Source organism: Gymnoscopelus microlampas, assembly GCF_963454915.1.
Source record: "Gymnoscopelus microlampas genome assembly, chromosome: 21".
Taxonomy (NCBI): domain Eukaryota; kingdom Metazoa; phylum Chordata; class Actinopteri; order Myctophiformes; family Myctophidae; genus Gymnoscopelus; species Gymnoscopelus microlampas.
In genome coordinates this window covers 33,528,074-33,589,204 of record NC_139958.1, presented here as the reverse complement: position 1 = coordinate 33,589,204, position 61,131 = coordinate 33,528,074, and the positions used below count along the sequence as shown (strand labels likewise).

Below are 61,131 nucleotides of genomic sequence, written 5' to 3'. Positions count from 1 at the left end.
TCATCACCCGCTTTGATCGTGAAGCTCTCTGCCTTTCTGAGGTTAGGAGTGGACCCAAAGAGGATGCATTCCGTTTTGCCCAGGTGTAATGAGAGCTTGTTGTCGGAGAGCCAGATGCAGATCTTGTTGAGTTCAGAGCTGAGAGTTTTCTCAACCTGCAGCCTGTCCCTGTCCGAGACTAGCAGGGCCGAGTCATCTGCGAACAGGAACAGGTTGCAGTCGCAGGCTGACGACATGTCATTCACATATATCAGGAACAGTAAGGGTCCTAGTATACTTCCTTGGGGAACACCACAAGTCACTGGGAGGGGGGGGGACTGGGTGCCGTTTACTTCCACCACTTGCTCCCTCCCTTCCAGGTAGGATCTCATCCAGTTCACTGACGTGTCATCAAAACCTATTGCTCTGAGCTTATTGATCATAATCGGGTGATTAACGGTGTCAAAAGCCTTCTGGAGGTCCAGCATGACCATGCCGCAATATTTGCCCTTTTCAATCTCTTGTTTGATAGAGTCGTTCAAATAGAGAAGGCATGTGTCAGTGGAGTGGTTTGTTCTGAAGCCAGATTGGAATTTGTAGATTAGATTTTTCTCGGCAAGATACTTGTCGACCTGTTCATAGACTATTTTTTCCATGACTTTCGAGATGGAGCTTAGAATAGAAATAGGGCGGTAGTTGCCAGGGTCTAATTGGTTTCCTTTTTTGAACAGAGGGGTCACCCTTGCTTTTTTGAAGTCGTTGGGGACCTGTCCCTGTGTGGTGGAGAGGTTGAATATGTGGGTAATGATTGGAGCAATGGAGGCGGCTGAGTCTTTTAGAAATTTGGGGGGGATATTGTCGAGGCCTGTGGCTCTGTGTTGATGAAGAGCACTCAATTTTTTAAACACCTCTTCTGTTTTCACAGGGGAGAGTTTAAAGTCATCTTTGCAAACACCCTGTTTTTCGTAAAATGAGACAACATACTCCTCACCATATCTCCCAGAGTGTGGAGGAAGTTTTTCAACCAAATCTGAGGCTACGGTCGTGAAGAATATGTTGAGGATTTTACTCACTTCGTGTTTGGATGAAATGAGAGTGTCATTCACCTTGAGGCTTAAGTTTGAAAGCCTGGTTTTCAATTTTTTGCTGCAGCCTAGGAGGTTCTTGAGTAGCCTCCAAAGTAACTAACGTAATGGCAGGACCGCCCCCTGCAACGCATGTTAGGCTGCATTATGGTCATGTAGTAATTTCCGATAATTTCGCTCCGATTAGAGCAGTGTTTATCAACCCTTTCACGCCGCCCCCCCCCCCCCCCCCCAAATACACGTACTTGATCTGGGACCCCCCCATTCTGTTTGACTCCGTTCCACAAGTAAATATTGTGAAAATAGCCGATCTACAAGCTCGAAACGCCTCACGTTGACAGGCTTTGTAAGCTTGGAGATCGGCTATTTTCTACATGATTGCCTCTTTCTTACATTCTTTGCCAATGTGGCCCATGTTTTCATAGTATATTTTATTGACTACTTCTGTTGCAGAAATGGCCATTTCCTTTACTTTCGTTTTTTTATTGTCTCCGCCAGGCCGAAAGGCATGGCGCAAGACTATGTTTCACCCCCTGTCCGTCCGTCTGTGATAGCTAATCTCTCACATCGTTGACTTGATCGCAGCAAAATAACAGCCCGATGTGGAGAGTCAGTGAGAGCTGGATAAACGACGTAAAATGTGTCAAAAGGAGTCTGTACGGCTGTCGATAAATGAACACATGACGTCGGTGGGAGAGGAGATATTGTGTCTTTTGGACAAACAGCAGCGTGGTGCTGATGTTTGTTGTGTGAAGCAGCTTAATGTCAGAGTGTTTGTGTTGGAGCGCCTCAGTGCGGCTGCAGAGTTCATGTGCAACCTCTTCCAGAGAGACACAGAGACACTAGAAACTCTGCTGGGGAAAAAAAACACTGCTGGGCATTGACTTTCATATGGACATTGATCTACACACTGCAGGTATATCTGCTACACACACAACATCAAACTACACACTGCAGGTATGATGCAGCGTTTGCATTACAGCCAGCATGCCAGCGTAGTTCCCATATGGTTTCAAGGTGGGCTAAACCATATGGACCCCATGTCAGCAATGTCAGCGGCATCCACTTCAGTCCCAACTGCGATGCCCATGCAGGCTATAAGTAGCTTCTACCTGGCCCTTAGGTGGGCCCCAACTACCCATGTTTATGTGGGACCAAGGCGGGTCCTAACTGCGTTTGCCCATGCAGGCTTTAACTGGGTTCTACCTGGGCCCTAGGTGTACCCTAACCAACCACAGTGCAGTGCCCATCGCTCCAATTGTTGTGACGTCAGGGCTCTCAATACTGCACATTGGTGGAGGAGGAGGGGCCGCAGGGCGACCGCACACATCGCTGAACCAATGGTAGCCCACGGATGTTTCCTCTGGGGATTTACAATCTGCCCCTCTATGCCACATATCATCCGCACTACAGGGTCTTCACTGACCGAGCCACGGCCCCACTGACCCTCATGACGCTACGCCACTTAAACGTGCGGCAGCATGCGCTGGGTTGCCAGGTTTGCACAGCCAGCGCCAGAAACAAGCAACCACCTTCATGAAAAAAAAAAAAACACCGAAATGGTCCGCAATGTTCCAGGGGTGTCCCCGCGCGTCCCAACACTCCACAGGGGGTCAGTGGACCATCAGGGGGTCCGCGGACCCCCTGTGGACCCCCTGAAACATAACAAATATTATTTCTTCAAATTTTTTCCTTTTTCAAAAAAAAAATTCCACAGTTTTACTCCGGCGATTTGGGTCCCCCAATATACACACGGCCACGCTGGGCCCCGTGCGCGGCTGGGGTTGAGGGGGGCGTAGCCCCCCGAAACTCTAGTTAGTAAAAACACAATTATATATGAACATTTGGCTGAGTTCTTTGCTATAATACCAATTTTACTGAAGTCTGAAGACATTATTTCAGCCTGGTACCTGTTAGAAAATTAGAATACACACTTCAAGGATTGAGAGAATGCAGTTGAAAATCCATCTAAGTATTTAGTCAAAACTGAATATGTGATCTGAACATTTTCGGATTAGTTCCCCCCCCCCCAGTTTTTGTCCTGTAATAGAGTCAAGATGTGCTTGAATCTGAATAATAACCACTTTATTGAATTCCTTGGGTCCAAATTGATAACAAACATTTGTCTCTGCCTGTAGGTTGTCTCCTTCAAAGGTTGTGTTCTTTTCTTTTTTAGCCGCATGCTGAAAGCATAGCGGCTCAATATTCAGTCTGACTCTGACCCGACACATTTCCGACATGTATTAGACACTTTTTTTGCGTGATTGGCTGTCGTTTAAGCCAATGGGATACTTTCCCATACTCTGCACGGGCGCCCTCGTCCTCCCAAGCTATGGGACTAGACACGCCTCTCTCAGTGGATTCGTCTGAGCGCTAGCCGAATTTGGCTAATAGTTAGCTTGTATGCTTGTATGATGTTACTAACTGTTTTTAGCCAAACGCGGTAATGTCCACTCTCCATTAGTTCTCGACGCAAGTTGCGTTATTAATCCCGTAATTTTCATGTATTGTACATCCCAAAATCAAATGTATTAACCATGTGAGAGAGAGTAAAAAAAAAAGCGATTCTGGGCGAGGTAAACAGAACACTCGCCCCAAAACACACTCACCCCCATTCATTTCGCGGACAGAGGCGGACAGAGGCCGATTACAAGAACGAGCGTTCTTGTAATCCATTGCCGCATATGTAGCCATGGTTCACATTCATGTTTCAGGGCTACTGCCTACCGCATGATGCATCCATATCAAGGGCCCTTTTAATACAAAAACCCACGGCAATTTCGGTCTACAGTACACCAGCCTTCAACAATAGTGTACATTCAGTGGTCAGGTTCGTTCAGAAATCAATTGAAGAACGCAGGAGCGAGTTTTCCATATATAGCAAGCCACGCGCGAGAACGTGCATACACGCAGTACACTACACATGTGTCGTTGTTAGGGTTGCCAACCGTCCCGTAAAATACGGAATCGTCCCGTAATTGAAAACTAAAAGACGCGTTCCGTATTGAACTGATACGGGACGCACTTTGTCCCGTATTTAAGGTCGGGGAATCAATTTGTTTTTTATTTGCATGACAGGGCGATTTATGAGCTGCCCTGTCTCTCTGCTGTGTGTGTTACTGGGAGAGTGGGAGCGCACTCGCAGTGAGTCAGTGTTGCCAAGTATAGTGAGAGAAATGAGCCAGGCGACCTACAAAAACAGGGCAAAAACAAGGAAAAAACAAGGCAGAATTTGTCCACAAGTTGCAGGAAATAAGCAGACTTGGCACCGCTGGCTATAATGCCATTGTCTGGGAGTGTGCTCAGCAGCTCATTGGCTCATTACTCAAAACACGACCAATGACGATAGCGCTTTCACGTTGCTAAGATACCTTCTGTGCGAGCCGGAGCTGTGCCTTGTAGACAGCGTCAGTGGAGATGTTTGGAGCAAAGCAAACTGTAAACTTTTTAAAGTAGCCTATGTCGGCGTATGTTTTCTGTGGTCCATGGTGGACTGGCTGACATCAGACAAACAGCATGCCTCAGGAGAACAACATACCAAAAATATAAGAACCCAAGCACAAGTGTCACAGTTCTTCATGAATGAAACATCTCCTGAGATCGATTCTGTATGGGATATTACATATTATTTATCTATCTATCTATCTAGTATTTCTATTTACCTGCCCTGGCAGCCTACATATTGGCTGCTGATGTGGGCATAGTCTAGGCTATTTCAGTAGACTAATATGGTTGATTGTTTATTAATGTTGTGTTTTTAAAGTCTAATAAATAAACATGTATTTAATATATATTAATCAATATAATTAAATAGTGTGCCCGTTTAAAGAATAACTCTTATATATATTAATCAATATCATTAAGACTCGCTCGAGAGAGGCAGAGAAATGCAGACGATGCATCTCATTGCACAGAGGTGCGTGAGCAAGATAAGGATTTAACTTCATTTTAATCAGCACAGTGTAAGCACAGTGTAAGTTAATGTCCGCTGCCGTCAGCGCCATCTTCATAATAGATAAATATATATTCAGAACAGAATAATAATATTAAAAATATTTAATAAAACAAAAAATCGAAAATCTTCTTTTCTTTTTTTTTCGGGTTTTGGGCCTAACATGATGGCAATAGTCGGGTTCGGGCCGAGCCCCGGGCCGGCCCAGTCGGGCCCAGTTAGGGCCGAGCCTTCATTTTCAGGCCCGTTGAGAACTCTATAAATGATTAGTAGCCTTAAAGCTACTATTTGAATACTATTATTATTTTGCCTATACTGTGTGGCTCGCTGTGCATCACTCTGATTGCATCTTTCATTCATTCTGCAACGTGTTAATTGTCCATCACCTGACAACCATTAGCTGTCTTTTGTCATCTTCATTTCTTTATAGTTAAATGTTGTGTTGTTGACAAGATTGGGGCCAAAAAAGCCTGGCGCATGCGGCTTTATTATGACTTGTCATTCTTGTTTTTCCATTTTCTGGTTTGGGTTCAGGTCAGATATGTGTAATAAAGGGTTAAAAATGAATCCCATAGGACATTAATTCAGCCTGTTACCTGGCAGAATCTTAAAATACAGACAGGAATAAGAAAAACTAGATGGCGAAAAAAAATCCACCCTATGCGCGTGGACCCCACTTTCCATCTAGATTATCGCTTATAATAAGCGGACATGGCAACAATGCGGCGTGTCATAGCTACAGGGGAGTTGGCCGACCCGGACTCTCTATTTTCCCGGTGTTTCGACCACGTGGGCGTGGTTTTGAGGTGAGGTTTAGGCATAGTTCCTCCTGTGAGGTTAATGTTAGGGTAGGTTAGGCTTAGTGTTTGGGAGGTTAAATTTAGGTTTAGGCATAGTTTTAGTTACTGAGGTTAAGGTTAGGATTAGGCGGGTTAGGGATAGGCATAAAGCCACGCCCACCTGGGCAAAACACCAAAGAAAGAGGGAGTCCCCTATTCATATAAACGCCCCGGTCTCAACCAGACTGGACAGCCGAATCAAAGCCTGTGTTTCCCTGTAGACGCAAAGCACTGATCTCCGCAGTTCAACATCCATCATCTCTTTCGTATCCAGCATTAGGTAAGAAGCGGAGACATTTGCAATGCATCATCATATTCATATACAATATAACAGGCCTAGACAACAGATTAATGCACTGTAATCTGATACTTGTTTTAAGTGATCTGGACCGTTATTTTTTCTAATCTAGCCTAGTCAGTCTCAGCATATGAACTACTTGCAAACTGTATAATGATGTGGCAAAATGAGCATAGCCCACGCCCCACGGTATTTGTAGTATAGCCTACTTTAGTATCCTACTAAAATACCGAACCTATCAACCTATGTAATTTCAGTATTTTCTTTTACTGTAGCCTTTCAAGAGCATAGCTGCGGAGTGTTTTTCTTTTTCTTCATTTAATTAGAACGATCTGATGACAATCTTTGTGCCTTCAAGAGATGCTTGACCGATTTTATTGTCACAATTCAATAATGCCATATATGGACAGAGACAGCCAGGGACAATGAATACTACTCGAATGCTTCTGAAATTGTCTCATATAGGCCCATTAACATAGGCCTCAGTGTGGGCTAGTTTATAGTAATATGGCGATTCACTAAAATAGATTTATCATAACCATAAGCTTACCACCTTGATTGTTCACACAGGTCTACACACAGGTCTACTACTAATGAAAGTTTCATAGTTTAAAAAAAAAAAATCTGACTGCAGACTAGGCCTACTGGCGTGTCTGGGCAAGTGGGCATTTCTCCCCAACAGCTGGACATTCAGTCATATATGTACTGCAGGGGGGTTTTGTCTCCATAGCAACATCACCTAAATACTGAGCCTGTGTATATGAGGAGGAAGTTAAGTGTGTCTGTCAACATCCCACATGGTCATCTGTGTGTGTGTGTGTGTGTGTGTGTGTGTGTGTGTGTGTGTGTGTGTGTGTGTGTGTGTGTGTGTGTGTGTGTGTGTGTGTGTGTGTGTGTGTTATGATTCTCTCCCTATTTTATGCACTGACAATAAAACTTGCGAGAGAGAAAACAGAAAGCTAGGAGGAAGAACACTGGTACAGCAGGTTATAGATGTTTAATAACCCTCAATATGACACAACGGTTGTTACAAAGTCATAAGCTATCTTACTTCGATTCACTTCCTTTCCATACTGCCTTTTACGCTGTGCAAACACACAAAAGGGAACGAGAGCTTAGGGGCCAGCCGCTGAAGTGCATGGGAGTCTCAGCAAAGTGCTATCCAATGGGTTCTTTGAGGGCAGCTGAGAGCGGTATGCATGGAGAAAATGAGTCATCCGGAGTCCTCTGGACTGAGGAATCTCTTTTTTTAACAGAGCTTAAGCCTAATTCATACTTTGTCGTAAAACCGTACACAAACAGTTATTGTCAGTGAGTTACACATGCCGTACGATGTAGTATAATTAGACAAGTTACAGTGGAAACACTAAGAGTGAAGTAAGAGATGAAAGCGTGTTTCCCCTCCTCTTCTTTCTCCTCTACTGTAACCTATTACATCGTAATTGCAATCCTGGGATCAGAAGTGGCATAAATGAAAGCATTGATCCTAAGTGCTTTCAGGTTCTTTCTCCCTGTGTAATTTCACTGACCCTTTTTCTGCAACGAACCCAACCACCCCCAGTTCCTTTCAGTGGATCAAGTTGTGCATCTCATTCTTACACTTGAATCTCACTATGAGGGCCTGATAGCCAGCTAATACAAAAACAAAACTTTCCGCATACCCATTCCCAAAACTGGGACTGGGCTGGAGAGAGGGGGTGAATGGGGGAGTGGTCCAGGGTACTGTATCAAGCAAAGAGACCTGGAGTGACTTATTCAGTTCATGAAGAGCTGGAAGAGATGAGTGGACAAAGAGCCTCAATAAGAGAGGCAGGAATGATCATAACATGCCATGTTGCAGCTGGGTGGGATACACCCTGTGTTACCCATATAAGTCATGTGACTGGTTCTATTTATGCTCAAAGTTGTTGAGTGTTGAGTCAACCAAACTACCCCCATTGAGTCACAGCCCAAAGCAGCAGCAGGCAACCAGTAACAGATTTGTGCAGCTCAGAAACAGTTGGTTGGTCAACAAGTGTCTTGTAGTGTCTGTCTTTTGTTGCTTGTTCTGTAGTCTGAGAATCATGTAAGCCATAGAGATTCTTTTTTTTTGCCAGGGTGAAATTGAGATGCTGTTCTTAGCTTCCCTTCAACCGTGTGAACATACTGAGTAAACAATCGTACTCAGTACCGCTAGAGAAATAGTGGTGGACCTATACAGAATTGGGACTTCTATATGTAGAGTGCAATGACCAATTTGTGTGGTGGATGAAACCACATATCTTTAACAAACCTCTTACGGATTGACGAAGACAGTCTTTTTATTTCGAATACTTTTAAATGGATTTAGTTGGCCTAAGTTTTGTGAACACATACCTACATAGAATCACAAAACCACAATTCACTTAAGAAAATCACCAGAATTTTGTTTTCTGAATTGAGTTTTTCTGAGTAATTGCTCTCCATTGTACATTGGTCAGTGTGTCTTATCCTTTCACTTTCACACTGTAAAATCCTGAGTGTAAATTTCTCTGAGAGTGTACTAATGGAACAATGAAGTAGAGACAGACACCATAAACCATTTCACACAGAGTGTACTGATGCACATTGTACTAGGATCAAAATACATCACACACAGTGAAAGAGGGGCTTGGCCTGGAATAGATAGTATGCATGCAATACTGTAATAGGTTTGCTACCAAGTTTAGTGTTGAACTTGTGCATTAGATCCACAGATTTAGCCTCTGAGCCAGATAACTACTTTCCAGCATCATTAACGGTATCTGTGCCAAATAAATAAATACTGAAATGTTGGTCCCAGCAAACCAGCAACTCCTCAAAAACCTTTTCTACATAGCCGATCTACAATATAACGTATTACAACGCAACATTTTGTGAGCTTGAAGATCAGCTATTTTCTGAGAAGTACAGATCCCTGGGGAACCCCGTTCAACAAAATATATAGGGTTTAACGTTTAAGTGGTTAAGACTTAAGAGCATTGAGCAGAAAACTACATGCAAGTTTTAATGCCAGTGCCTTGGTCAATGGCAATGGCAGGAGTACGTGCCTAACATGCATGTCTTTTAGCTTTCGTGCCTTGGGTATGTTATTATTGGCAATTTCAAATATTGTCAAAAATAGCGAAAATAGCTGACCTACAAGTTCACAATGATCTACTGTTTTCTCTGCGGTGATACCATCGTACGATTAAGTATAAAATAGGGCTCAAGTGTAAATTACTTTCTGGAGTCTAGTGAGCACACTGTTCTTTGCCATGTTTAATTACAGCAATCTGACTCTGCGGCTATGAAATATTGTATAATGAGTCTGTGTATTGCATAAGAGGAAGATGAGATGGGGTCAGAAGCAACCCCATATTTGAAGGGTTGTTTGTATGATTCTGAAGCAACTTCCCTCTTCCAAGGTCAGAACCAGATTCTTGCGATGTTTGTGGGCAGCTGGCTGCCTAGAAGAATGGGCAATATTCTTGCTCAAATGCTGGCGGCTGGCTAGACATGCAAATGGAGACGGGGGCCTCCAAAATGTTTTCTCCAAAACACTGTGTGCGCCTGTGAATGGATTTCTGGGGACATTTTTTAAAATATGAAATCACGTTTATAATGCACTCATAATGCTTCTGGTTGCCTTGAATGTAATGAAGTAAATGAGTAATAAACTTTTTTACAGATTCTTGGTTCAGAGGGTTCTGTGTTTTCACTTTAGAACACGTACCTCTTTGAAAAGTGCTGGTTTAGTTTCTATCTGGAATGTTTGGAATGGTAGTAATTAAGACAGAAACTGCCTTTTTTCTGTTGAAAATACGTCATTTTGTCAAAAGGGTTATGCATGGGATGAAGTATAGCCTATACTACTAGCCTTTAGTTTAGACCAACTAAGTAACTTGTTTTTACGAGTTTTGCATAGATTGTTGTTTCACTTCACTGGATCAAGTAACAGAGTTACAGTCTTTTTACTATGTCCCGTTACTGTGTGGAAGTTTGGTCAATGTAAAGAGCAAGGCTTTATTTTGTCATTTCCTGCACACAGCGCACAGAGCGCACACACACACACACACACACACACACACACACACACACACACACACACACACACACACACACACACACACACACACACACACACACACACACACACACACACACACACACACACCCCTCTAATTTGCATGAGGTGAAAACATATGTTGGAGCCTGACAGGAGGCCCAGAAGCTCAACTCTTCCTTCCTGATAGTCATCTAAAGCTGGTCTCAGCAGGCTTACATACTGCCGTAACATGGATTCTAACAGGATGCTCAACTCATGTCTTCAAAATGTCATACAGCTACTGTACTGTACGCCGTGCTCACTGCCAGACTGGCCAACTTGGCACAGACACCCACTTGAAACTCTTGATTTGGCACCACACATCCACACAGTAAAATCCTAAGTGATAATTGAAGCAAATGTAACCAAATGCGCACACGCGTGTGGTTGCATATTTGCGTGCTTCCACACGCTTGTTATATCTGCATGCAAGGAGTATGAGGAAAAAGAACAATGGGAAGAATGCGATATTAGCTCGTCTCTAACTTTGACAGATGCCTGTTAAGGATAACTGTTGAGAGACTATTAGATCATTGATAGATTGTACATAATCCAGACACTCACTGTTGAAGTTCTGTTGACAGACCTAGGTATGTAGGTATATATTCAGTCTCATTTCGATAGAGTGTACTTATCCATTCTTATATTCATGTGAATGGAATGCACATATATTCATTAATATATTCACCTGAGATGGATCTATAGCGATAATGTATATTCGTTTGTATATTCAGAATCACTGTACTGATTTATTGATAGACTGTACACGTTCACTCATTCAGAGATCCAGTGCAGATATCTAGAGCCAACAGTTCAGTATTTTATTTGTATTCTTATCTTGCTGTGGTTCTTGATTCTTTTCTCTTACCTGCACCTGTCCTGTGTTTCATTCTCACTGCTGTTACTGCTGCTATGGCACCTGAATTTCCCTTCAGGGATCAATAAGGGCTTTTCTTATTTTATCTTATCTTATAAGCGCTCCTATGCCACTTCTACATGCCAGGCTGTAACTCCCAGACAAAGTCATAACTGAGTCACAGTTGTCAACTTCCTCTCCCTCCACAGTGGAGGAGGAAACACAGTGAGCTCAGGGCACGGATGACTCACAACACAGAATATTAATAACTAACTATAACAAACTTTATCTTTGTATGCCATGGCAACGGGGGTAGACTTTAAGGGAGTGGCTTAATATTTTCGACGGCAGAATCTCCCTCAAATAGGGCGTTTACATCTCTCCCCTCTCTCACTCACACAGAGTTATGATGACAGTGAGTTCTCTTGTATTCACACAGCTATCAGACTGCTTAGCCTGAGCTTAAATCCACTACGGACTGGAGCGTTACCACAGGACAGGATTATAGAGCAAATCTAATCATAGTGAAGTGAAGTGACGTCTGATTTATTTTAGGCAGCATGGCGGCGTACCACCCGGAGTTTGAGCGTGCTGGGCAGGAGCCAGGCCTGCAGGTGTGGAGAATCGAAAAGTTTGATCTGGTACCGGTACCGCAGAACCTCTACGGGGGATTCTACACAGGAGACGCATACCTAATCCTCAACACCATCAAACAGCGCTCTGGGAACCTACAGTATGACCTCCACTTCTGGCTGGGTGAGGACACAAAACTTGACAGTGTTGTATTCTATATATCACACTGCATTGTTTATGGGCTCTTGCATTAACCCATTAAGACCGGGAACGCATCTGTGTCATCTTTTGATTTCTGTAATTTTGGACATGCCATTATAGGAAAATACATAATTTAAACATTTTCTGAAATAGCAAAAATAGCCGATCTGCAAGTTCATCATAACACCTCGCTTTGCAACACGTTGTGAGCTTATAGATCGGCTATTTTCACTACTTTTGTCCAAAGTATAAATTACGGCATTCGTTTCTCAAAACAAAAGATGGAATATGGAATATGGAGATACAAGTTATTTATCTGCCCGATAGTGGCGATATTCTACTTTCTGAAGAAAGCTGTTTTGCTTTATTTAGACAGGAAGTGGAGGACAGAGTGCAGTATATACAGTACATGCAACACAGGTCTGCAGTCAGAATCAAATCAGGAACATTGCAATTATGTGGTCAATGCACTATCCAGTCAGCACTGCCTAAGCTTTTTGATATTGGTCTTATGCCATGCTAAAATGGGTATCAGAGAAGGTTCCTGATACTAAAATCCAACACCTGCATGTAATATTAACAAATAATAATATTACAGAGATCTATCGCATCTTTATTGATGTGATAGATCTCTGTAATAAAAAAAAAAGATTTCATCCCAACAACCTCTGTCCCGTATGAATAAACTCTTATTATTTGCCAGTAATGAAAGCTTAGCACTCAGAATGGGTAATGACAGTAGCAGTAGCTTCAATGCCTCCACATTGCAGGCTTTTCCTCATGTTAAGCCTTGATTTATACTTTGTTGTATGACAGTGTATAAATCAAGCATTAGCCTTTTTAGAGGCGCATCTCTTTGCCGCATAATCTGCCAGACAGTGCAGGATCATTGTAGGGTTTAGCCAATACCAGGCAGGGAGGACAACGCTGAGTCGGGGGCTATTTTTATTTTATTGATCTTGGGTACTTTTCTGTATCAGTGTGACGTATCATGGTAACTGCAGAGCACTTCCCCACAAGCAGGATGTTTTGTAACCAGCTGTAAAGTTTTCACTCCCATTATTCCATGCATTGATCTGTTGACTAACTGCAGTGAGAGCTCTGAGCTCACATACTGTATGAGTGCCCATGTGAATCCCTGTGTACAGTAGTTGCATGACTACTGAGAGAAAGCAACCTACACAAGCCATCCTACACAGTCACATCCATTTACGGTGTTGTACCGTATGTGTTTTCGGTTCTCCAGGTGACTTCTGCACGCAGGATGAGAGCGGTTCAGCAGCCATCTTCACTGTCCAGATGGACGACTATCTTGGTGGTAAACCCATCCAATACCGGGAGGTCCAGGGACACGAGTCCAAAGCCTTTCTGGGGTATTTTAAGCCTGCAATCAAATACATGGTAAGGTTCAAATTGGTTATATTGGCAGAATGTAATGGATTATTTCAGATTATAAATGTATTTTAAAGCAGGCCTGAATTGAGTTGTATATACTGGATGCTGCTTCATGTGTTCTATTTTCATTTGTTTAAAATCTGGAATCAAGTGATTTTTGTGTAAGCTTAATTTTTCTCTTTAATTTAACCATTTTGATCCTGGTGTCCCAATGTTGGGCATGTCATTAAAAAAAAGAAAAGGAAAAGAAAAGTTTTCAAAAACGTCACAAAAAGAAATAATTTAGGAAATGTTTGCGCTTAAGTGGTTAAAGGATTCCGTGTCAACAGCTGTATGCTGAGTTACTGTATGTACACTAAATTGAACAAAGTAGATAGATGCTGCAATTCTGTGGAACTCACATTTTGTTTCTTCTCTTTGAATTGTTCTAGAAAGGGGGCGTGGCCTCTGGGTTCAAGCATGTCGTCACCAATGAGGTCATTATGCAGCGTGTGCTGCAGGTCAAGGGTCGGCGTGTTGTCAGGGCAACGGAGGTGCCAGTCAGCTGGGATAGCTTCAACCAGGGAGACTGCTTCATTGTAGACCTGGGAAATGTGAGTTGGACAGAGACTTGATTTGTATTAATCATATTTTAATAGGATAATAGAGAAATTAACAACATACAATATTACATAGTTGGCAATTTGATGTAATAATTAATACATTATATAACGCCTTTCAACGCACTTGATCTATTATTATATTGTTTTGTCATGAAATCATTATTTTATGACTGACACTAGTTTAATTCACCTGATAACTTTTGAAAGGTTTGTAGCAGATTGTTGTCAATGGATGTTCATGATAATAATGATAATACATTTGGATGTATGAATTAACCACATTCCGGAGGGAACATTAGACAAAAATAGCCGATCTACAAGCTCACAGTGACTCATTGTGAGCTTGTCGATTTTTGGAAAAAATATTAGACAGAAAAAAGGGTTCCAAGTACAGAGCCAAGTAGTTAAGTAGTAATAAAGTTAGTTAAATAAGTAGTTATTAAGTTAGTTATTTAGTAAAACGTCTGTCTTTCTGTTGCTCTAAGGAAATCTACCAATGGTGTGGATCCCAAAGCAACCGCTTTGAGAAGCTAAAGGCTACGCAGGTTGCCAAGGGTATCCGTGACAACGAGCGCAGTGGGCGGGCCCGTGTTTACGTCTGCGATGAGGGGATGGAGAGAGAGAAAATGTTGGAGGTAAGATGAGTGGAACCAAGCACAATAATCACAAACCTGTCATGACATCCTGGTTGCTCAACCAGTTATTAGTGCTTATGAATAGATGCATGACATGTGCACTATTGATTGGTACTGGTACACTGACGGTAACAGTTTGGGTCCAGCTTGGGTCATTCTCTTGCTCTAGGCGTTCACACCAAGCAAGCACTATAACTACAATGATAACTATAACTATATCGTTCACCATTGTCTTTACTTTAGTTGTGGTGGGAAATTTGCCATCCGCTTGAGTTAGAACGATTTTTAAAACTATGTCTTTATAGTTATATAGTTATAGTTATCATGCTTGGTGTAAACAGCCCTTTACACTTGGTTGTCTGTGTGACCTGTGTCTCGCACCACAAATAGCAGACACGTTGTGAGCTTGAAGATCTAGTATGTTCGTGTGCGACACAGGTGCGCAACCCTAAATGTGCTGTGCTACTGTGTAAATGAGAAATGCCTCAACAATGCTCACTAAATGTTTATATTCCCCATTTTTAACCTCTATCACGACTTAAGCTTAATTGATAACCCATTGCACAAGGGTTTAGCTTTCCTTAAAGGACTGACCTACAACTTAACGTGTTGCATGGTGACACTTTGTTATCTTGTAGATCAGTTATCGTACTGTAAATCAGTTCTTTACTACGGAGCATAAATTAGACTTGTACCCCACCATGAAACAGATGCCCAACACTATTCTCTTCTGTTCTCAGGTTCTCGGTCCCAAACCAGACCTGCCTGAAGGAGCGTCTGATGACATCAAGGCTGACGCCTCAAACAGGAAGATGGCCAAACTCTACAAAGTGAGAACATGAAAACACACACACACACACACACACACACACACACACACACACACACACACACACACACACACACACACACACACACACACACACACACACACACACACACACACACACTCTAACAACAACATTATAACATGTGCTGCTATGAATGAATATTAAGCCAACTGTTGAAGAAAGTAAAAGAGTTGCAATTAGTGCCTCTTGAGCAGATTTATTTTAAACTGTGACCAAGACCATACAATTTCAGTAAGGACAGTTTTGATGTCAGTATGTTCAAAATAGAATAGCAAAATGGCAAATAAGTGTTGCTTTCTATTCAATAACAATAATGGTTCCCCCAGCACAAGGTGGCCATATCATCCCTGTCCTGGGTATATTCATTCTTTCATTGAAACAAGAACTATAACTATGCCAGTCATCGTTTAAATCCATAACGCTCTCCTCCATTTAGTACCTTAATCACATTAGTGCGATATCCTGAAACCACCTATGCACTCTTGAGTATATCTGTCACAATACCGAAGCAGAAATTGCTCATACATACTTAAAAAAAAAAAACATTTCACCAGGTGTCCAATGCCACTGGAGACATGACCATCGCCCTGGTGGCAGCTGAGAACCCGTTCTCCCAGAGTGCCCTGGAGTCCAGCGACTGCTTCATTCTGGACCATGGCTCCGATGGCAAGATCTTCGTCTGGAAAGGTCAGCCGAGTTCATAGCAGGGATTTGGGCAGCAAAGTGTTTCCCTTTAATTTACTCAGAATTGTTACTGTAGCTCTGGGGTGGGCAACCTTTTTGGGCAGAATTTTATATAGAGTATATAATTTAGAGTAGCCAATTATTTTTACCCCTTTTTCTCCCAATTTAGTCTTTTATGTAAATTATTCCTCCCACTGCTTTCCATTGCTGTTGAACCCTACGGCCTCTCGGCAAGCCGGATGCACCGCAGTGGATTCAAACCTATGGTTCCTCTGTTCACCCATGCAGTGCCAGATAGTGAATTGATTTATGTCTTTTTATAGGCTGCTAATTTGAATAATACAAGCATAGAATATATCAATGGATGTGTCAATAATTTGACTTGAATAATAAAGGGAGGATCAATTCTGACTAACCGGGGAGAAACGTATTATGCACATCAAACAATAATGGTTGATAATGGTTGTTTTTGATCAACTCAATTCATCACCTCAATAGCCCAATCTGATCACCCGGTAGATCAAAAATAGCTGGTTGCAACTTGCAACCACCGCAGCTAGATACTTGCCACCATTGTTGTTGGATTATGACAAATCATGACAATCTGGTTTGAAAACCACTGACACAAAAACATATCATGATGTAGTAAGTGATACAGTGCCAAATATAAGTCAGTGCCCTCATTTACATCGTGCAGTCTAGACAAGGTTCATGGCATCTGGCCTCTTGTCTGTCTGTGTTGTTGGTCTGGGCTCTCTATTATAGATGCAGAGCTGCTGCTCACATCAATCTGCCATCGGTGACGTAGAGAGAAATCTATGATTGCTAATGTGATAGTCACCCATGTTAGCCCACAGTCGAGTGTTCTGTCTCCCACGTCACAAACGGCTTTGAATGGACAAAAGATTGACTTGGTGTGGCGGGTACTCTGGTACTCGCACTCTGGCTGTCATATTTGCCATATTTGTGACACTTGGGGAAGAGTGGGATAATAGTTGTTTCTCGTAGACCAAGAGGGGTTTATTTGTCCCTCATGTTTTGCAAAGACTGTGCTTTGCGGAACATGTACAATACAATATAACAAAATGATAATAATGGCTAATGCTGTACTGAAAAATTATAACTAATAATAAGAATATTAAATATAAGAATAAGACAAAATAGATAAGAGGAAAAAAAGAGAGTAAGAAGTAAAGGTAAGAATGGTAGCTATGATAAAAAAACGTGTTAAGGGAGGTATGGTCAAATCTGTTTAGCAGCAATGGGGGTGCTGCTAGAATCACAATATACAGATGTACAGAATGCTATATAGAGCATGCCAAAATTCCTGAAAGGGGCGTCAACAAGTGTCTTTTGGTAGCTGCGGACATCTTTGAGGGGTAAAAACCAGGTTGACTTAACATTGCCCAATGCCACGCCCAATGCCAACGCCCCCCGTGGTGACGACGCGTTGGCACGCTCTATACACGTATAGAATGCTATATACATCAGTTACACTTATTTATGTACATTTGTGCAAGTAACATTGTACTCAGTAGTCATTATTTTTACAGATTGAAGGCAGTTTTTGCTTTATTGTCTCCACCAGCCCAGACAGCCGAAGGCTGGAGACTATATTCTCGCTCATGTCCGTCCGTCCGTGTGTGTCAGTCAGTCAGTCAGGGCGCCTCACATTTTGGCCTATAAGTCTTGAACCGTAGGTCGTACAGTCAAATTCCTACAAGATATTTAGCCATTTTGAATTTGTTTGCAAATTCGCTACTACTCCTAAAGATTGTCCAAAAATCACACAAGTCGGTACACATTATCTCTGGAGTCATGTGATCAAGATGTATGATCATATTTTTTCACGTTCCATTCCGATTGGCTATGGCTGGCTTCCAAACTTGTGTAGGCAACCCAGCCTAGCGGGAGACTTGCGCTCCGAGGAGCGCACTTTTCTAGTTTTGTCACATGGGTTGCTTAGTCCCACAGTAAGCTTAAGATGAAACTGGGAATGTCTTGTCATCTGCCTCCAAGCATAATTACCCGCCCCTGTCTACGCATTGCTTTATGATTGACTTTCCTGCAGTCCAACTCGATAAAACCACTAATCCTTCCCTCATGAACACATGCAATTTGCTTAGCTTCGTCCATCTTAACCGCATGCAGCCTAGTGTCCCTATTCTGGGGTGAACGTTCGGCCAAAATATTACAAGCTCACAACGTGTTCCTTGCTTGTAAATTGCCTGTTTTTGTAGATCAGCTGGTACTGGGGGACTCCGGTCAATTAAATATATGGGGTTTAAGGGGTTTAAAGAGAACCAAACAGGTGGATGGATGTGAAACGTTATGTCCATAATCCATATTATGTGCATTGTTAGTCCATGTACAGTAAATTAATTATGACACCAAAACAATTTCCTTCCATACGAAGTATCACACAATAAAGTGTCACAATGATGTGTTTACGATGTCTAAATTCTCCCTTTGACCTCCAACCCCTGCAGGTAAGGATGCCAACGTGGATGAGCGCAAGGAAGCCATGAAGGCCGCGAACGAGTTCATCAAAAAGATGGGCTACCCAAAACACACCCAGATCCAGATCCTACCAGAGATGGGCGAGACGCCGCTCTTCAAGCAGTTCTTCAAGAACTGGCGGGACAAGGACCAGACGGAAGGCCTGGGCGTGGCGTACATCTCCAACAGCATCGCCAAGATTGAAAAGGTGCCCTTCGACGCCTCCACCCTCCATGACTCTCCAGCGATGGCGGCCCAGCACGGCATGGTGGATGATGGTACCGGAGAGAAACAGGTAAGAGGGCTAGAGGGCTCAGCCTGGTTAGATTGTCTGAAGCCGTTTTACCATTTGATGTCAAGCATCGGTTTAAAAAGTCTTATATTTCACTGCCTTTTCTAAAGAGAACCGGTTTTGTTTCAGATTTTCACATTAACAGGAAGCATCATTGATTGATTAATTGAATACTTTATTAACAGTTTGCAAACAGTGCAGCAAGTACAATTACGCAAGCACGGCTAAAAGGATAACACAAGAAATCCTTGATGGCTTGTTTCCATTGTGGTCCTATAAACCATCAGCCATCATTTCTGTTCTATTGTCTATTTATTACAGTCACGTCACATCACATCACACGTCTGTCTGTCTGTCTGTCTGTCTGTCTGTCTGTCTGTCTGTCTATTCATCTATCTATCTATCCTTTACAGATCTGGCGTATTGAGGGAGCGGATAAGGCGCCAGTGGATCCATCCATGCATGGACAGTTCTATGGAGGGGACAGCTATATTATCCTTTACAACTACCACCATGGAGGACGCCAGGGGCATATTATCTACATGTGGTAAATACAATACAGCCATTTTACATATTGTCTACTGACTGTACCAAATACCAGGCACCCATTTTTTGTCCTATAATATAGACCAGATGATGCAAGGTGAAGATTTATCCTTTCATGATTCCACTCAAGTTATGTAGATGGAGGATCAGACACAGTTTGAGGAAGGATTGTTAAACCTCACAGGAACTGAGACATGAATTCAGCAGAAAGAAGAGACAATCATGTGACTTTGCACAGTAAATGTGTTAGCTAACTTTCTGGATTTTACTGTCTAGAAATGTCATGCAAGCCATGTTTATAAAAAGAAGGCATTAAATGAATAAAATAGCCCTGAAGACCAAAGGATTTCTACAAATCCAAAGTGATACAACACAGCCTTCTAAACTGAGTTTCTCACAGGCAGGGAATGGACTCAAGCCAGGATGAGATTGGGGCCTCGGCCATTCTGGGTGCCCAGCTGGATGAAGAGCTTGGCGGTGGTCCTGTGCAGGTAATACCCACACATCAGGTTTGATGTTCAATGCACTCCATGTTTTCTTAAGCTTATATAGCCTACTTATGTTCCTCTACAATTTACATTTACTGTAGCAGACGCTCTTATCCAGAGCGACAAGGTAAAAACATACATAAAATGCAGACTCACAGAGAGACAGTGTAGTGCCTCAGTAAACTAGGATCACAGGTAAACCAAAAAACTAGCATCAGTCTAAACAATATACTATCAAAAAATATCTGTACATTGAAACTATAGGATGAACAATGGACCTAGCATCTATCTAAATAACATGCTATCTAAGTTACATTTTTAACATTATGGTCAAGAAAAAACAAGCCTAAGTCCTAAGTCTAAGCCTGGTATGTCTGCATGAATGTCATATCTACTGTATGTTAAGGTTAGGGTGCTAAGGGCTGAGGTGTAGTCTTTAGAGGTCTTCAGATTATGGCCAAAAAATTAGGAGTGAGTCTAACTGCAATGGGGAGTTTGTTCCATAGTTTAGGAGCTAGGAGGGAGAAGTGTCTGGGATGTGTGGAGCGTTGTCCCTGGTGTTTTAGGGACGGTTCAGACAGCTTCCCTGTGTTAGCTGATCTGAGTAAGCGAGGGGGGTTGTACTGTAGGGTTGGATCAGGCTTTAGGGTATGAGGGTGCCAGCTAAATCCATTTTATTATATCGCTGCTCTTCCGTTGACTTTTCTTTGTGCATTAACCGCTTCTCTGACCTTTACGTGCTTCTCACTCTTCCCCTCTCCCTCGTCCTCATCTGTCTTCTCTGACCTGTACGTGCTTCTCACTCTTCCCCTCTCCCTCGTCCTCATCTGTCTTCTCTGACCTGTACGTGCTTCTCACTCTTCCCCTCTTCCTCTCCCTCACCTGTCTTCTCCATGCCCTGCTCACTGTCTCTAGGTTGTTGGTGCTCCCATAACCACTCAGGTATTCCTCCTTTCCCTTTGTCCCCCTCCCTATCCTTTCACACAGGCGCTATAGGCTTCTATACAGAGCCATTAGCAGTCATTGTAGCAAACACTACAATGAGATTTTCTCATCCTGTCATCCTTTTCTCAACTAACTTTGCCTGTTGTGAGTTGCTGGATCATCTTTGTCAGTGTGTAGTACCTACGCTAATCTCGCGAGATCTCTGCCTAATGATGCTTCTGGGGACGTCTACAGTATATTCAATGAATGGGCAAAAACTGGGTGGAAACAATTGGGAAAAATATATAACAGCATCGCAGAACCCATGCAAAGACTTTTAAGGCGGTTCTTCATATTGGGACGGTATTAGGATTGGTTTTCAAAGCAGTCGGCATAGGTTTGTTAGCTCTGGTTTTCTCCGCCGTTCAAGCCCATACATTGAATAAGATTTCCCCAGATGTATCAGTATGTGTTGATCTCTGATCGTCCCACCCACAAGTTCAAAACTTTTAATCCCCATCTGATCGGATCAGATATTGAAATCCTATATTTTGTGATCCAGGATCAGACAATCTAGACACCATTTTTTCTCAGTATTTCAAATCAATTCAGGATAGAATCAGCCTGATCCAGATTCAGACTTTTCAAGATCGCCAGATCCTGAATATCAGTGCTTTGATCCTGCAGTATCTCCACCTAGTGGATATGTAAAACAACACAGGGGGCCGTATAGCAATTTAGAGACATCCCATAACCACGTAAACCCTATATACTTTATGTCAATAGCTAAAATAAACTGTTGTGTTGTGACAAATGATGTACTATTTCAATTTACAAACTTTACCACCTCATTTATATTGACATATATGTTAAAATTAATTGTATAGCTCTGATAATTCACAAAAGAACCCAGTCAAGGTAATAAAAAAAAAAAAAACAATGGGCACCCGAGGCTAAGGTAATCCAGATTGTTTTGGATCAAATCCCATTCCTATGTTTTTTTTAACTACCCATTTTGAAGTTTTGATCCAGATTAGAGCTTGGATTTGATGTCCTGATCTGATATCAAAGTGATCCCAATCCTATGTTTTTGTTTTGAACTACAAATGTTGAAGTTTTGATCCAAATTAGAGCTTGGATTTGATGTCCTGATCTGATCCGATATCAAAGTGATCCCAATCCTGTGTTTTTGTACTACCCAAATTCCAAATCTGATCCATTCGGATAGGGATTAAAAGTTTTGAATTTGTGGGCCCCCTGGCTATACGAGACTATAACTGTGCAGGTATATCATACTATAATTCTAGTAACCGTCTTGAGTAGGTAGGCGAGTAGGTGAAGCTACCCGGTTCTCCTCAGTGGCTGGACCAATTGCACTGATTTTGCACATTTTTTTTTTGCCATTGACCATTACCATCTGAACTTAACTGTGAAGCCCGTTTTTCAATTTCATCAAATCTCAGCTTCTTATTAGCGTTTATGTGTCAAACAATGTCGCCTCCCGGGTTGCCAGATCATGTGCGCATATCCCCCCACGGATGCGTCGACCGGGTATGGTCTAGTTACAATAAACAAGGGAAGCATGTGTGTTAAGGCTCTTGTGGCGAAACCCCCTCAATGTCAGGTGAAAAGAAGTGGCTGGTGACTCTAGGTGTATCAGAGGAGATACATTGTTGACCACAGTGTAGGTTTGCCACAACAGGTACCACAATATGCATGGGGGGTATTGCCGATGACAAAATTGTGAAGAAATATGGTGAAAACCCACAAACTGATAGCAATCTTGCTTTTGAAAATGTGTGCATATGACAGTTCATTTTAAAGCCCAGTTTAGACAAAAGATTCACGATGAGACGAAGCATTAGAACGTTGTGGAGAAAAATCACAATGCTCTGAATTACCCCTTTGATTTCATTTTCATTGGTAGCACTTTCAGGGTGGTGCCTTCCTCTGATGTGAGAATCCAGTTGATTGCAATCAACAATCAAATGTTCTGGCCTGGGCTGGTCATAAACAGGACATTCCAATGACTATGCTAATGGTTAGTTCCTTTCTCCGACCACGATCTTGTCAGGTCAACACTAAGGACATAATGCAGTCCTGTTGTTTAAACTATGTCGAGACCTGAACATGAGGACAAGCTCTTTGATTTTAAGGAAGATATCACTGTAAACATGCATGTATGTTGATCAGCAGATATGGATTTGATTGAGTGGTATTTTGTAACACCTCTTGGTTCTGTATAGACCAAATCAGAATGTTTGTAAACAAACGGGTAGGCGGTATGTCCGGGTCATTATGTCTATGGCTAATTATAACAATATAAGATTAAGTGTCCAGTACATTAGCTAGCCTCATTGTCAACCGTGGATATTTAGAACTAAATAATATATCTCTAATACTCTCAATAACAATATTGTTGGTAGTGTTCCAGTGTTCTGTTCTTCCAAAAAAGAAGGTTAACGGATAATACTGCCCCAATGCGGCTCTGCCAGGGTTATCCACCTGGATGTGGAAATATTTTATTGTGGTGATGTCATGATGATATCATATTAAGATATCATCATTCACTTGAGTGCATGGTGCATCGATTGTTTGTGTTTGTGTTGTGTTCTGTGCTGGGGCATGTCTAACGGTTCTCTTAAATCATTTCATGTGTTTGAATCCATTCACCGTTGAAACATTTGCTGCCGTTATATTTATCATGATATCAATTTTCCCTGATTTCAATCTCACTCTCAGAACAGATGTTTTGCAAGTATCAGTTCTGGATACACTGTTGATAAAAGGGATTAGATTAATTTCAGTTTACTGATAAGGGAAGAGAACAGGATATCATATTGATTCATAAGCCATTGCTATAGTCTCGCTATAAAGACTAACACTGTAAATCAACACTGCCATCTCTCACTATATATACAGTATATATCAAGATTGTGTAACCTACTTCTAGTACTGTATGTCTCTCTTCTCCCCTGGTTTGCAGTTCTAAGGCAAAACTGAAGGCAAGGCTTTGTGCAAGCAAGCGTACACAGCACACATCCCTAGAATTTTAGGAATGTCCATGAGAACAGAGCAAACTCACATTAAAGGTGGCACCAACTATAATGTGAAGTAAATAAGTAAATAAACTAAAGCTAAGGCAGCTACAAGCAGGTAATGTTACAGTCATTCTATAATATTTAAGGGAGAGGAGAGGAGAGCAAATCTCTTTGTGTTTAGGCTAATCATGGTGAGGTAGACAGCCTGCATCCATCTAGTGATGAGGTATCCTGCTATCACATGGACAGACAGACAGAATGGAGCACTGCATGTTGGGAATGATCCTAACACACGAAGAGAGCACATGAAAAAGAACAGAGTTTGCTCAAACCGTGGCATTATTACTGTTAATAGACCAATTATTATTTGTTTACTAAAATTGAGACTGGACGCACAGGTGATTGTTTCACGCAATCAATTCCCAACCTGTTATTTCGGGCTGCGCTGGTTTCAGCGCACCCGAACCCCCTCTTGCGTGTTGGCTAGTGAGGCGCGTCGTAGCGAGACCTGATAGAATGGGTTTCATTGCACGCATACTGGTTGCACGCATACTGGTTCTTATCCGTGTGACGTCGTCTGTTAAGGGGTCTATAATTCAGAATTGCCCACCTATCATGTTGGGAAAAATCATGACTAGCATATTTTGCTCTGGTGACTGACTTGGCAGAGGAACTAATCACAGCCCAGCCAAGCATATTTACATATTTATGAGATGAGAGTAGTTGTATTGCACACGACTGTGCAGACCTAGATCACAAAATCACCCAAACGGTGTTCTTTCCTCAAGTCAGAAATCTTGTCTCCAGACAATCAAAGCTTGGCACTGCCAAGTGATGTTTTGATGGCTCAATGCTGCCATCTTGTGTTGGGACCTTTTCTCACATGTTAGGATTACTGTACACAGCAACATCTTCAGTTTATTTAACTCAGATAATATGTAAGACCTCACTACAGTGAGGCGTACAGTACTTAAAAAGGTACAGTTTTGTCAACTATAGACACAACTCACGACCAACGAAAGAAGCATGGTTTGTCATCCCGAGTTGCTATGAACATATACAACCAGAACCATAACAACTGTCAATGTAAACTTAAATCATTCTATTTTTGTCTTACGTGTGTGTGTGTGTGTGTGTGTGTGTGTGTGTGTGTGTGTGTGTGTGTGTGTGTGTGTGTGTGTGTGTGTGTGTGTGTGTGTGTGTGTGTGTGTGTGTGTGTGTGTGTGTGTGTGTGTCAGGTACGGGTAGTGCAAGGCAAGGAGCCAGCCCACCTGATGAGCCTGTTTGGGGGGCAGCCCATGGTGGTGTACAAGGGAGGTACGTCCAGGGACGGGGGTCAGTCTGCCCCTGCTGAAACACGTCTATTCCAGGTGCGCTCCAACTCAGCAGGCCATACACGAGCTGTGGAGGTAAGGAAACATTACGCGTGCACACACACACACACACACACACACACACACACACACGTACGTTGTGACTAACTGGAGGCCTTATAGCGACAGTCATGGGGAACGGACGCTACGTAACAAGGTGTTCTTCTTCTGTATTACTGTAGTTGCAGATTACAGTGTTAGTATTTGTGCAAAACTTTGTTAGTCTATATTTACGTTTGCGTTTGTTGTAAGAACCGTACATCTCCCACGCAGTTCAAACACACTGAGGCCACACACCTGTGTCTACCTATTACCTGATTGAGTGACATGACCCATCACCAACGTGTTTACCGCCCCCTTGTGACGTGGCATAATGATGCCCCACAGTTTATAGTATACTGTATCAGCATTTCCCAACCTGTGGGCCCGGCCCACTGGTGGGCAGTGAGGATATTGCAAATAATTGGCAAAACATTAAGATTTTAATGATAATATAACATTAATATTAAAAACATTAATTTATAAAAAAGTTATGGTCTTTTTTTCTTTAAAACCATGAAAATTAGTATTCATTGTAATACCGATAAATAGGAACTTAAAGTATACTACGTTAGTACCATTGATCCAAGCCAGAACACAATAAATATTCAAAATAAAAAAAAGAAATGAAAATGTAGGTCCACCCATTTGACCACTTAACACGGCAGCCGCATTGTGTCAGATGGGTGGGGTGCAAACACTTTCAAGATTTTCAAGTATGCCCTGATCCACTGATCAGGTGGTTCCAAAAGATTTGGAACCACTGGTTTATAGTTTAGTATATAGCAGTACCCTGCATGTTAATCATCATCCATCATGTCTTCTTTCATCACTCTAGCTTGACGCCATGTCATCCAACCTGAACTCCAATGATGCGTTCGTCCTGGTGACTCCAGGCGGCTGCTTCACGTGGGTGGGACAGGGTGCTAGTGACACCGAGAAGCAGGGGGCCCAGCAGCTCTGTGACATCCTGGGGGTGACTGCCACCGAGCTGCCCGAGGGAGGAGAGAGCGGTGAGAAGAACGCCTCATGTTTGAACTACATTACATTACATTACATTACAGTCATTTAGCAGACGCTTTTATCCAAAGCGACTTACAATAAGTGCATTCAACATAGGTAGGGAACGAAAACTACTAATCACCAGAAGTTTTAAGTACATTTCCTGCTAAAACAAGCAACCAAGAGTATACCTAGCGCTAAGGTAAAAGTGCAATATATCAGCTACCTACTTTCTTAAACAGATGAGACAAAAATGGCAAAATCCAATGAGCACGAGCTAAAACAAATAAGTGTATCGACTAAACAAGATCCAATAAAACAATACAAAAATAAAACAAGAGTTCGTACAACTAGTTAACAACAAGTAGGCCAGGCAAAGAGGAAGGATAGTGTTTCCTGAAGAGGTGGGTTTTCAGCCTGCGGCGAAAGATGGGCAGTGACTCTGCTGTCCTGACTTCAGTGGGAAGTTCATTCCACCACTGTGGGGCCAGAACAGAAAAAAGTCGTGACCGTGTCGATCGACCAGAAGGACCGTTGAGTGGCGAGGGAGTCAGTCGCCCCGAGGTGGCAGACCGGAGTGGTCGGGCAGGGGTGTGGGCATTGACCAAAACTCGGAGGTAAGAAGGAGCTGTTCCTTTCACTGCTCTATAGGCTAGCACCAGGGTTTTAAACTGAATGCGAGCTGCTACGGGGAGCCAGTGCAGAGAACGGAGAAGGATAGTTGTGTGGGAGAACTTGGGGCGGTTGAACACCAGACGAGCCGCAGCTTTCTGAACAAGCTCCAGAGGTCTGATGGCTGATGCCGGAGCACCAGCAAGGAGGGAGTTGCAGTAGTCCAGGCGGGAGATGACAAGAGCCTGGATGAGCACCTGGGCTGTTTTCTCCGTGAGGAAGGGGCGAATCCTCCTGATGTTGTAGAGGAGGAATCTGCAGGACCGTGTCACTGATGCGATGTTAGCCGAGAACGACAGTTGATCGTCCAGGGTCACACCCAGATTCTTCGCAGTCCGAGTTGACGTCACCACAGCATTCTCAATGGTGATGGCCATGTCTCGGTGAGGACAGCCCTTCCCCGGGATGAACATCAGCTCGGTCTTGTCCAGGTTGAGCTTCAGGTGGTTCGTCGACATCCACTCCGAGATGTCAGCCAGACAAGCAGCAATGCGTGCCTCCACTTGTGTGTCAGAGGGGGGGAATGAGAGGATCAGCTGGGTGTCATCGGCATAGCAGTGGTAGGAAAAGCCATGTGAGTGGATGACAGCACCAAGAGATGTAGTGTAGAGGGAGAAAAGAAGAGGACCCAGAACCGAGCCTTGGGGAACCCCAGTAGTGAGCCTGTGTGGTTCTGACACAGACCCTCTCAGCATCACCTGGTAGGAGCGACCCGTCAGGTAGGATGCAAACAGGGAGAGTGCAGAGCCTGAGACACCCATCCCCTCGAGGGTGGAGAGGAGGATCTGGTGGTTCACTGTGTCGAACGCTGCAGACAGGTCCAGGAGTATCAGGACTGAGGAGAGAGAGTTCGCTCTAGCGGCATGGAGCGACTCCGTCACTGCCAGGAGGGCAGTCTCTGTCGAGTGACCCACTGTGGTACACAAGAGAATCCTCAGTGTGCATTTATAACTCTCAGAGTATACACATGCACATTTGGATACTCTCAGAGTTACACATTTTTATGAAGGCGTTCCCATGTTGTTCTCTGAGTTCTTCTGAGTATTGAGGAACAGTGATTTAAATAGAATTTTGCTTTTGCTGTTAGATTTAAATATTTAAAGAAAGCCCTGACATAACCAAAATCAAATACTCATATTATATAATAAAGTATAATCATATATAAAGTGTACATACAATATAAAATATATAACAATATTGTTATAGTTATGGTAATGGTGATTGGTTTCCCCTTTTTACAATGTTTTATTATTAAGTGATTTATTTAAAATCATCTTAAACAGTCTATGCATTCAGAAAAAAAAATGTTTATGTGTATAACCAAATGAAGACTTACAGGGATGTAACTTTGAGTTTAAATAGACCCTTCAGGTCCATTTGGTTACAGTTTTAACACCGAGGACGTTTGTGTGTGTTTGCAGATGACTTCTGGGAGGCACTGGGAGGAAAGGCAGAGTACCGCACCTCTACCAGACTCAAGGACAGGATGGACGCTCATCCACCCAGGCTCTTTGCCTGCTCCAACAAGACCGGGAACTTCATTGTATGTCTCTGTGGCTCATCTTTGGTTGCTAAAAGTGTTACAAGAACATATTATGCTTGAGTTGAGCCCATTCTAGTTTACTGTCAATAGTAGGCCAACAGCTATAGTATATCTTAAATGTGAAATGTCATCTTGCTCTAAGGTCATTTTGGGATACACTACATAATATGCATACGGTACACTAATTGGGCATGCACTGATATGATTAAGACAAACTTTGAAAGATAACATCACTGGTTGACATTGCAAATTCAGTCATTTGTTTTGAAACCTTCCCCTGACTTGTATATTTTATTTAAAAAAGGAAAAGCATATAAAGTATTTAGGCATGCACTGGAATGGGTGACAAGAATTTACAAAACTGTATTACATTTCTTCTTTACAATATATGTGTGCCTTCCATTTTACTTAATTCATTCTTCACTATAGGGCAGTATAGGGGAAAAGAGTCACTGAAGTTAAAATACCGTTGTATGACGTGCTAAAGCCTTATTTTTTATACATTTTCTATCCCCCAGATCGAGGAGGTACCCGGGGAGATAACCCAGGATGACCTTGCCACTGATGATGTCATGATCCTCGACACCTGGGAACAGGTACAATTATATGGTGTTATGACTTAATTCTGATCTACTGGAGACAGTGGAGAGTCCCAATTACTGCTGCAAAAAGTACGTTTGGTTGGAGTTAGGATAGTGGAGAGTCGTGGTGGTAACCTATTGACGTTTTCCAATTTCAAAACGTCAAAATACACCACGGTTTATCGCCAACGAATTTCGAATCGAAATTGCCATGAAAACCCATTAACACATACACATTAAACTAACCTTAATTCCCTATTTTCATTTTAAGGTAATTGTCTGGATCGGCAATGAGGCCCAAGAGGAAGAGAAGACTGAAGCCATGGTTTCAGGTAAGGACATATGGAGGACAGTGCACATGAAAGGGAAATCCTAACCAAACTGACTGACTTGAACCCGTACCTTTTCTGGGCATGTCATAATAGGCGAACATTCCCTAACCCAAACACGCTCATAGCGTGTTGTAATGTGACTTGTAGATTGGTTATTTTCGGCAAATAGATTTGGTGTAGAGGGGAAAAAAGGAGGGGACCAAGTATAGACCCCTGGGTCAAGGAAGTGTATACGGTTTAAGTGTTTAAGTCTGATTTTTACACCATCGCACAGCATTTCTTTTGAGCATTATAATCAACTCAGGTTGTTTTAAAGTTTCCTTGAGTCTATCCCTTCCTAGTAGTCAACAACTGACTATCTGTAATCCAATGCCTGTCTCCTTTCAGCGGCCCGCTACATCGAGACAGACCCTGCCAACCGAGATCGCAGGACACCCATTGTGAAGATCAAGCAAGGGTTCGAGCCACCTACTTTCACAGGCTGGTTCCTGGGCTGGGACCATGACTACTGGACCAGTGACCCTCTGGAGCGGGCCATGGCCGAACTGGAGCTGTGAGCTCTCACCTACCCTGTCCTGTTTACACCGTGAGCCCTGACCTCTGCCCGCCCTGCCCCATGCACTGAGCTCCAGGTCTAAGACATTCAGTGGGCAATCTCGCCAATACTCTGCCAATCTCCTACCGTCACAGTGACGGAGAAAGAAGGATTGCTTTTTTTTTTTTACTTTTAGCAAATATGTGTCAAAACCCTGTATGTTTTAAGGGCTGGATAGAGCAGAACAATTTTCACTGTGCAATGTTTGAATTAAAGCCAGACCGCCATCTGTCTAGTTCGTATATCGGCCAATATTCAACTTTTTTGATGCCATCGGTATCAGCAATTATGCAGCCGATGTGTAATAATAATAAGTGCAATCAAACCCTATTTTAAAAAAAAGATCTACAAAGTTCACAATGCATTGCATCGCGACGCAGTGAGCTTGTAGATCGGATATGTTTTTCAAATTAGAAAATGTTAGCACTTTTTGATAAAATATCGGTCAACACATCAGTAATCGGTGGGTTAGAGGACTCGCCAAAATCAAGATCAGCATCAGACCCAAAAATCTGTCAGGCTCTAATTTGAATCCCCTGTCCTGCATGCCAAACTGATGCTTTTATACTTCTGAGGAAATTAGTGTGCTTACAGTAAGTGACCAATAGAAATGAAGCTTTAATGCATTCTCATGCTTCATATAGGCTCTTGCACTTCCTGCTGTTTGTTATGACCTTTAATGAACTTAATGTTAATGTATCTATTTTATTTTATTTTATACAGTACGTTTGACAATGGTACCTGCTCGCTAATGACAAAAGTAATGAGAATAGACACATGAAAAGCCTTGGTGTGGCGAACACACTGCCACAGACAAATCACCCACAAAGCAATACAACTAATGCCTTAATCTCCTTAATTTCAGTGTATGTAGGTTTATATTTTTGAGAAACTACCATTATTTACTTTAAGTATTGTTGAATGAGATCATTCATACAATACCTTCAAGGAGTTCGAGGCCCCTTAACCAAAAAACGTGGCCGATCTAATAGCCCACACGTGTTGTAGACTGCTATTTACAAGCGCACACGCTTTGTGAGCTTGTAGACCTGCTCTATATATATATATATATATATATATATATATATATATATATATATATATATATATATATATATATATATATATATATATATATATATATATATATATATATATATATATATATATATATATAGTGAGTGGGCATAGTGAGTGGTTGATGGGTTTTTAATTAAGAGGTATTTATTTAAACATGCCACGGCTTTCCTTCCAGCTGTGGCCTCTGCCTGTGTGCCTACTCAAGATGCTTGTGCAATGCTGCAATTAACTACTTCCATGTAACAACATAAAGCTTTGCTGCTTGTACACCCAGAACCAGTCACATCCCGCTCCCTCTCATATCACTTTATCTGCGGTTTACCCAAACAATTTAAATAAACTCCTTGTAAAATACTGGTCAACTTGTTATTGTCTCTTTGAATTTATTTAAGTGGTATATTAATCATGTTGCATTTACAATTAATTAACCAAAAAAAAATATATTTGGTAGTAGTTGTTTTTATTATTAGTCGTAAAATATGTGAGCAGAGGAAGAACATTGGCATATAGTAAAAAAAAATGTTTTACTGACAAGATAAAGTATATACATTCTGACCATAAAATGAAAAACCAAACAGATCTGTAACATTTTTTACAACAAAGGAACATTCAATATAAGCTCATGAGCCACCGTCTGATATGCTACTGTATAATCCCACCATGTTAAAACACGAGTGAAGCAATTCTGTAAAAAAAAAAACTGGATGGTTATACAACTGGAGTTATGACCAGATGGGCACTGTTCTCTATCTGCTAGACTAAATGTAAAATCTGTTTGGTAAATAGACTAGATATGCCTCATTAACTACCTTTTGTCTTTGAGAAAGGCACTCGACTGTTCAAAGTCTAAAGCGTAAAGAGTTATATTTCGGCTATACCGAAAATATCTGCAAGCTCTGTAGAACGGGAAATATGTAATTTGATCCAGGGGGAAAAGAAAATGTTATCGTATGACATAAAGTTGCAGGCAAAAACGTGAATCAACCTTTTATAGCGCCACCATGAGGCCGATTTGAAAAATGTGGGGTGGCGGTTCTTCCTTGGCCTACTGGGAGTGACTGACTCCCATACCGTGAGTGTGCATGCTAAGTTCCACGCCAATCGGACACTGCGTTCATGATTTGTATCTTTTGGGCAAAACAGGCCCCTCCCGCAAACTTTGAAATCTGAATGGAATCTGATAAATACAGACGGATACATCTTCATCACATGACTAAAGAGATAAGGTGTACCGATTTGCACGAGCTTTGGACAAAATCTGTAGTGTAGCAAAAGGTGTGTACGCAATCTTTTTTTAAATGTTTTACCGAATGGGTTCCCAGATTGGTCAGGCAGAAATGGACGGTACTATGGCGAGTTACATCATGAGCCAAGGAATCCAGGGAATCGTTTTATTTTAGTGACTGTATGACCTAGTTCAATATTCAATCAAAAGCAGCCTGTTACAGCGCCACCAATTTGAAAATTGTGGGGTAGAGGTTCTTCCTTGGCCTACTGGGAGCGCGCATGCAAAGTTTCACGCCTAAAGTTTTCCATCCAGCAGTGCCGGAGATCAGCTGTTCACAGGCAGACACACAGACAGATACACGGATGGACAGGGGTAAAAAAAAACTGAATCTCCTGCCTGGTGGAGATAGTGAAAATAGTCATCAGAAATGGATTTAGTGTCTTGCTCAATTCACATGGACAGAGCTGTGGCAGAGATCAAACTGGTAGCTTCACCATTACAGGACACTCTGGCAAACCATAAGAACCAAACAGAAAGAAAAGGTTAAAATTCAATATAAAAATGTCTCAAACTTGCCTAATTCAGAACATTCTGAATGCTTGAAGTAACAAAAAATGACTCATATACAATTGTAACAGTAACAACATCTAACACATACTATTTCTTCCCCCACAAGTTAAGTGATCTAATTACACATGGCAGGTATGAGCTATCATACACTAAAGCATTTGGCTTGTTTTCACTCCCAAATGTGTATGTCATTAAATTAAATACTGGTGTATGAAAATAAAAATAAAACCTGACTTTCAACTCAAGTTCATTTGTAAATGCTGGATGAACCATGACCAAAACACGAGTTGATGGTAGTGCATTAAGGCATTGAGCTGATACAAGCAACCCTGAGGCTTGTAGCTCTCCCGTGTTGACTCCAGTACTGGATGCAGAAACGAGAAACTAAATCTCAAACTGAAACACATTAACAACCTGCTCAACTGAGAAAAACCTTCCTCTCAAAGAATGTTTTAGCGTTTTATTTTCCCAATTCAATTGCTGTTGGGATCACAGCTGAGCATTGGTTCAGCTCTTAGTATTTCAAGTAGAGTTTGAATAACTTGGCAACGTGGGAAAAATTCCAAATTGGAAAGAAGTGACAGGCTTCTTTTCTAGCTTGCTAAGTGGTTGTGTCGCAGAATGAAGAGTGTAATGTAAATTGCGCCCCTATTATGCAAGGCTCTACGACGCCTATATTGAATGAATCTTTGGCATTGTTAGTAAACCTGGAAATTGCATCACTCCTTCTTTATAATTACATTATGAAATAATCTTAATTAGTACTCTATATAACTGTTACTTTGTGATAATTTTACTCAGCAATAGTGCACTATACTTCAAAGATAGACAGAAAGTCTAAATGGTAGTGGAGAGTATTGTCTCTGCACGTGTTCATCCCATCCTCCCACCCCTCTGCCTATAATACAACTGTAGTATTATAGTCTATGTCAAGTGGAAACCTCATTACTTTTCAGGATTCAAATTCAAAAATAGCAAAAGTAGTAGATCTACAAGCTCAAAAGCTTGCAGATCTGATACTTTTGATGCTTTTGTGTGACGCTGTACTATGATCAAGTAGGTCATGAATTTACGAAAAAACATATGGAGATAAAAGGTTTCTGCCCGACAGTGACGATATATAAACACAAACATACTGTATAATACTACAGTACTGTATGTTATGGGTGTGTTATGAGTGTGTGTGTGTATTTATGAATCTCCCGTGAGCCTGATTTATACATAGTTGCGTGCCGGTATCACGCATGAAACTAGCCGATCTGCTATTTTCACTGCACGACCCCCGGCCCACAACTACCGGTAAGTATAAACAAAGCCCTAGTCACGCTTGATGAAGCCCTGCATCATCTCCATTGGAAGTGGGAAGATGATGGTGGAGTTCTTCTCTGCAGCGATGGTGTTGAGGGTCTGCAGGTAGCGTAGCTGCAGGCCTGAGGGAGACTCCGAGATCACCAGGGAGGCTTCCTTCAAAGCCCTCGAAGCGTTCATCTCTCCCTCGGCAGCGATCACCTTCACGGAGAGAGGTCGGCGACGTGAATGAAAAAGGCAGGGAAGAGAGGTTTCTACAATAGACGTCAGCGGACAGTAGTACTGCACAATGTATCGTGGTTTTCCTTCATGTTTTTTAGCGTCATTGCAATATGATTTCCCAGAATGAACACATTACAGAAAGGCTGAGATTCATGAAGCCATCAGAAGCAGCAGCAGAATACACCAGTTTTCAAACATGACAGATATACTAACGCTTAAGGCTAGCGCACGGAGTATGTCAGTTTTTTTTTTTGGTATAGTCTACTCTAAACATATAGCCTCCCCGCTTTTTCTGATGGAATGCAGCCAGTTGTTGGGACTCTGGCTTTGGACGTCGTCTTACCCCGTGTCTGTACCTATAATCAATCATATAACTCGGAGCAGAAATTAAGCTAATAGATATATTGGTCATGCCTGCTCTGAGCAGATATGACTGCTCGTAGATACGATCGGTCATAGGTACCGATATGGGGCAAGATGCCACCGAAAGTTATGGGTCTAGAAGTGGGCAGCTTCCCCTCTGGTCAATGGAAAGTGGCTTCCTTTAAAGAATTAAGAAATATCACTGGACAATGAGAAAACGGGGTGGTGTAAAGCTACACAGAGGCAGGGCTAGGTGACACCAATGGGAGCCCAAGGGGATCACAACCAACCAAATGACCAACTGACCTAACATTACCATCCCTAGAGCCTTGCTGCTAGTAGGGGGGACTAAGAAATGGAATATTTGAGTGATGCCATAGAATAGGTAATGGGGTAAGCATTGGAAACAAGACCTTAGGGCTTTTTGTGTTATCCTTTTAGCATCATTGTATAAATGTATCATTGTACTATTTTTGCAAACTGTTAATAAAGTATTCAATCAATCAACTAATTCAATCAATAAATCAAAAGCAATTGTTCTTGAAGTCACTCAAATAGTTAGGGCTCTTCCTCTGGGGAGTATGAATAAACAACACAGGAAGTTTCATGGCAATCCCTCCTTAAGAGACATTTTATGTGCAACTGCTAGTTTTGTGATGGTGCTAGAGGAAATGTCATGGGGTCATCATCTGAGGAGCATGAAGGTGCATAGCAAATTCTATGATAATCCATCCATTCGTTTTCAAGATGATTTGTGGGATCGAGGTGCTGAAAGGATGGACGGACGGATGGACGGACGGACGGACGAAGCAAGATAGCCATCCACTAGTGTAAGTGAACTTTATTTACGAAGCTCCTTTCAAAACAAGTTGTTGTACAAGGGCTAAGAATTAATGGAGCTGTGTATGCGAGCATGGGAATGAAACAAAATGAGAAAGAGAGATACAACACCTTAGCCCTGGCCTCACGGGTGGCCTCGGCCTCAGCTGCCATGGCTCGCTGGAGTTGAACGGGTAGTTTGACATCCTTGATCTCCACACGCTCCACCTTGATGCCCCAGTCATCTGTAGCTTCGTCCAGGGTAGACTGATGATGACACATATTGGGAATTTAAATCGTTCAAGATTTTTGCACTGCAAAGCCTTGGAAAATTCAGGAGGACCGCTATCATACTAGTATGCTTAGTTTTTGCATCTCCATATATGGAGATCCTTGAAAAATGCACAGAATCTCTGTGTTAACCGTCCAACCGATGTCAGTACTATGATGTCACACTGATAACATCAGGACTCCATATGGGCAAAAAAAGGACACCAACAGACAGATACAGAGATCTCCATACATGGGCATAAAATAGACACTGGCAGATAAACAGACAGATATATCCATATAGGAGCATATAAGGGACAGACTGGTACTCTGACAATGGGTATTGCATAACCAGAGGGGCATGCATTCCCAATGGGCATCGTTCCCAACGGGCATCTGCCTAACTTACATTAAACAAAGATAAAACACAATAAAATGCTGTATCTTATCTATCACACAACAGCGTCTGTGAAGGTAATCTGTCTGAATGCATTATGCTAGTACAGTGAATATAATTGACTTTGACATGTGGTTCTAAGCTGATAATCAGTCTGCTCTACCTGCATGTTGTGTGCAATCTCTTCACGGTCTGACAGGATCTCAGCCAGGTTCTTGGTACCAAGGACATTCCTCAGAGTAGTTCCGGCCAACAGGCGAGTGGCAGCATCAGCATTAGTGATGTTGGCCACAGCCAGGGTGGCATTCTGCACACGGTAATACACCACGCCATCAACACTCACTGTCACAGAGTCCTTAGTCAACACCTGGGGACAGAGGGAGAATTTGAGGGCCATGACTTCTTAGACAACGCATTGGAAATAGAGGGTGGAAAGTATAGATGCCTTATCAGACGGCTTTATCACGCATGCGCGTGCAGGCCGGCACCAAAAAAACCTGACTGCTTATAAAATGTAATGGAAAAGTGGTCACAGCATGTAAAAATGCATTCCATCAAACTTTCAGATGCTGTTTTCCTCTCAGTGTGGAGGAAGAATGCTTAGGGTGTTTACTGTGATCGCTCCCTCTTGAAATAAATACTCCTTGGTTTCTGTTGTGTGTAAACAGTAATAGCGATTCTCAAAGCAGTTGTCCTCCAAACCCCACACGGCAGCACAGCCTGTTTGCTCGCACAGCTGCAGCTCCTCAATCCTAATGTATGCTCTGTGGCGTGCAGAGAACGGCCGAGAATAGCAGACCTCCAAGCTCACATCGGTCACATCCACGACAAGTTGTTGTGCTATTCTCGGTGTGCAACACCGATGCGCGACAAAGTATACATGTCTTGCTAGGGAGCGCCTGTCCAGCCAACACACAGGACGTTGAATGAAATGAAACCAGCGCTCCCCAAAACAACAGATTTGGGGATCTGTTGGGAATTGAAAGCGGCACCTGCGCATGCAATCTCAATGTTTGTAAACAAATAATTGGTCTATTGGATGGGTGCTAATGCATGGATTATTTTTTTGTATTTTATGACTTGTATTATTTTATCTGCATTGTAACATTGCTGTCGTTTGTATTAACAGTTTTCATCTGGATTTGTAAAGTGTCCTTGGGTGACATGCAAGGCGCTTCAAAATCAAATAAATTATTATGAAGTGCAGAGAATGTATATACTATATACTATATATATATATAACTGTTTATTGTTGTTTCGTGCGCAGTGTTTCTTCAAAACTGTTTTTAAGTAGGTTTGTGTACACGTGCCTCACCTCCTGTGGGGGGATGTCGAAAGTGATGGTGCGCATGTCCACGTTAATGAAGCTGTCAGTGCAGGGCAAGATGAAGAAAAGCCCTGTGGAATCACAAGCAGCAGGTGAGAGGTTAAGACCAGAAGCATTATAGACACAAACAGAGAGGAATGTCACTGTCTCCAATAAATGTTTGACCACAAGGTGAAACCGCAGTTTTGGCTTGTCATCAATTAAGGCCGTCTCTTCTAATGCCTGATTTATACTTGGTTTGCGCACCATGTCGCACAGCGAACATAGCCGATGTACAAGCTCACAACGAGTCAGTTCACGATGCGTTGTGAGCTTGCAGATTGACTATTTTCGGTGCGTGACACCGGCATGCAACTAAGTATAAATCAGGCATAAGACTGCAGCTGTGAAGGCAGATAAGCGAAGCTGCCATTGTCTGCTGCTCTCATAAGCCTCCGCTTGCTTCCTGCTTAGTAAAAGTTATGTCCTCAAATTGTACCACAAAGTGCGCCAGGTCTATCTCCTGCAAAGCATCATGGGATATAACGCAACATTCCACTCGTAATCATATTAAACAAGGGCTTTACTGTTCCTCGCAATAACCATGTTTATGACTGGGATAGATACAGGCATACAACGTTTCATGTAGACAAAATTATCAACACCTGCCTATTCCAGAATGCTTGTGTGTAGAACTGTTCTAAAATTGTTCTCACTAGAGTATAAGCCAGCTGAAAAGCAGGAACATGTGGGTAGAGAAATGTTAGGGAAACCAAACACCGAGGTTAACTTTGGCAAAGACTCTGGGGGCACCATTGCAATGTGGGTGAGTGTGACAGAGGGAGAGGAGGCTATTATTACTCTGTGCATGCAGGGCCCTTGCCACTCTCTGGTTAAAGATACATCAAACTGAGTTATCAACAATGACATGTAAATATTTGTGTAATCAATAGCTTGTAGTGATGCGCGGGTTGACCCGTAACCCGCGGGACCCGCGGGTCAACCCGCGGCGCGGGTGGGTCGAGTCAGAATTTCAGAGGCAATTATGCGGGCTGCGGGTGAGCGGGTCAGCGCCTCTCACACGCAAAAAATAAATAAAAAATCACATGCTCTTGTTTTGTCTTTATTCCAAATAAGAATAAGAATAATAACAATAAAACAGTTTGAATACACTTGGGGATTATTTTCTAACCATGATTTTACAGAATTAAAAAAAAATCGCGGGTCGCGGGGCGGGTTGAGCCATAGATTTATATATGGGTACGCGGGGCTGGTTGAGGCGGGTTGCGTTCCGTGGCGGGGCGGGTCATGAAAAAACCCGACCCGCGCATCACTAATAGCTTGTATGTAAAAAAAAAAAAATTGAGCCCGATAGCAACAGAGGGGCAGGCACATCCTGCTCCACTCTGGAGTAAGACAAGTAAAGAACAACCTAATCGCATAACAGTACCGCCTGTGAATTGTCATAGCAACCCACATCTAAAAGGCCATGGGGGAGTTTAAACACCAATCAGACGATTACATTGATTGACCGTATTAGACAGGAGGGAATGGCAGTATCGTTGAAAAGGGCCCCTGACAACTAGGCTGGTGCCTGTCTGTATTTTAATTGAACCAGAATGTTTACAAGTCTGGAAGAACGTAAACTCTCCTTTCATGCAAAATGCTCATAAAGACCTGGCCTGGAGCACAGAACACAATTGCCTCTGCACCAGGGCGCACTAAGGATGCTATCTGGGAATGAAGAAATCTTCTTGTTTCAAAAAAGTTTTGTATGCCCCCAGAGTCAGTGGCTAAATTAGCCGTGACGATAGCCTGGGACTATATCCTTAGGGACAACCAAATTTAACAATAGGGAATTGAATTAAATTAATTATGGAAAGTGGGACAACCTGGTTTGGTATATGACATTTTAAATGAAATGTATATTTTAAATGTGTTATGAACATGTTATGACTATTTGTATTGATTAACTGCCTGTAAAATGTTGACAAAATCAAATAAAGTGTCTAAAAAGTGAAAAGTGGGAATGGCAGGACGAAAGGATATCCACTGATAACCTGCCGACCACAAACTATAGCAGAATTTTGAAATGCTTCTAAAATCTTGTATATACAGTATATTAAAAATTATTTAAATGATTAAATACAATTTGAAAGTTTTGTTATCATATACCAGGGGTAGGCAATAGACAGACCATGGGCCAGAACTGGCCCACCAGCGATAATATCGCTCCCGGCCAATTATTTCGTAAATAATTAACCGACTGACCCACATACAGGCTAAAATGTCCAAATAGAGAATAGATTGTTTTTTATCCATGTCATGACAGACGAACAGGTGTTACACATGCCTTAAACAATACACTGTTTCTCTACGTATCTACAGTAAGAGACCTTGAGCTCCTGTTTATCTTCTTTTCAAAAAGGAGTGGTGACTGTCTGTCACCAGATAAAATGCTCCTTTTGAACTTTTTAATTAACAATATCCTGTGCAACATTCGAGGATGTGGCCAGCACATAATTACACAAGCATTTCTATCTATTCTACACCTGTAACATTTGATTATACACACAGTTCTATCAGCATGCAATTGTACCACATTTACCACACTTTTATAGCAATATAGTCATTATTGTATACAATAAGATATTCTGTCGCAACTAAGTTAGCCATTGATTATGCCATTGAACCTTTCTAATTGCTTAGAAAAAGAAAATTGTCACTTAAACTAATGGATACTGATGGCAAAAGGGGAATTTGTTTATTTACAATGTCACAAGTGTATTCCTATTTTTTGTATCTAACACAAGTGAAGATACTGAAATCCCAGTTTGCTAACTTGTAGGTTACAGAGGTTAGGTAAATAATATTCGACCACAGACACTCTACAGTATTGCACCAGAATTAGACCACCTACTGTAGTAGTGTTGACCTCACCATAGGATATATAATGTAAAATTACATTATACAGGATATTGCATTAAACATGAACACAATTGTATTTCCATGCAACAATCTTGCTACTACACTGAATGTAATCAGTATTAGGTCTTCATCCTGTTTGTCAGGATGTATGATGGGCCTTGCACAGATCTGTCCAAATTGGCTTGAATGACCACAAATGGCTCAGCTGCAGCCCAGACATAATCTAAAAGCTGTGGAAAGGCTGGCTTGGGACCAGTGCAGTCCTGGCACAGCTATACACTGGCCAGTGGAGAATGGAGATGAGGCGAAAGCTAAACAGCAACAAATGCTGATTCATTCATTACAAAGCTGTGCTGCCCAAGTGCTAAAAACAAAGAGTACACAATAGCATAATTATTTATGGTATACAACAGCTAATGACTGAGTAAGCATTAAAGAGGTCATGTACATTACAAAATCTAAGAGAACTTGAAGAAAAATAAATTAGTGGCCCACAGATATACTAAATAACTGTTCAGTATCTATAACATCGTAGTATGCGTAGAGAAGATTGGGTTTTACCCACACAAGGGTTCATATCTCAAAAAACCTGAACGGAAATGATGTGGTGGGTGGGTGGTTGTGGCAGACTGGCAGTTAGGGGAACTGCCACTCTGCCCACAACCACCCACCCACCACATCATCTCCGTTCAGCCCACTTATGTGTCTGTGATTGGGTTCAAGGTATCTATGGAAGAAGGAAGCTTATCAGCTTACATATTATATATATTAAGATTAGTATATCCATTATTCTATGGGCCGCAAGTATTTAAACCCATCAAGACTTTTCCAAGTGGACTAATTGCACAATAGACACACAGCACTACAGGCTAGACAATGCCAAAATAGTCTTGCGTAGCCAGACAATCCGAGATCTCTGCTTACAATACTTCTGGTGACATCTAAATTCAATGTAGTGGCTAAAACTGTGTGGAAACAAAAATAACTGCATTGCAAAACCAATGCAAAGACTTTAGGTCAAGATTGGTTTTCAATGCAGTAGGTGCAGGTTTGTCTGTGGCCATTTTCTTAGCTGTTCTAACCACTACTTTGAATTTATCCCCAGATCACCAGACGTTATTGGTAGGCGGAGAGATCTGATTGCTGGCTATTGCGAGACTAATGCCATACATGCTACAATTCCGGCTATAACTATCAGCTCAGCTTTTATGTTTTTGTTGTCGTTTTGATTTACAAAATAATGTCATATACTGTAGCATATACCCCAGTGAAATATCAGGAAGGTATGAAAAATACATATCGACCAAGCCTAGTTCACAGCCTCACAGTGATGATGAATGATGCTAGTGATATTATCAGTTCAAGCACTGCTACCTCACAGTAAACATCAATGTCTGCATTGATGCAGTATCGTCTACGTCCGCATGGCGATGAATCTTACAATCGATAGATTTCCACACCTCTACTTGCATGGGTAAAACATGTCAATACATTTGTGTTCTTTTTTTCCATTTAAAGGAGCTGTAAACAGGAAATGGAAAGGAAAAAAAAGGTAATATTTTGCTGCTACTTTAGTTTGTTTACAGGAAATGAGTCAATGACACCTTTTATACCAGCACTTTGCCTACAGAGGAAAAAATGTTCATCAGCACGTTTTTTTATTTCATTGAGTACTTTATTAACTGCACCTTGCCTGCTTTGTTTACAGAGAAAAGAATATGTTTTATATTCAGCACTTTTATTTGATTGATTGAATACTTTATTAACATTTTTGTTATGTACTTAACAGTACAGTTGTTGTACAGTCAAGAAAGCTGTAATAAAATAAAATGTCCTTAAAATAGGGAAAGGACATTGTAAAATGTCCTTTCCCTGCCAAGGACGTAGCTCTACGTCCTTTCAGATCCATAGTATAGTATAGCATTATACCTGGCAGTGAATGCGTTTACACATTTTTTAAATCATTCAAATTTGGCTGGGTGGTTTATAACATATCTCTGCTGTCCGGCAGGAACCAGCCAACTCCAAAATGTTAATTTTTCAGGAAATGAAAAAAGAAAAAATGGAGTTCGGAGGTTTTGTTCATCATTGATAAGAACAGCTGAATGGACCTCCAAGCTCACAATGAGGTTGGAGGTCAAAAGGGGGTGGAGCCTGGAGTCAGCAAACCAGCTAACTCCACCCCCCTTTGCTGGAGTTAGCTGGTTTAGCAGAAAGTTTGAGGATCCAATGGAGTTAGGTGCTTTTGTCAGAAGGACTTTTTAATACTTTGCATTGGTTCAATATTTTTTTTACCAACACACAGATGTAAAGGGTGTTCAATAGCACTGATTTATGGAAAGAAACGCAAAAGCGGAAAAATTGAGTTAGCTGCAACAATATTATTCTGTGGTCTGACAAAATGTGAATACATAATACTGCTTATATGCCTACTTCCTGTTTATAGGCCTACCTTCTGTTTACAGGGTCTTTAAGTATAATGTTTATAGTGAGGGAAATGTGGTTCCTAACCTGGTCCTTTGGCTCCTCCTCGCAGGATGCGCCCCAAGCGAAAAATAATGGCTCGCTCATATTCCTTCACAATCTGTATGAGGAGACAAAGCACAGATTATTTATTTACCTTGTATGACAACAGATGACCTTCAAATGAACATCAGGAATTTATCATGCATGACATTCAGTTCTCATTTTATTATGCACCCACCACAATGTCACCTGTTAAATAAGTAAATAAAAGGCAAGTCTCCAACCGGATCAATACAGTCAGCAGAAGGCGTGCTCTACTAAAGGGGAGTCTTGAGGAATAGTCTCTTAGTTTAACAGGATGCAGATTCTTGAGGGTATATGCAAAGAAAGGATTATCCGCTGTTTTTATGTTTTTTTTAATAGGTTCACAGCAGCAGCAGTCTATCTAGAGAAAGCAAGGGACACGTTTCGGCACATTGGCCAGCCGAAAAGTCAGGTTTCCTGAGAAAATATAGTCTCATCAAAGGTACGAGAACTCCTCATGCCAGAATGCTTAAGGATGTAACGTGTTACTTAAAGCTGGAAAAGGTCAAATAAGGCCCACATCCTTACCTTCCACACCACCTACAACAATTCAATTTATATTGGATTTAATGTAAATGTTTAATTCTACATGCAGGCATCTTCACACCCCAAGACAAAAAAACATTTCTGGGGGACATTACTGCTTCTGACCGTTCAAGTTACTTAAAAAAATCACACCCTGTGTGAAGGAAGCGGTGCCTTTGGGGTGGGGCTTAACTCATTTCAGTTCGTCCCTATTGGTGGTCTGAGTCCACTTACCAAATTTGTACTTGGTAGCATGCTGCAAACTGGAATAATGGCTGTTTAAAGCCCAGCCAATGGGCAGACAGAGGGGGCGGCGCTTAAGTAATGACAGTTTGTCCCTATTGGTGGTTTTAGTCCATGTCCAAAATTTGTACTCCGTAGCATGCTGCGAACTTGAGTTATGGCTGTTTAAAGGCCAGCCAATGGGAAGACAGAGGGGGCGGGGCCTGAAAAATTCATGCTCGGCCCGTATTGGTGGTCTAAGTCCACATACCAAATTTGGACTTGGTGGCATGCTGCAAACTGGAGTTATAGCTGTTTAAAATCCCGTGCTCATCCCGTGCTCATACGGGCGGACGTCTCTGGGGGTCCCTGGACCCCTCTTAGATAACCGGTGGCACGTGTGGCAAATGAGAGGAGAGATGGCATAGGCAATCTCCAAGTCTGTGTGTGTGTGTGTGTGTGTGTGTGTGTGTGTGTGTGTGTGTGTGTGTGTGTGTGTGTGTGTGTGTGTGTGTGTGTGTTTGTATGTGTTGCTTCTTTGCCGTGCTCATCCCAGGCTCATACACACGGACACACGGACACACAGACAGACACACAGACAGACACACAGACACACACACAGACACCGAGTCAAAGCCACGTATAGAGCGGTTGGCACCGCTTAAAAATGGAGAGTATTTCCTTGCTTACGGCAATGAAAGTATTCCATACGTGTTGGGGGCGGACAAGTTCGCCTCGGAAAGCAAATGAAAGTATTCCATAAGATAACCGGAAGACTCACCCCAAAACACGCTCGCCCCCCATTCTACTATATACCACTGGATTTGCCTATAATACCACCGGATTTGCCCCGGGGCGACTGTTTTGGGGCGAGCGTTTTGGTATTCTGCCGTTGTAAATAGAATAGAATAACTTTTCGGTTATTGCATCATCTATTTCTCACTTCAAATGTTTTCAAAAACATTCTTGAGAGCAACATTTAGTTGTAAATGACATGGTGTGTTTGTTTACATGGCTGTCATGTTGGATTCAGCAATAAATCAAGCAGCGCAGGTTAATATGAGCAGGTGCTCTGAGTCTTTGATTAGACAGAGGTCTGTTATTGAGCTCATCATTGGTCATTATTCACTTATAACACACCGCTGAATTCAGCGATTGACCAATCAGAATCAAGCATTCAACCAAGCTGTGTAATAAACCTTAATAAAACATACCATACATTTTATTAACTGCAGCTGTGTTTACCTTGCTATGGCATGTGTGTCATTGTCTGAAAAAGGTATGACATTTTTCTGATGCAGGCTAAATGCTGCCACAAGTGAAGATATTGACCTGGTGGCATACAGTAGGTGCACTTAAAGGCCTGGTGGTCAAGTGTAAATAACATTGTTGCATAAAGGATTATACTGCAGACTACAACTAGTAGTATCATTTGAATACTGGTGCAGTACTCAGTTTACAAGTATGCACCTTTGGATTCCAAAGACAGCCAACAAAGGGCCGTCCAAACCAAGAATGATAACTGTAATGATAATGGTGTGAGCATTACATGTTGAACTTGAGAGATGTGTTGAATGTGATGTGTGGAGCGTTATGCCCTGTACATTCAATTGGATTTTGATTGGCTGTCAGTGTTTCTATCGTTCATCAAGTGACACTTGGGTGACACAAATATGCTATTGCAGCTAACTGACACTGAACGAATGAATAATAACCCTGGAAAAACTGTGTTATGTCTAAAGCCTAGTTCAGACCAAAGATTTGCGAGTAGCCGACTTGAAACCTGCGAGCACTTGCAACAGAACCCCCAAAACTGTGGTTTTCGACGTTACAGTCCACATCCAGGGGACAAGCTGAGATAATGCATTGTCTTATTGTGTTGTGATGTCATTTGGGACCTCAGTGCTCTGATTTTGGAAAAGAATCCCTTTCCAAACAGTTACGATAAAAATATAAATGATAATAATGACACAGTATGATACATTCTGAAACTTGTTTCGACTCTCAATAAGCCGGCATCGGCCGACCTGCAATGAGGTGATTCAGAGTTTCAGACCACTGCAATTTGCCTCTGAAACATTCTAAAAATGAGTTTAGTCTCATTGCGAATCTTTGTCTGAACTAGGCTTAATGTAACATTAAATATTTTTGGCAATTATGGAGAGTTTGCAAGTTAGCCCTGACGAAAAAGGATAGCCATTTTGTGTTTTAAAACAAAATGCCAGACACCAGAGGGTTTTAAAAGGGGTGTTAGGGAATTTGTTTCTGTTAAATCAAGTGTTAAATTATTGCTGTATACGATAGCGATCATCGTTGTAGTGTTTGTTCAGTCTCTGCAGCTCTTTAATTAAACAGAAAATAAATGTTAAGGTCGAGATACCAATTTCATCCAAGCAGTGGAGAGAACTGATACCAGATACATGATAAACACGTGAAAATGGAAGTGATGACACCAATTTTACTGTGTATTTACTTCACACTGATTAGGAAAGCTTGGGAGTGCAAGATGTTACTAATGTTGCAATTGACTGTGTTGTGCATGTGACAAAGTACTTTATATTAATGTCATAATCGTCTGGCAGTCACAGTAGTACAGTAGTAGTGCAGGCCAAAACAAGATTCCTGCCCTAACCTTAATACACATCCAAATGGAGAGAGGCAGGGTCACAATCATCAGGGCTAGGGAGAATAAAACCAGGATCCATCCACACATACCGATGTCGGCTTCCGGAGTCTCCCAAGCTGAAGGAGAAAACAGGCAAAAAACAAACATGAAGTTAAAGAAAATCTCTGAAATATTGCCATTTCATGCCAGGCTGTTAACTTAACACACTGGGGTTAGTTCACATCGAGTTAGTTCACAGACAGTAGAGACGGGCAAGATCAGACCTTGCAGATTTAAGTTACCTTCATCGTTGGCATCATACTCGCTTGCACCTACAGACAAAGTTTTAAAAGCCTACTTAATAAAAATGCTTTTAAATTATGTAGGCTACTGATGTATCTGTATTTGCAGGACCACATTGGAAACAAATGCTTCATTACATTGTATGTGTTTATCCTGGGTTTAAGTTATATCGTGATTAGGTATTTATTTTTTATCAAAAATGAAACGCAAGATGCCGGCTTGTGAAAAAATGCATTGGCTACATACAATAAGAATTAAAATTCTGTTAATTCAAGGGTCTTAACTACTTATCAGTGGTGTTAAGTACACTTAATACGTCAAATATTTCACTTTAAAAAAAAACCTTTGGGTCATTTAATCGTCTACTCAGGCTTTTGTGAGCCCCCCAGACAGTTTTTAAGTTGCTTGAATCAGTATTTAGATATTTGATATTCATTTGATCAGACACGCCCCCTTCCTATACAAATCCATTATAACTTCAAACTCCATTTTTAACATGTTAGATTCATCAAAAACACCGGCCCTTGGTTCTCGTGACTCACCCTGCCCTCCTAATACTAAAAATGGATTTTGAAGTTATAATGGGTTTGTATAGGAAGGGGGCGTGTCTGATAAAATGAATATCAAATATCTACTGAATACTGAATCAAGCAACTTAAAAACTGTCTGGGGGGCTCACAAAAGCTTGAGTAGACTATAAAATTACCCAAAGTTTTTTTTTAAAGTGAAATATCCCTTTAAGCACAATTTTGAGGTACTTTTTTTTTTTTTGTATTTCCAATTTTCAGTACTTTTACTTCTACTCCACTACATCTCAGAGGCAAATATTGTACTTTTATTCCACTACAATTATTTGAAAACTTTAGTTAGTAGTTACTTTGTAGATTTTGATTATTATTACAAAACATACATTAACATTACCCACTTCAGCCCATTACATTTCGGCCATCTTTAAATAGCCGATTTACAAGCAGTAAAAAAAAATGTGAGTACTTTTTCCACCACTGTATATACAGGTACTTACCACTACGGCTGCCTACCCTACTGCTGCTGTCATTTGACCACGTTATTTTTGCCGAGCGACACCGTCGTACGACGAAGTATGAAATGAATCAGGTTTTATCACTCTGTAGTACAACGGTGTCGCTTGGTGAAAACAAGTCTACAACAACAGTCCCTTGTTAGCTTCTTCTTGTCTGCAAGCGAAGCGACGCATTTAACCTGTGCGACGGTAACGCAAGTGAATGAATGATGAATCTAAAGGTACTTATCTTACGCAAAACGAGCCATTTAACGTTTATAGCGTTTTATTTAACGTGTACTGTGAACGTGAACACAACGCACCTGCTTGTCGCTCTCCTCGTCTATTCGACCCTCGCCTCTCTTTATTCATGTTGTCCATAACGTTACTTTCAGACATTTATTTACCCTGTTTGTTGTCAGTGATGGGATAACAGAATACTATCAGCAGCTAATCACGCACACACAACACACACACGCACCAGACAGACAGACTGGAGAGGGTGTGGTAATAATGGCTGGCAGTGTTGCCAGTTTTTGCGAGAGAAACAAGCAACCAGGTCTCTGAAAACAAGCCCCAAAATCAGCTCAGTCAAACTTTATTGCCTAATTGATTGATTGATTGATTGATTGACTGACTGACTGACTGATTGATTGATTGATTGATTGATTTATTGATTGATTGATTGATTGATTGATGTATTTTATTCAGTAAGACGTGAGAAACAGTACATGGAGGTACAATTCACAATACAGCTTATCTACTAAATTGGATAACTCGTATAGCACTAAGCTTGTTTAAAATGAGTTCCCACGCACACAAATCATGATGACATATAAGAGACAGACAGATATACACTAGGCCTACTATACAGAACGTCATACAATCAGTTTACAGGTTACTGGTCTGAGACGTAAGAAATATGTACAAGAAAAAAAGAGGTTAGGTTAAGACTTTGACAGGGGCCAGTTTGGAATTGCGGCTTCCTGAAGGTGTTTCTTTAGGGCAGTTTTGAAAGTGAGTAGGGTTTTACACTCCTTTTGGTGGGGCATTCCACATGTTTGTTGCATAGCATGAGAAAGAGTTCATTCCCTTTGTTGTGCCAAATCTGGGTTGAACATGATCCGTGGAGCTGCCTCTGGTGTTGTGATCGTGGACGTTTTTTAAATATTTTGACAGGTACAGGGGGATCCCAATGTTGTAGTATCTTGTAGACTAGGCCCATTGCAAGTTGCTGTACTCTGTCCTCAACCCTGAGCCATCCGACCCTAGCAAAATGAGCCGGGGTTAGATGGGTTTTGAGTTTGAGGCCAAGAAGTAGCCTTACTAGTTTGTTTTGGGAAGTTTGGAGCCTTATTTTTTAGGCCTTGGTGGTGTTGTGATACCATGAGGAGCAGCATGCATAGTCAAAATGACCTTGTATGAGGACCCCTGCAAGAATCTTCATGGTATAGGGGAGAAATCCTATACAAATAGCGTGTTCTTGTATGTTGCTCTAAATGTTGTTTAGCCGCTAAACAACATTTAGAGCAACCCCCCTGCTGCTAAACAACATTTAGAGCAACCCCCCTGCTGGGGGTCCCCAGACCCCACTTTGAGAACCAATGCTCTAAACTTTAGAGCATTGGTTCTCAAAGTGGGGTCTGGGGACCCCCAGCAGGGGTCCTTGGGGGGGGGGGTTCCCCAGCAAAATGTAAATACAGCAACACAATCATTTTGACCACTTTATCCATTTATACATTGGCTATTTAAAATTAAAAAATAGCAGATGTACAAGCTCACAGGCACTTTGTGCCGCGCTGCGAGCTTGTACAATTTACATCTGCTATTTTTGAAAAATGTTCAAACATCTTGAAAGTGTTTGAAAAATGTTGAATAATTTGAAAATGTTTAACATAAATCTTCTCTTCTGGGAGTCCCTGGCACTAAACATTTTCAGATGGGGGTCCGTGGCCAAATACATATAATTTGGGGGTCCTTGACACAAAAAAGTTTGAGAACTACTGGATTAGAGCAGTGGTTCCGTGCCATGGTTCACATGACGCTCGTCTGTCATGATATGACAGTCATGTTTCAGGGCTAAGTGGTTCCCAAACATTTTCATGTCAAGGACCCCAAATGTATCTATATGTTTTTTGGCCAGTGACCCCATATTTAAGATTTGTGTTGTAATTTATTTTTGGTTAAAGTGGTTAACTGAAGCAAGCCAAAATAAGCAACTAAACTTAAGAAACAAGTCCCCCCCCCGTCCCCCCCCCCCCCCGTCCCCGTTACAAGAAAGAAAAAGAGCCCAAAGTCGCTTATAATAAGCAGACTTGGCAACGCAGCTGGCTGCAGCCCGTGGGAAGGCGGAGTTGTACGGTCTAGACCCGCCCACATCCAGTAGGTCACCCAGGAGTAAATGTACCAAAGTTTGTAGTCCTATAATTTATTTATTTTTAAACATACGGATACGTTATTTATCTTTTATTTTTTAATATTTATATTCTTAGTCTATGGTTCTATGTGGCCACAGGTTTTTGTGGGTGCCACAAGGCCTATAGTTAGGGAAAGTTAGCCGAATTTCTGACCAATCACGAAAATAAATGCTCATAATAAGCACTAGTCATCACTAGTGCTCTCCTGATTGGGCAGTTGCTTGAGTATGGCCATGAGCTCCTCTTGTCTGTGCATTGCAGGTCACACCTTATTTTTAACTCTATGGGTCACACTCACTGTGAAGAGGTCATAGGTGGGCTGTGGGCGGTGAACTTGTGCTGGCCAATGTCTTCTTTCAGATTGATCTGACCATCCTTCAATTCCACCACCTGGTCAGCCAGCTTGTGCTGCTGGCTACATACCATAGCTATTTCCTGGTTTCAGCTTATTTATTACATCATTTATGCCAATTATGCTGATGACAAGGGTTGCAGGATTTAGTTATGTTAAGGTAATAATGGCTGGACATGTAAACATAGACTTGGAGTCTATGAGAGTCTGAGATCATCTCTCTAAGTTGGAAATGCTGTAATTTCCAGTTTTGTATCGTATTTTTGCATAATTTATGCAAAGTATGCTAATGAGGAGAGGTTGCATGACTGCACCATGGTAATAGATTAATTTCTGGACATCACAAACATGGACCTAGACTCTTGGATTACCTTTCTAAGTTATAGCGGTTTCCAGTTTTGGGCCAATAATTTGCTAATTTTGCTAATAACGAAAACTAAACGCAACAGAATAAAATTAAGATATCTTTATTTGAATTTTTAAGATCCCAAGAATCAAAACATACCACTCAACAAAGATAGATAAGTGACAATTACGGCCACCACAATTTGATGGATAGGCCCCTGAAAAGTAGGCGTGGCCGATTTTATGGCCAGGAATAATTTTTTACCAAAAACTAATGGTTGGATTCAGGACCCCTGATAATAACCTATAATTAGACATCCCACAAGTTAATTTTTCTTCCATTTTTTTGCCCAGGCCCTCCGGTTTTGGCTTCCACAAAAAGTTTCCCAACAGAGTTGGGTTGGAACAAATTGAGAGGTGTTAGTAGACACCTTTATGAACACATTTGTGAAGAAAGCTATTGGTAAGCATTTATTTTCCAGATGTCAAAAATGTGTCTAACTTTCCCTAACTACAAGGCCAGGGCCCATCCTATGGGGGCCCACCAGGGACGCCAATAATGAAAGGAGAGTAAAGAAAATGGAAGGGGGGTAATAATAATAATGTCTGATTTAGTTGATTGGAAATACAAATATTTTTAAATGTTTTTTTTAAATTATATAATCCTTTGTTAAATAAAATCACTTATTTTTGTTAAACTTGAATGCCGCTCCGGTTATGCAGTAAGCATGGTACCATGTTGTCCATTGTACCCGTCTGTTTGCCTGTGTCCCTTTTATGCCCATATGGAGATATATTCACCTGTCTGTTCCCATACATGGAAATCCCTGATGCCATCAGTATTATGCCCATATATAGGCATATTGGTTGTTTCGGCGGTTCTGGACAACGGGATGTCCATATGCCTACAGTATGTCCAGAACCACCAATATCTCTGACCTCTTGCCGGGGACTGCACTCTCTCAGGTCCTCTGTGTGCGAGCCAGGCCATAAGAGAGTGCCAGTCCCCGGCAAGAATGCCTGTTATGCCTGTTATGGCCCATAACAGGCATGCATGGCAACGGTTTGTTTTGTGTGTGATGTCAGACCAGAACTTTGGTTAGCGTTAGCCTATGTAAGGTGTTGTGTTGAGAGAGAGGTTGACACAGAGCAGATCTGCAGATCGAGGCAGAAATCGACAGATGCAATTCAAATAGCCTAACTAATTGATAGAGCTCGAGAGACAAAGACAAGACAAGAGAAGATACACAGAACAGGAAAAAGTAGAGACGAGGGAGAGATGTTGCGCTGGACAGTGCATGTGAAAGGAGGACCAAAGAGGGCCGGCCGTGCTGCTGTAGCAGTGGGTAACAAGGTGTACTCTTTTGGAGGGAACTGGTACGGGGAGTCCTACCCCTATGAGTACAACATGGGAGAGATTGATGTCCACGTCTTCAACACTTTGTCATTGCACTGGGACAAGTTGCCCCCAGTGACAAATGAAAAGGGAAAACATCCCCCCTGCAGCCGTCACGGCCACACCGCGGTGCTGATAGGAGATATGATCTACATCTGGGGAGGACGTACTTACGCAGATGAATGCTGCAACATTCTTTATGCGTTTGACGTCAACGCCCACGGATGGTTCAAGCCTGAGATTTCTGGGACTGTTCCAGGAGCGAGGAAGAACCACTCAGCCTGTGTCTTGGGGAAGGTCATGTATATCTACGGAGGGCACTATCAACTGACTAAACATAATAATGATATCTACAAGCTGGACACCACCACAATGGTCTGGTCCTTGATTAACACAAGAGGCGATCAGGCACCCGCTTCATCATATCACTCTGCCACCATCATCGGGACAAACATGTTTGTATTTGGGGGTCAAGGTGACCAGAACAACTACAACAACATCAGTGTGTTTGATACAGAAACCAACTGCTGGCTGAGCACGCCTTCTGCACAGCTTCTCCCAGAAGGACCAGAAGGACGCTGGAGTCATTCAGCTTTTGCCTACAATGGGGAGCTGCACATACTTGGTGGCCACAGCTGGGACCGGAGCTTCAATGATCTGTGGAAATTCAACCCAGAGACCTTCTCTTGGAAGAAGGTTGAGCCTCAGGGGAAAAGCCCATGTTGGCTGTCTGTGATGTGCTGTTGCATGTTGGGAGATTGTATCATTGTCTTTGGAGGATACACACCCAATCTGTACATCTTAGAATTAAGTCCTAAGAATTAAGTTATAGTCTGAAGATTTTATGCAAGCAAGCAGTTACGAGGAGCAGTCGATAGGTACTCTGCTGTGACATAAGGGGGGAACTGGCAGCCATATCTCTGGTCCATAGTGTTAGTGAGTTCACAACGCTACTTAATACGAGGCCCTCGGGCCGGATGCTGCCCATGCTTCATATTTATGCGGCCCTTTATTGTCATAGCAACTACCAATAAAAACAATATAATTATTATCCTTTCAATGAGGACAAATCATTAAATCAAGACAAAGACAAATCATTAACATTCATGATTTGAAGGACATTTCAACAAACATGGGGGGAAGAGTTTGCTTTTATGGAGGCAAATGACAAGTGCCATCTTTGCCAGAGAAAATGGGCATTCTAGTATATTTACCATTCTCTGATTTATTGCAACAGCACTCTGTCAGTGTCCACATTTTGTCACCTGCACTGACATTGTTCTTGTGAAGTAGTTTTGTCATTAATAGTGAAGTTTATAAAGATCGCTGTGTCCTTTTAGAGACAAGCCTACTGTAAACTGCCCACCCTACTGTCCTCTCGCAGACGATCTGCAGTCACATGTCTTTTCATAAGTCAAGTCATGACAGGCATATATGCAGAGGCAAAAGTGACATATGCTAATGACTTGTTCTGTATTCCCAATATGACATTGACATGGGGTGATTATATAGTAACTCTGTGGTCTATTGGACACTATATCGGGAATAAATAACGTTATTACACAAGAGTGCATTGTATAGGTTATGGCTATTAATAACCGTAACATTTTCAGATCATAATTTTAACCATTGGTTATTGCATTGACTTTAGTCATATTTTATTGTGTGATCAATGGTGGTGTGTGTGAATTGAGTGTGCGCGAACTCGTGAAGGCTTGTGTACTATAATTGCCTGTGATGAACAAACCCATGACCCACCCAAACTTCAAAATGTCCCAGAGTTATTGCCTGCCATGATGTATATAATATACATATGACTCGGATAATGGTTGCTGATTCAGATAAGGTTCTGCCATTCCAGGAGGTGTGATTATTATCCCAGGAAAGCGAAAGGAAGGATGGTGGCTATGTTGGAGAGGCCTGGAACTGCATGCCGGCTAATCCGCTTTTAATTAGGGTAAGTAGAGGGAGTGTGGGACCCTCATGGATTAGTCACAGCACATTGACAAAGCACCAAGCTGGGACCAGTGTACGGATGCGTTGCCAGTGGCCAGTTAGGGCCACACTAACACCCTCTCATGCGTGAAAAAATGCTCTTCCCTCTCCCAGCGGCTACCTTGGATTTGACCTTTTTGCTTTTAATGCTGAAGGATCTCTGGTCTCTAGTGGGTGAGGAGGATAAGTTACAGCATATGATTCACTCATTTCCCATCCTGGTCTCATTGCTCTCTCTCAGCTGATAGGCTAGTCTATCTGTGCTCACCCCTGCACCCTATTATCAACCCTTTTTGCTAATCCCAGGGCACTTTGTCTTCCTCCTTATGATCTCTCTCTCTCTCTCTCTCTCTCTCTATCTCTCTCTGTCTGTCTGTCTGTCTGTCTGTCTGTCTGTCTGTCTGTCTGTCTGTCTGTCTGTCTGTCTATTGTCTCTGGCTATAGAGTTTATCAAAAGAACCAATTAAGACACAAAAGTATAGAATCACGCCACTTACATGGAAATGCTGTCTTGCTCTGTCTTAAAGAATATGAACACGTTGTGTCAGTAGGTAATCTCACAGTACTATTTGGCTAAAAGACTAGACTAAGCTACTGATGAATTTTGATAACAACAAACAAACAATTAAGTCAATTTCAATTTGTCCTGGCCAGTTGAGGGAGGTGTAGTTCAGGATATAAGAATCAATGATCAAGATTCTTTATATTCTTGATGTTTGCACATGAACAGTGATGTAATTTGACAGACTGGGTGCTGAGTCTGCTGACAGACTAAATTGCAGAGAAATAATGACCTTTTTTCCATTTTCCAACAATGGGCGGATCAGACACGTATGAGGGGGCAGAAATAGGTACAACACAAATGATTGTTGAAAATTGGGCACAATCATCACTGCAAATCCATCACGCTTTAAAAAGAAAGAACGAAAGAAACAAAATTGATTGTCATGTTTAATAGAGCCTTGTGAACTTCATTAAATAACCTCGAACCGCTGCACTGCCTTGCTCGAGGGAGCTTTAATGGGGAAATGGTGTTCATGCTCTTGAGAGGCACTTTATTGATTTGTGGGTTCTTAACATTAAACTATTTCTGCTGTTATTATCTGAATGGGGAAAAGTAGATCAATAGCCTTCGTTTGATAAGCTACTGAAAAATAGGCTTAATTAAATCACAGCTAAAGTGGCTTTTTTTAATTTAAATTTTACAGGCCATTTTAAAGGTTAATTTCGAAATTACCCGGCTGCCAATAAAAGCCCTTCTAACCATTGTGAAATAACCGCCAGCAGCAGTCTCTCCACTGGCACAGGCAAGAGAAGGGACACACTTACTACTATGGCAGCTACTGTTCACAATGTGCAACACTGGGTGGCAGTATTGCTCTCCAAATAACAATAAAAACAACATATCTAGAAGAGTAGCAAGGACTTGATCTGAAATGTGATACTGCCAGGGGCATTGTATGAGGTCTACAAATAGAACATGTTTAAGTTTAATACCAGGAGAGTGCCATTAGAATGAAATAGGCCTCGATTTTTGGGGGGACAGATGCTTTGGGCTGCACATCATCACATCACTGGCAATGAACTCAAATCATGTTTCAATCGTTTTTAAGCTTGTAATGTAGACAATTCCTGTTGCATAGTGTAGTACAGTGGTTCTCAAAGTGAGGTCCGGGGAGGCGGGGACCACCAGGTGCCCTTGAGGGGTTTCCAGGGGTCCCTAGCAAAATTAGTGTTAATATAGCGTCAATATCAGTTTAACCACTTTAACCCTATTTTATACATCGGCTATTCAAAAATCTATAAGCTCATGATATTTTGCGTTGTGACAATCTTGTACATCTGCTATTTTCTAAATGTTTTACATTTTTGAAATAACAAAAATCTTCCCTTAAGGGAGTCCCTGCCACAAAATCATACAGTTAAATACAGACCAATAAAGACAAAACAACATAATGTGGAGGGGGAGATAAAAGTATTTGTGGCAAGGGAAAATAAATGCAGCATTCTGTTTCGTGAGTTGAAACATTGAGGTACAATTATAGAAAATGATGGTCACAGTCAAACAAGTAAACATTTTTTTATCAGACAATAACCTGTACATATGACAATTAATACGACAACTAAATATATGGGAAATTCCTGTGTGCCTGAATCCGAAAATGGCATTGGAGCAAACAGGTTTGGAGGACACATGTGGCACACATCAACAAACCCAATGAAACTACATATCACTTCACACATTTGAGACTCTAGCAAAAACATTATCAACTAGACCTATAGGATAATATTTCACTTATAAGATAAATAGCCTATATCATAGACAAAGCCTCAACTAAATAGCAAGTAAAATGTTGAATAGTTAGGCTACTGCTTTCATTAAGGCACTTGATCAAATAAATGCTGTACAAAAGCTATTTGTCATATTGCAAAAACATTGCAAGACAGCCGGAGGGTATGAACCATCTTTACCAAGTTTGTGAGAAAGAGTAAGTAGGGTCAATTATAAAATCACACTATATTTTCCCCCGTGCATGCAGGCTCTCGGGGCCCGTTCCCTCAGCACAGTGCACAACAGAGAAATCAATTTCCATTATGATACATATAATACCAGATTATCCTGGCAAAATTCTGCAATGTCTGTGGATAAGCCTTCGATGTACGATTTTTTACTCAAAAAGTTCACAGTGAAGATGGAGGTCACGAAGGTCACGGCGAAGATAAGCCGGGAACTTGTAAATCCTGCCAATCTGTTTTCAAATTACTGCAGTAACAGCATGCGAAGGTGTTGTTTCCGTGTATTATGGTAATGTAATAGCTCAGGCAGGGTCTTCGTCTGCACCGCTTCTGTTTGTTTCCAGGTACTGTGACGCCCGTGTTTGGCATTCTGCTCCACTTCTGCAGCCGAAATGAGTTCTCTCGCTCCCCCTCTAAACTTATGGAGGATGCTGCGCCCACACAGCTGTTCTCCCTCGAGCTGGGTGTACATAAAACATAAAAGGCGAGCCTATATGAAAAATGCACAGAGCGCTGGAATATAATGTGCTTGATACCCTGCTGCTGTCGACCAGGAGAGAGATAAAGAGAGAGGCCTGCCCCGGATAGCTTCCCTTTTCTCCAGAATTTCGTTTGACTGCAGGCTTTGGATGGTTTCCTCCTGCGCAAACATTTACACGGCGTGCTCAATCCGTGGATCACATTACAAAGATTGATTGTTCGCTTGCCTCTCACCCTTCACTGTTTCATTGGCCAATATGAAATCAAATGGGATTCTTGAAAGAGGAGAATCTGAGGGATACTGTAGAGTTATGCACAGAACAAGTGGCTGCCTCACAGGCAGACACAAACTAGAGTGTGTGTGTGTGTGTGTGTGTGTGTGTGTGTGTGTGTGTGTGTGTGTGTGTGTGTGTGTGTGTGTGTGTGTGTGTGTGTGCGTGCGTGTGTGGGTGTTATAAGCATATTCCTGTCATTGTTCTTGAAATCAATGTGTTCAGTTCTAGGTAGTAAAATCATATCTAAAACAAAATGATTGTTACAACTCAAAGAGTGGAAACCAGTACAGCGCTTCCTCTTCTCATAAAACCATGTCAACTGTGCACGTGTGCGTGCGTGCATGCACGTGTGTGTCTGTGCGACGTGTGTGTACACGCGTGTGCATGTGTGTGTGTGTGTGTGTGTGTGTGTGTGCGTGCGTGCGTGAGAGTGTGTGTGTGTGTGTGTGCGCGTGCGTGCGTGCGTGCGTGTATGACCTTGCAAGGCCATTAGGTCAAGAGACACCTGTCCATGGCCAGTCACCGTCATGTCATTGTGAAGCACGCAGGAACAAAATTAAACTATGTGATATTGGATCAACTGAACGAGCAGTGAAAATTTAAACGTCGAAAATGTTGCAAGCCAATTAACTCACTCGTTTGTCTTTCACTTGTGGCATGGCTTTCCTCCTGCTCATGCCAAGACTGGGAATATAAGAATTATTTCTGCACAAGATATTGCCAAAAAGTGTATTTATTTATTCATTTATTTATTTATTTATTATTTATTTATTTGCCTGCCTTCCTTCTGGGTACAGTATGAAGAAGTGTAACCAAGAAAACACATTTTCCAGAGACACATAAGAGTGAGCGAAAGGGAAAAACTCATAACAAAACAATTGAAAATGCCTCCAGTCCCCCCGGTGCGCCGGGCGCTGAGTGCCGGATCGAAACAGACATTACTCTCAGTTCAAGGTGACCCACAGCTTTTACCCCAGTCTTTTCCAACCAAGTGCACCAGCCAAAGTGAATCAATCCATACCACCTAATTCCGTGTAGTAGACAGGCGGCGCTCTCTCTCTCTCTCTCTCTCTCCTCCATGTTCTAATCAATAGCCAAGTGAAAGCAGGTAAAAATGAGTGCGCACGCAGCTCGCGGGGCGCCCTGGCAGTGAGCTGGTGGGTGGGGTGGGGGGGGCCAACTGTGGTGTGTCAGCGCTGCTCGAGTGGAAGTAAGAGACCAGATCAGGTGCTTTGACCCTGGGGATGGGAGGGGGGGGGGGGGGGGTGTCAGCACACGGGATGCTGGGTTTCTCCTTAGCTAACCCGCCTTCAAAATAACCAAGCTCCCAGAGACCCAGGCAACTGCAAGATTAGCCCCCCTCAGCTGCATATACACACTCTCTCTTTCTCTTTCTCTCTCTCCCTCTATCTCTCTCTCTGCTTATTCTTCCTATAGGCTATTGTCTCTCTCACTCCATCTCTCCCCCTTTCTCTCTCTCCCCTTTCCTTCTCTACCCCTCTTTCTCCTCTCTCTCTCTCTCTCTCTCTCTCTCTCTCTCTGTGTCCCTCTTGCTCCCTCACATCGTTAGCATTTAGATAGACGAGAGCAGAGGAGCTTGGGTAATAGGCTTTTCCCCTCTCCTCCACCATCCATCCCTCCATCCATCCATTCCCTCCCTCCATCTCCTCTTGCTCAAATCAGCTGAAGTAAGAGGGATTAAATCAAAAGAACAACAATGATTATGAGAGGGAGGGAGAGAAATCAGAGAGAGGGAATGGGATCTGGTTTGGGAGGGTGGGGGGGGGGTAATGCTTGATCGGCTCTGAGCTCATTAACCAAGGCCTTGACAGAATTGATGTTAGGGGTGATTGGAGATTATCACATTTAGGGGATACTTCATTCCCTTATCTCTTTCAGGCCCCCCTCCTCCCCTTCCTCCTCCTTCTGCACACATACACGCCCCAACACACACACGCACGCACGCACGCACGCACGCACGCACACACACACACACACACACACACACACACACACACACACACACACACACACACACACACACACACACACACACACACACACACACACACACACACACACACACACACACACACACACACACTCTCTCTCTTTTCTTTGCCATTCATTCTCCTTGGTTGTCTTTCTCTCGATTTCATCCAGGTCAGCTACGCGCTCCCCCTCGGCCCCCCCAGGGATGGGAGGGCACTCGCAGACATCATCAACACCGGGCCCGTGTGCTTGATCTCCTAATTCTGCTTCATTTAAACTTCATCAACTGTTCCACTGGACCGGAAGCAGAAAAGAATGGAAACAGCTTGTGTGGAAACAGCTTCTCTCTCTCTCTCTCTCTCTCTCTCTCTCTCTCTCTCTCTCTCTCTCTCTCTCTCTCTCTCTCTCCCTCTCCCTCCCTTGCACCTCTTTTGTTGTTAGATCTGATATGATATCCCCAAAGCTGCTATATCAACCCCTACTACACCACACACCCCTATACCAGACACACACACACTGGCACATACATAGTAACCCCACCATCCCTCAATTTCTCAGTTTCAGACACGCATGCACACACACATGCATGCGCAAACATGCACGCGCACACGCACACACACCCCCCCACACACACACACACACACACACACACACACACACACACACACAGCTATGTGATCAGCTTGGGTATATAGACACTAATCCCACACACCCCCTGCCCCTGCCCCGGCCGCCGTGCCCCCCCCCTCCTCGTCTCTTCACACTGGGAAATTTAGCTTGGCCCCCTCGGCTGATGCAGAAAATGAGATTACTGTATTTAAATGACTATGGTAATGGAGAGCATGCTGCTGGGCCCCTGTAGGATAAGGGATTTCTCCCGCATTCATTGTTAGCAGTTTTGCAAAGTGCAATCGTCCTGCTCTGGCTTACAATGGGGATGTCATTTAAAAGATATTTCTCTTTCTTTCATTCCCCCTCCCCGTTCTTCTTACATCCCTCTGTCGCCCCCCATCAATCCCATGTACCACTCCCCAGGAGGACCTGTGTGCATGTGTGTGTGTGTGTGTGTGTGTACGTGTGCGTGTGTGTGTGTGTGTGTGTGTGTGTGTGTGCGCGCACGTGCATACATCTGCACACGTGTGCATATGCACACATACGGTTTGCATATTGTGCGTCTCCATATGTGTGTTCACTCTTTCCAGCAGACACGAGGTGAGCGTCCGTTAGCCAAAGCCTCGCTAGAGAGATTGGACACGCTCAGTCTGTTCGGGAAGATGTAATCCGCTCTCCGGTTGTAATGGACTCCATACACTCCAAGGACCCTTATTTCCATTGTTAAAAGAGAAGCCAGGTGGCCTGTGGGTCAGGTGTTTGGTCATACCTGTATGACTCATGAATCTTGCGCCGTGTTTTCAATAGCAAAGCTTTTGTTTCATTGTCCGGCATGTCCCCCCTTGGCTGGAGAGATTTATGTATAACGAGCGGAGTGGAGTGGAGGATTAGGAGAACTTGAGGGCATGTCTGTATAGGATATGCTTGCCATTTTGAGAAGGGTCTTTTTTGGGGGTTGCTGCTCCGAGTGCCTGTGTTGGAGTCAACAGTCGGACAACCGTGGGATATTACACCCAACAAAGTCCTGAGCGTTGGTTTAACTCTTAATGTAAAAATGCACCTGCTGAGCTGA

General features: G+C 42.2%; 2 protein-coding genes across 4 annotated transcripts; one reads left to right on the top strand and one right to left on the bottom strand.

Moving 5' to 3' along the window:
- The first annotated feature begins 5,996 nt into the window (after positions 1-5,996).
- LOC311038282 (gelsolin-like) lies at positions 5,997-30,344 on the top strand. Of its 2 annotated transcripts, none has more exons than XM_084047703.1 (16): positions 5,997-6,135; positions 11,649-11,849; positions 13,114-13,268; positions 13,694-13,855; positions 14,350-14,499; positions 15,240-15,329; positions 15,905-16,037; positions 18,524-18,828; positions 19,239-19,372; positions 19,772-19,862; positions 25,063-25,233; positions 26,075-26,249; positions 28,332-28,453; positions 28,972-29,049; positions 29,306-29,366; positions 29,754-30,344. In XM_084047703.1, the coding sequence occupies exons 2-16, from the start codon at positions 11,654-11,656 to the stop codon at positions 29,921-29,923; spliced, it is 2,193 nt and encodes a 730-aa protein (XP_083903829.1). In that variant the 5' UTR covers positions 5,997-6,135; positions 11,649-11,653; the 3' UTR covers positions 29,924-30,344. The 2 variants fall into 2 exon arrangements, with proteins under 2 accessions (XP_083903829.1, XP_083903830.1); XM_084047704.1 differs by having other exon boundaries at positions 6,031-6,135; positions 11,653-11,849.
- A 772-nt stretch (positions 30,345-31,116) lies between these two features.
- On the bottom strand, positions 31,117-48,145 carry stom (stomatin). Of its 2 annotated transcripts, XM_084047706.1 has the most exons (8): positions 48,002-48,139; positions 46,657-46,686; positions 46,382-46,491; positions 42,964-43,036; positions 37,534-37,616; positions 36,382-36,585; positions 35,684-35,818; positions 31,117-34,348 (listed from the first exon to the last, which is right to left on the bottom strand). In XM_084047706.1, exons 1-8 carry the CDS (start codon positions 48,075-48,077, stop codon positions 34,157-34,159), a joined length of 903 nt encoding a protein of 300 aa, XP_083903832.1. In that variant the 5' UTR covers positions 48,078-48,139; the 3' UTR covers positions 31,117-34,156. The 2 variants fall into 2 exon arrangements, with proteins under 2 accessions (XP_083903832.1, XP_083903833.1); XM_084047707.1 differs by lacking the exon at positions 46,657-46,686 and having other exon boundaries at positions 48,002-48,145.
- Between the last annotated feature and the right edge of the window lie 12,986 nt (positions 48,146-61,131).

Excerpts from the sequence above, each read along its gene's own strand:
- LOC311038282 (XM_084047703.1), top strand. The coding sequence starts at position 11,654 with ATGGCGGCGTACCACCCGGAGTTTGAGCGTGCTGGGCAGGAGCCAGGC. Across the intron at positions 15,330-15,904 it reads AGATGGCCAAACTCTACAAA|GTGTCCAATGCCACTGGAGA; the intron begins GTGAGAACATGA and ends ACATTTCACCAG. Across the intron at positions 19,373-19,771 it reads GGGCATATTATCTACATGTG|GCAGGGAATGGACTCAAGCC; the intron begins GTAAATACAATA and ends AGTTTCTCACAG.
- stom (XM_084047706.1), bottom strand. The coding sequence starts at position 48,077 with ATGTCTGAAAGTAACGTTATGGACAACATGAATAAAGAGAGGCGAGGG. Across the intron at positions 43,037-46,381 it reads CCATTTGGATGTGTATTAAG|ATTGTGAAGGAATATGAGCG; the intron begins GTTAGGGCAGGA and ends CTCCTCATACAG. Across the intron at positions 35,819-36,381 it reads AGATTGCACACAACATGCAG|TCTACCCTGGACGAAGCTAC; the intron begins GTAGAGCAGACT and ends TGTCATCATCAG.